Genomic DNA, 72089 nt, shown 5'->3' on the forward strand with positions numbered 1-72089 from the left:
AAAACCCAACATAGAAAACGACAAAAAGACAGTACACTAAACCCAACATAGAAAACGACAAAAACACAGTACACAAAACTCAACATAGAAAACGACAAAAAGACAGTACACAAACCCAACATAGAAAACGACAAAAAGACAGTACACAAACCCCAACATAGAAAACGACAAAAAGACAGTACACAAACCCAACATAGAAAACAACAAAAAGACAGTACACAAACCCAACATAGAAAACGACAAAAAGACAGTACACAAACCCCAACATAGAAAACGACAAAAAGACAGTACACAAACCCAACATAGAAAACGACAAAAAGACAGTACACAAACCCAACATAGAAAACGACAAAAAGACAGTACACAAACCCAACATAGAAAACGACAAAAAGACAGTACACAAACCCAACATAGAAAACGACAAAAAGACAGTACACAAACCCAACATAGAAAACGACAAAAAGACAGTACACAAAACCCAACATAGAAAACGACAAAAAGACAGTACACAAACCCAACATAGAAAACGACAAAAACACAGTACACAAAACCCAACATAGAAAACGACAAAAAGACAGTACACAAACCCAACATAGAAAACGACAAAAAGACAGTACACAAACCCAACATAGAAAACGACAAAAAGACAGTACACAAACCCAACATAGAAAACGACAAAAAGACAGTACACAAACCCAACATAGAAAACGACAAAAAGACAGTACACAAACCCAACATAGAAAACGACAAAAAGACAGTACACAAACCCAACATAGAAAACGACAAAAAGACAGTACACAAAACCCAACATAGAAAACGACAAAAAGACAGTACACAAACCCAACATAGAAAACGACAAAAACACAGTACACAAAACCCAACATAGAAAACGACAAAAAGACAGTACACAAAACCCAACATAGAAAACGACGAAAAGACAGTACACAAACCCAACATAGAAAACGACAAAAAGACAGGACAGAAAATCCAACATAGAAAACGACAAAAAGACAGTACATAAACCCAACATAGAAAACGACAAAAAGACAGGACAGAAAATCCAACATAGAAAACGACAAAAAGACAGTACACAAACCCAACATAGAAAACGACAAAAAGACAGTACACAAACCCAACATAGAAAACGACAAAAAGACAGTACACAAAACCCAACATAGAAAACGACAAAAAGACAGTACACAAACCCAACATAGAAAACGACAAAAACACAGTACACAAAACCCAACATAGAAAACGACAAAAAGACAGTACACAAAACCCAACATAGAAAACGACGAAAAGACAGTACACAAACCCAACATAGAAAACGACAAAAAGACAGGACAGAAAATCCAACAGAGAAAACGACAAAAAGACAGTACATAAACCCAACATAGAAAACGACAAAAAGACAGTACACAAAACCCAACATAGAAAACGACAAAAAGACAGTACACAAAACCCAACATAGAAAACGACAAAAAGACAGTACACAAACCCAACATAGAAAACGACAAAAAGACAGTACACACAACCCAACATAGAAAACGACAAAAAGACAGTACACAAAACCCAACATAGAAAACGACAAAAAGACAGTACACAAAACCCAACATAGAAAATGACAAAAAGACAGTACACAAATCCCAACATAGAAAACGACAAAAAGACAGTACATAAACCCAACATAGAAAACGACAAAAAGACAGTACACAAACCCAACAAAGAAAACGACAAAAAGACAGTACACAAAACCCAACATAGAAAACGACAAAAAGACAGTACACAAACCCAACATAGAAAACGACAAAAAGACAGTACACAAACCCAACATAGAAAACGACAAAAAGACAGTACACAAAACCCAACATAGGAAACGACAAAAAGACACTACACAAACCCAACATAGAAAACGACAAAAACACAGTACACAAAACCCAACATAGAAAACGACAAAAACACAGTACACAAATCCCAACATAGAAAACGACAAAAAGACAGTACATAAACCCAACATAGAAAACGACAAAAAGACAGTACATAAACCCAACATAGAAAACGACAAAAAGACAGTACACAAAACCCAACATAGAAAACGACAAAAAGACAGTACACAAACCCCACATAAAACAGAAAACTAAAGACCGAGCAACACAAGTCCTACTGAAACATAGGAGTGATCACATGTGTTCCGGAAGAGTAATCAGATCCTACATAACAAGTGGCGCCCGTCATGTTGCTCATGTAAGTAAGTACAAACCCGGTGTTAAGTGTTCTTCAGTAGTTCACATTCGGCTAAAAGCGGACGGGATTGTTTTACGACAATTGGAACATATCCTTCGTCATCTGTGAAACGTAAATTTTAAAGGGTTGATTTCAATTTCACTCTAGGATAGCTTCCTTATATGCATTAAAGGGGGTATCAACATAAAGCTGAAGGGAGTTAAAAATACGGCGTCAGTGCCTGATGACAGGATAAACATAAGCAACAGATGGTTATATTTCTCGGTAAATTAAAAGCTGAATTAAAAAAGAGTGAAATGTTTCATCTGTTTAATGTGCTGACAGGCGTCATAAAATAGAAATTGCCATAAGTTTCGAGAAAACTACTTGACGTTGATCATTGTTAAACTATGAAAATTGGGTTCGAATCAGGTGAACTCTGTCAATTTGATGTGTATACCTTATAATGATGGTATTGACCAATTTATAACTTACACAGATACGTCAAAACTGGCCTAATTAGGAAGTTTGACATTGATTGATCAACAAATAAAATGACACCAATGTTATGTTTACCCTGCCAGAGGTGAACAGTGTACACCCTACTACAATACAATTCGGCTTTTACTTATTGGAACTAAGAAACTGAATGAAACAAAAAAACTTAAAGTTGACAAATAAACTATGAAAATGTGGCTACTGACGTGAACACCTTACTAGTAGTCTGTATACCCTATGTAATTAAACTATAGTTCTTATAGCAAGTAAAACGTTATGTAGTTGAGAAAAATTGTTCATGCAGTAATGAATCATGAAATTCTGATCGACTTTGAACTTATGTGACATTCCAAATAAAGCGGATTATGAATCTGAATATGATAGATGGAATATTCAGCTATTGTTACTCTAGAAATATAGGCTTCTTCAAACAGGACAACAGAACATACCAAAGGGGTACTCTAGAAATATAGGCTTCTTCAAACAGGACAACAGAACATACCAAGGGGGTACTCTAGAAATATAGGCTTCTTCAAACAGGACAACAGAACATACCAAAGGGGTACTCTAGAAATATAGGCTTCTTCAAACAGGACAACAGAACATACCAAAGGGGTACTCTATAAATATAGGCTTCTTCAAACAGGACAACAGAACATTCCAAAGGGGTACTCTAGAAATATAGGCTTCTTCAAACAGGACAACAGAACATACCAAAGGAGTACTGTAGAAATATAGGCTTCTTCAAACAGGACAGCAGAACATACCAAAGGAGTACTGTAGAAATATAGGTTTCTTCAAACAGGACAACAGAACATACCAAAGGGGTACTCTAGAAATATAGGCTTCTTCAAACAGGACAACAGAACATACCAAAGGGGTACTCTAGAAATATAGGCTTCATCAAACAGGACAACAGAACATACCAAAGGGGTACTCTAGAAATATACGCTTCATTAAACATGACATCAGAACATACCAAAGGGATATTTAAACTATAGGCTTCTTCAAAAAGGACAACAGAATATACCAAAGAGGTATTTAAACTCATAAGTCGAAAACAATCTAACAACGCCCTGCCAAAACAAAACGATAATAAGACCAACAAAAGTCTACAAACACACAACAGGGAGAAATTATGCTAAGCATATTGAGTGAGATTGTGTGTGTTAACTTCATGATGTATGTAATCCATTGATAAATAAGAGATCGCTATCGTGTATTAACTATATACTATGTGTATTCCCTGTGATGCTTTTTTTTTCTTTTTTCTTTTATTCTAAATATAATTCATTGCACAAAAGATATTACGTGCAGATGGTTTTCTACCTCTAAGGAATATGACAGTTGTTGTCTAATCGTTTGATGTGTTTTGTCATTTGATTTTGCCATTTGGTTAGGGACTTTACGATTGAATTTTCCTCGGAGTTCAGTATTTTTGTGATTTTACATTTTATGAAAGAACCCTTATTCAATAGCGTCTATCTCTTACTTAAACTTAAAGTATGATTAGTCTATTAAAACATTAACACAGATACACGACACCGGTTTCTTAAAGCTAAAATCTAAAGGAAGATGTAAACATTAAACATGTATGATTTATTTTCTATTTCTCATCATTAATGACTGTAGATTGACATCCACCTTAATCATGTTAATTCAGATGACATCATCGATTTACAAAACCAAGAATGGAACAGCTTTGTTTACGCATATAAGACGTACAGTCTATATTGAAATTAGGAACACTAATTAATATGCTATATATCAACTTTTATCATTAAGTTCTTTTGAAATGACAGCAGTTCTTTGAATAACCATTTTTCATCTCTTCTTTCCTGACAGTGTGTTTAATCTGATCATACAATGTATTTGTGGCAAATAATTTTCCTTCGTGAATTGATTATTTCAGACAGTCTCCCGTATATGCTTGCTTTAAAATATAATCTTAAAGCATTTAGGTGATTAATTTTGAAATCTTATTTAATCCTTTTGTCGACTTTCTGTCAGTGTCCAGCTTCCTGAAGTTTAGTTTGATTATTCCTATAGCTGAGAAAATAACACGTGCTAATCTTAGTCAGCTTCGATAGAAGCTTTACTATATGAGAAATGACACTATGTTACTGCTCATTAAACACAAACTATAGACTTTTGCTTAAATAGAATACTTCACTGTATTATGAGTTGATGATTAATGTTTTTAAGTACACAGCACCTAGTACGTACCTCGCTAATACCATTCTTACTCTATTTTGTTTTACTGATGTCACAGTTCTGGGTTTATATTTCTCGTATATGTTTCAATTATTCTTTAATTAAACTTTCAGATATATGGATGCTCTCCTATCACTGAATAACCCATTTTTCAGTCAGTACAGCATCTCGCATATCCCAGTGCACTTGACAATAAGGATACTTCTGATACAAGAAGAGTGCTCCATATCTTGATCTTTTCTTCAATATTGACACAGATGGACGATTTCACACCAAATGACTTTATTTATTGAGGGACATACGCTCAAATCTGATATTACTTTGCACCCATCTTTCAATTGGAGGGGTCTATTTGATTTCATATCCCCTACTCTCGGGGAAAATAACAAATTGATTAAAAAACACAGTTTATGTGGATAAATAAAAGCAACACTAGTATACCGCTGTTCAAACGTGATAAATCGATTAAGCGAATATAAATCCGGATCACAAACCAAACAGATGGAACACATCAACTATAAGAGGAAAGCAACGGAACAACAGAACCACTGAACTGCAACAAAAACAAACGCCGACATACATAGGAACGGACTATTTGAAAACAACTGCATATTCCTGACTTGACACAAGAACATTTTAAAGAAAAAATGGTGGGTTGGACCTGGTCTAATAGCTGGACAAACCTTCCGCTTTTATGGCAATGTTAAAAAACAAATACCGCTGTAAAATGAAAAAAAAATACGTACCAGGAATACAAGAATTCAAGGACTGGAAACTACACAAAATTACGTATTTTTTGTGACGTTTAATCTAAAACGGTAAATTCCAATCCAAAATTTCTTCAAAATCAAACCAGTAACTGTAACAAAACAATCCTGTGCATATAGTAACTGTAAACTAAAAATCTTATTAATGAAATAGCTGATAAATTTTCTTAACTTTTGACATTTTCACCTATTATGTCTGTTTGTTTGTTCACACATCGTTGTCAATATAATGGAATTTTATGAGACTGTCATACAGGTGAAAAGTAAATCCCAAATATACTAAACTCCGAGGAAAATTCAAAACGGAAAGTCCCTAATCAAATGGCGAAATCAAAAGCTCATCAAACGAATGGATAACAAATGTCATGTTTCTGACTTGATACAGACATTTTCTTTTGTATAAAATGGTGGATAAAACCTGGTTTTGAAGCTAGCTAAACCTATCACTTGTATGACAGTCGTATTAAATTCAATTATATTGACAACGATATGTGAACAGATTCTGCTTCACATGTGGCACCCGTCGTATTGCTATTGCTCATGTTATTACAAAGCCGGTAAGTAGTCTAATTCGGTAGGTCACATCCGAGAAAAGGGAACGGGATTGTAGTTACGACATAAGGAACATATCTGATATCATCTGTGAAACGGATATTCCATAAAGGTCAACCAACTCGTAATGACGTCCGTAAAATTTACGAAATGATGATTTCAACTTCACTATTTGAAACTCGTAGTTTAAAACTAGTTCACACTTGAGAAGCTGAAATCTTCTCTTTTGTCGTAAAATGTGTTTTTTCAACCGACTCTCATAGTAATTTCAAGATATAAGTCCTAATCAAACGGCAAAATCAAAGGCTCAAACACATCAAACGAATGTATAACAACTGTCATAATTCTAACTTGGGACAGGCAATTTCGTATGTAGATAGTCGTAGCAACAATATACCAATTTCACCTGCACATGCGATATACATTTTTCAACTCAAGAGTTTGTAGCTTCTTCTAAGACTTTTTAAACGACACCAGTTACTGTGCAAAAAGTTGGGCCAGGGTTATGTCAAAGAACGTGTCGTCTTCTTTTTCAAATTCACAAACAACACTTGTTGGTCTTGAAGTAAAGATTGTTGGTACTGGTGTTTTTTATCGTCTTAATTGCGTGTGTTAGTGTTCTTTTATTTGTCTTCGTATATTATAAACCTTAACTGTTGCGTGACTTAGCTTTTGTGTTATTGTGCTTTGGTATTTTTTTGTTTTCTTGTCTGTCATTTTTGCTTATGTGCTTTGTCTATAGAGTTTCTCGATGTTATTTGTTTTAATAATTATAATTTTTCCATAAGTTGATGTCTTTCAGCTTTGATTTTGCCCTTTAAAAAAGTAGTTTCCTTTTTGAATTTTCAATGCAATTCAGTTTTTTTTTTTAATATCATGTCGTTTGTACAAATTGAAATTCAAAATTATATATTTCATTAATTTTCAGATACTGATTATATCAGTCAAGCACGGAACAATGGTAATACCTATTTTATTAACTTAGATTATGTATTTTCATCAAATTAAGTAAACTTTTGCAGCACATGCATCTGGAGCAAAGGCAAAATACAAAAAAGTGTCTTCACAACACTTATGGTTGAACACATTGTTTAGCCTTTAAAGAGAAAGAATGACATTTCTGAAGTTGAGAATAAAATAAAAACGTACCAGTGAATTAGATTAAATAATGTTATTTTACTTCGTAATCGAGTCTACTTTTATGCAGTGAACCATTTTCCATCGGTGTATTATGATATGATGTTTATTACATGACAATGTAATTAAGTGATATTTTCAACAGTCACCCGTAAAAAATATTTTCATAAAGTTTCTGTTCGTGGCAACTTGGATGCAAAGCAAATAGAACATTTATTTTCTCTACTTTTCAAAATATTATCTTTGGAGAAAGTTGATCATCCTATAGATATAAAACATCAATACTACACGATAATCTTTGATCATTTGACTGATTATACAACCACACATGAAGTTCTGCCTTCCAGGTCTTTATATTTTTCTTCGTTCAAATGGTATTTTCACAGATGTTAAACATTTGAAGCCATCTGACATTTACAGTCAACTTAAACAAAATCAAAATAATAGTGACTAGAATGAATTAATTTAAACAAATTACATCATGTCACATTTGATATTTATGTATAACGAATAACACGAAATGTGGGATCTACTAAATTGGACTGAGCAGTACAACAAAACTATCATGAATCAAACGAAATATGGGCTCGATTCAATGAGACTGCCCATTGCAATAAAGCTATCATTAAACACACGAAATGTGATATCGACTCAATGAGACCGCGCAGTACAATAAATATAATATGAATCAAAATAAATGTGGGATCGACTCAATGAGACTGCATTGTACAATACAGCTATCACGAATCAAACGAAATTTTTAATCGACTCAATGAGACCGCGCAGTACAAAAAAAACTATCATAAATCATTCGAAATATTGGATAGGCGCAATAAGACCGCGCAGTACAAAAAGTCTATCATGGATCAAACGAAATATGGGGTCAAATCAATGAGACCGTGAAGTACAGTAAAGCTATCACGAATCAAACGAAATGCGGATCGACTCAATGATACCATGCTGTACAATAAAGCTATCACGAATCAAACGAAATGCGGATCAACTCAATGAGACCATGCAGTACAATAAAGCTATCATGGATCAAACGAAATATGGGATCGACTCATTGTGACCGCGCAGTACAATAAAACTATCATGAATCATCTGAAATAGGGGATCGACTCAATGAGCCCACACAATACAATAAAGCTATTTTGAAAATAGACAAGTGTATGTGGGTCCGTAAGATGAAAGAGTTCAGGCAAATTTCCCGTTAATTTATTTCACACAAGGGCAACTTTCAAAAAGTCTTTCAATCTTTACTTATTATATAATAAATGTTTAGTATCAATGCCTTGCATACGTAAAGTATAATAATATGGATTATTTCGAAACAGGATCACTTAATTAATGATGTCTGAAGATAGGTCTAATCCCAATTTTTTAGTATAATTTATTAGAAATATTAAGTTTTAAGAAAAGCTATAAAATGTCTTTTGATAAACATTAATTAATTTTCGAAAACATATTATAAAGAAAAAATATATGAATTTTATATTGTTTCAAAGAAATAATGGTAAATTCGCAAATCGTATTTTTCTTCAATGAACTGTAATTCGAATAAAAAATAACTTAAGGGACGACCACCTGTAAAGGGTAGGGGTATGGTGATTATGAAAAAGAATATAAGCTGGTTTGTTTATAACTGAAAATAAATAGTCTTGCCATAAACATAATGCAAATGAATAGTTTACGCAAAAAAATGCAAAACATAATTGTGTATAAAAGTGAAAATATGATTTTAACGCCGCTTCGAAAATGAATTATTATATTATATTTCGTCATATATATCCACTCCCCTCCCTTAAATATAAATAGTCGTTCCCAGTTTCGTGACTCAAAAGCTACAAAAGAATTATATTGATCGATGTATTGTATAAAAAAAAAGTAAGGCTTATAACACAAGGAATGTTTCCAACATATGACACTAAAAAATCCATTCACACATAAATGATCTGTCACAGTTACTAAATATTACAGATTGTTACAAATATATACTATATTTCTTTCAGTGGATAATTTTAATTTGATATATTACATAATCTTTACAAATCATATTATTAAATAAAATTGATGACAGCAGAATTCTGCATTTAGAATTCCCTATCCTTATTGTATTAATATAAACACAAGGAAATGTGGTATAATTGCTTATGAGACAACTTTCTACAAGAATTCAAATAAATTCTATTACGTCATAACACTTCCGGTATTAGATGAGATAGTACTGCGCAACTGCAACCTCAATGTGTTTTTAACTTTGCTATCGAGCGGACGTGGTTTGTCTCGATGCGCAACCTCTAACTAAAGATTTCATGAAAGATATATTAAGTCAATGTGATTGACTTGTACATATATTTTATTTATATTAAATAAAAGTATATGTCTTTATAAAGAGATTTTTTACGCAAGTAAAAATCTTATAATTATTTCGTTTGTGAAACGAGATTAATTTACTACTTGACAAAGATGGCGGACGCCATGCTGCACAAAGAGAAAGGAGATAAAACTTCTAAATCTTCTTTTGAAGATGATTTACTAAGGTTAGATGAAGATCAAATAGCATATGAAGGGAAGGGTAAAGGTCCCGCTAGAAGAAAATGCTCAAAACCTTTTGCCAGTAAAAGTAGTACAGGTAGCGGTCCAAAGGTTAATAACAAGGACGCTAAAGGAAAGACTGTGGTAAATAAGGAACACGAGGTGTCGGCTAGTACTTCAGATAGCAATAATAATGTGATTATTAATATGCTTACTGACATGAGAAATGAACAATCTTCAACTAATAAAAGGTTAAATAAATTAGATGGAAGCAATTATAGGCAATCGCATGGTCTTCGACAATAAGAAAAACGCATACCTTATATAAGGCTATAAAGATCCAAGATATGAAAAATGTGAAACAATTCAAACTAGAAATTAACGACATATTTGAATGCAAATCAATTTACAAAACAAATATGAACTAACGAAAATAACTGAACTGCAGGCACATGTAGAATGTTGCGGGGTTAAACATAATTGCGAGCGTTCAACTCTTACCAAATCTGAGTCAGTGGTGTAACAGTACAACATACGAAAAATATCTGATAATCAATAGCTAGTGGCATATCTTGAAATATCGGTATGAGGAACAAAAATAACTACATGTAACATAAAAACAATAGACATCAAGCTCCGAAATAAGAGCAAGTATTAACATTAACTGAAAGTTAGTTGTTTGTGTTTATGTAGTGGTTTTCAGTCTGTTGTTTGTTTTTCTTGGTTTTTGGTTTATTTTTAACCATATGATTTTGTCGGTCTCTCTTTGACTTATGAGATTCGAGTCTCTCTTTTGTACCTTCCGCCTCTTTTTATGTGTTAATCTTATTATCTGTAAAGATAAAAGGAGCGTTGCCACATAAAAACAGGTTAATGTTTTCGTCAAAGTACTTCTGTTTGATTAATCTCTCAGTAGCACACGTCAAAAATTACTTTGGTTTTATGTATTAATTCTGTTTCATTCATCCGGAATTTAATAAGAAATTTATATAGCAGAAAATTATTCTCTTTATTATGCAGGACAAGTTCTATCAATAAGATAAAATAAATACATGATCAATGGATAAAAAGTTAATTAAGAGCCCAGCTCCTAAACGATCATTCTATTTATTTGTCATATAAAATTCTATACATACAAATACAATCGCATCAGTTTATTGGTTGCTTCAAAATCACTCACATAATATAAATATAACACTCGAATCTTGGTTTTCTTTGACAACTATCCAATAACAACGAGTTCAGTTAACTTGAACATTGTTTGAATCGGATTTGCAACGATAACATACAACATTGTAATAATGGATGGAAAAAACAGCTAATCAGTTAATGAAAACTTCTGTTTTATTAGAAGTGATAGATAATGGATATTTGAAGCGATAAGATAATGTTAACTAAATTGTTAAAATGGGAAATACTATTGTGAACTGTCCCTCTGTACCAAATGGAGGGGGAGGAGGAGGTAGGGGAGGTCAACTCAGCACCTATTTAACACTTCATCAGATTCACCAAATTCAGGACACGTGGGATCTAATCAAAGATGACTTGGGAAAATTAGGTGTCATAGTTTTCATGAGGTAAAGTTCGTGATTTTAATCCATTTATTATCAATGTTACCATATCTTAACTGCTTTAATATGCTTATTCACAATTCCTTATATTTCAATTATATTTTCGGAACTATGTTGCTATAAAATTGCTATTTGAAAATATAGTTTTAGATAGTAGTTATTTATTGTTCGATATCTTTTACATTATAGAGCATAACGATAAATATAGTATCAAGAAAGGGCTATTTGTAATTTAATTGTTTTCGCTGTCCAACGATTTTATTATCTCTGTAATGATCAGATGAGATAACCTGGCACAAGCGTACAAGGGCTATAACTATTGCTATGACTATCACTATTTAAACAAATGAAAGGTGAAACTGTGAAATCAAAATTATTAGGAAACAGTTAAATTTTTAGAAGGAAAAATCCAGTGACAAATGTGTGCAGAAATCTACTTCAGAAAATCAGGAGCAGATAATTACACTGCTATACTTCATGTTTCAAAGGCACACATTTTTTTTTCTTTTAGATAATGTACTTTAGATAATACACTCATATAACAATATCAAATCAAACATTCATACTTGTGGATTGTATTTGTATTGTCTTATAGTAGAAGGTCACTGGGATGCAATTTTATTAGTAAAGATTTTAAAAAATCATTGAGCTATATTACTGATTAAAATGTTGTTGTTTAAATTATGTTTAGTTACTTTTTGTCTGAATATAGACTCGCAAATTCCAAAAGAATAGACAATTATTTAAAAAAAAAACCAAGAAAGCTGTCAATGTTCTGTGTCGATAAAAACGTTTGCAAACATTTCTGTTTTGAAGAATGAGTATTGAATTAAACTAATGATTGCCGTTCGAAATCATTTATAAAAAAAATTACTAGACCATACAAAGAGAAAAGATTAAAAAATAAAGTGTGTGAGACTTTCATCTTTGTGAAATTGTGTGTATAGATATGTGTAAATTGCATTTGTATGTTTTGAATAAAGGCAACAGGAGTATACCGCTGTTCAAAACTCATAAATCTATGGACAAAAAAACAAAATCGGGGTAACAAACTAAAACTGAGGGAAACGCATTAAATTTTAGAGGGGAACAACGACACAACATTAAAATGTAACACACACAGCAGTGGACTAAGCATTAGACAAAATCCGATGAGAATAACCAATATAACATCAAAACCAAATACATGAATTTGGGATAGAAAAGTACCGTGACACGTCTTATAGTGCACTCAAATATAGGAGAAAACAAAAATAAACATAGAAAGAAAAATTTTTTATTCAAAGTTTTTGCTAGTGGTGACTTTTTTTAATCTATTAAAAATACGAAAAGAACAAAGATGATTCCTTGAACAATATCCGAAGTTTGAAACACAAGTCTAACTAACATTCTATAAGAAGCCTCTAAACAAAACTAATAGTGATTGGTTTTTCATTAATAGAATAACGAATTAACATAAATCAAATAGAATATTAAATCAATGAGATGAATTAATAAGACACAAATATTGTGGAGGTTGAACTATGGGAGATGAAATTTAAGATATCTCGTGTCTCAACACTTTAAATGAGGTCAAAGTTTGATATATCATGTGTTAATACTTTTAAATGAGGTCATCCCAACTAGTATTTGGTGGGAAGATTATGTTTTATGCAACCTACACAATCGAACATATTGATGATACGTGTGGTACATTGCTAAAACATTCTTTCCCTTCTTTTTAAATTGTCAGTTTCCTAAAATGTGGTGTTCCTTTGTAAGAAATATTAGATAAAACTATAATCATACTTTGCAAAAACAAAATAAGATCCAGTAATTGTATTAGCTGTTATAGAAAGGTATATATGACACCGAGCTTTTTATGAAGTATAAGTAATATATATATAAATAAATATACTTGTTGATGGAATTTAAATATATTCGTAATCCTTCTTAATTTAATCTTATTTCATTGAATGATTATGTTCTTATACATGTTATATCATAGCTGGAATAAAAGAAATCAATCGCAGTCGCGAGGATAATGTAGTTTTCGCTGACAGCAGAGTTTCTCATTCTTTTAACATAAAAAGTGAGAAATATAACAACAAAAAGCTTATTCCGGTTAACGAATCAATTATTGATCTCCGAAAATTCACAAGAAGTTAATCCAAATTATTCAGAGGAGCTATTTCAAGTATATTGACGAACTTACCACTACGGAAGTCTTTGTACACCTTGACTGGCTGTACAGTCCTCGCACGGTTGGCTCAGTGCCTTAGGGCGTTTGATGAGAAGTCAAATATGTTTTTGATGTCGAAAAGTTGATAAAGTAATAGGCCACACTTTTTGTTTCTTTACTATTTTGGTTTGATGTACGGCTCTTCACTGTAGCTTTTTCAAGGTCAGGTAGACATGTAGATAAGCTAACCCTGTTGACATAATACTGCTCAATGAGTCGTTGACTAAAATTATCACAGGAAGCTTGTTTATGACTGTAAAATCCCATACCCAATACCCAAATACAGAGTTCTAAGACTTCAATCGGCAGTCGTTCCCCAGTCCAGAATGGTTTGTGGATATAGTTTCTCCTCAATGAATAGAGGGCAACAGTAGTAAACCGCTGTTAATACAGCCGTATTATAATAGGATTTGGTATGTATGGTAGCGCGGACCTTAAAACTGACTGTACAGCGTTGTTATCGTTCCTGTCTTCCGTTTATGATGTAGATCCACATAATCAGCAGTAACATATTGTAGTTTTTGGATAATGAGGAGTTGACCAAGTACGTCCGTTCAGCTGTATTTACTAAGATGTAACCTGATCTGAGGAACAAAAGAACTCTGACGGACTTCCAAAGGCAACACACATTTTGTTGATTTTTTTAAAAAATTTATTATGATTAATGCTTATTTTATTGCTATTCGAATTCATACATGCTTCTTTCAGAGTTTTCAAACTTCATTATCTGACTAACCTTAGAAAAATCAAAATCAGACCACAAGAATTTGTAATTAGGAGTAAGTCAACATTGATGACAATTTCAGGTCAAAAACTCCTCTTTCAGTTCTTACAACAATGGCAGACGGAATGTGTACATGAACATCGCTGACCATTCTGTAGTTGCAACACCACGTCAATAAAAAATCTTATTCTAATTTAGTATTTTCTCGTATTTTGATTGGCCAATGACTCGTTGTCAAAAAACCCATATACCCGGCGTTGCTGCTATGACATCGGGAACGTCCATGTGCGTTAAAGTTTAGCAATTCAGAAAAAAAAATTGCATCCTCCCATGTGCAGTGCATATTTGTAATTATCAATCATGTGCAACTTTCATAATATCAAAACAATAATAAATAGGGAATTTTTAGCACTAAAGTAGGGCTTTCTTTGAGTGAGAAAAAACACACATTTTAAGGTTTCAGACCTTGGGAACATCATGTGGATATCCCGCCTTTTTATGATGTGTTTTTGCTTATCTGTCGAAAAAACAAAGTCTTTAGCATTCTACTCTTTGTAAAGCAAAATAAAATAAATAAAAAGGTAAAACTACAACACTTTAATCGTTGTTTTTTTTTTTTTAATTTCAAAGTTACTTCTAAACTGAAGCGGTTGTTTAGTATCCTTGCATTCGTCACATTGACTGGTAATTGAACGTTTAAAGAAATTATTATTCACGACTGGTTTGAATTAAACTAATTTAAACTCTGTTGTCATTGACTATATTTCAATGTAACAATCAGTTTCTAAACGCTCAAGACGTAAAACTGTCAACGACATGAAGGAGTAAATGCATGTCCTTGAATGTCCTTCAACATTTGAAACTGAAGTCATTCACTTTAAATTTCCATGTTGTAGAAGTTGTAAAAACCAGGACAAAGTTAACATTTATGTGTGGTATAGGTACTTTATTATTCTGTGTTATAAATTGTAGTTAAATGGGGGATTGACTATCTTTTGTCTAGCTGTATTATAGTATCCATATCACTTAACATCATATTCTTAGTTCTAAAAAATATGTTCATGTGTTTAAAAATGTATAGTGTTATTCATTTATACCTTTTTTTTATTTAGTAAACCCATACATCCAATCACATAGTTCCAAAGTTGACCTCCTTCACCCAAGTTAGAGTACACAAAACTGATGACCAGTTCAAGCAACCAATGTTTTTTTATATTATGTTGCAGTTTGATACCATTTATGTGCCTATTTACTAAATCCGTAGTACTGCATCTATTCTTGTCGTTAAGGGGATTTTGGGATCAGAACTCATTCGGATGTACTGAAAGGAATGGAATGCAATAACGCTTTTGGAAAATATTCAGTATCTATTGGAATGGTCTTCTTTTTTAATTTTTCGGAATAATGTCCAAAAAAAAACTTTCAATTAACCAAAGCACAGGTGTGAGTTTTTTTCTAATTGTTGTGTTTCAAAATTTGAAAAAAAATGTTATTTGTTCATCAAACACAAAATATCAAAATGTCAAGTGTTCATTTGTTATACATTTTTGATGTCACGAATGTGTTCTTCAATTGATATCGCATGATACAGATTGCTAAACTTAATTCTATATGACAAACACTTATTACATGCGTCCGTGTCAATCATATAAAAACTATACAAATATCATCTGAATCTGATATGTCCGTTGGTAAGTGAAATCTCTGTATATTCTTGGGGCTTATCATCACACTATTTGTATAGGTATGTCTATCATATCTTCATTGATATCAGGAATCATCAACATGAAGTGCTGATTAGACTTTGTATTGATTGCAGACACTAATATGTAAGGGAATTATACCGTAATTATCTTAATAACGCAGTTTTAGATGAAGGACTACTGGTATCAATTCACACAGTGACATTCAAAATGTTCATCCGTGTTTATTATTAGATAAAATCATAATTTGCAAGTTGATCACGATTCTCTAGAAGACTGTCATATGACCTGAATCTAACCCTTCTATCAATTGACGTAGTGAGTTATTAAACAATTACTATAATGAAAATACTTCTTGGAATGTCTGCTTTTATATTATTTCGTCCGGTATTACTAAATAACATATTTCTGTCAATGTTATGCCAAACAATGACGATGATTGGCCTACTCCCTCGTGGAGACGAATGATTTACTTTCTCCCTCATGGACACGAATGGTTGGCTTACTCTCTTAGGATTCATATTTAATAATGGAAGCTTAAATGCTTATGTCATTTAACCTTTATGCTGTTCTGATAATGTTGGCATGCATATATGTCGACGGAGGACATGCTTGTCCTAGAGAGGTTTTAGATTTAAAAGTTCTGCATTTATGCAGTTCAAAATAAGTTTAGTCATATGGTTGTCACTGTTCTTTGAAGAAACAATAGCTTTGGTGTTTATTACCCAAATGTAGATAATCCAAATAAGAAACGTAGGTTGGTTAATACTTTCTCTCTACCCCTCTAATAAAGCTGTGTGTTTTTATATTCGGAAACTCAAGATAGAACTAAATTTTATACGTATTATCTCATGATCTGTGATGTTTTCTCTATTGAGGAATTCAAACTTTCATTTGGATACAATGAAATTTCCCAGAATGATAGTTGTATCTTATCTTATTAAGGGTTTGGGAGTTTGTTAGGGGTTAACGCCACCTTTAGCGAAAAAATCTGTATCATGGCGGCCAGTTAGTATTGACGAAGGGAGCCAGAAAGGGCCGCTTTCATTCGACAGGAAAACTTGCAATGCTTGTCCATTAAATTTTGAGTCGAACAATGATTATACCTAAAGGACAACCACTCGATTTTCAGGGAGGGTCTGAAATGATATCCTGGCATTTTTAGAACTGAAAATATTCTACCCAAAAAAAGAAATACAAAATCAAAAAGCTGGCTAAGCAAAAGATGAAAATGAATATATTGTCTACCTAAAACTCCTCATTGCATTTGAACCATTCCAAGCAAAATGCAGGAAACAGCCGTGTATACTGTTAAAAGTGAAAATAAAATTACGCGCTGCAAAGCCATAGAGAAAATAGTAGAATGTGTACCAGCAGATGAAAAATGACATGTCAATTTGCAAATAATCCTCTCACCCCTTCTCTGAATATCGAATGGTCATCCCCTACTACCTATGTAAAGAGTCAAACAGAGAGGTAACATTATAGAGATATCGCATTGCATATCCATATAATATCCAAGTAGCAAATGCATGCACTTTTATAAATGACAAGAAGAAGAGAATGCATTTAGTTTAAACAAATTAATTTTTAGTGGATTGGGACACAAGTTATTACAACTTATATTAATCCCTTTCCACTTTTCAAGTGCCAGTGCTGCCTTGTAGCGATATTAGCCTACATTTTTCGAAATCTACAAGGGTTGAATAGGTTTTTATGCTAATGCTGCAACAATGCAGCACTCGCCCCTGCAAAGTGGAAAGGGATTAATATAAGTATTGGTAATAACTTGTTTCCCAATCCATTATGAATTAATATGTTTAATCTTGTATTGATTTGTACTGTATTCCTGTCATGTAATGGTGTCTTTTTAGTGTTATATTTAACATTGCCATAAAAGTGTGAGGTTTGGCTAGCCACAAAATCAGGTTCAACCCACCAAATTTCTTAAAATGTCCTGTACCAAGTCAGGAAAATGGCAGTTGTTATCTTATAGTTCGTTACGTTTGTTTTATGTTCACTTCAGTGTTTCTGTTGTTTCGTTGTTTTCCTCTTACAGTACATGTGTTTTTCTTTGGTTTTAGATTGTAACCCGGATTTGTTTTTGTCTCAATCGATATATGACTTTCGAACAGCGGTAAACCACTGTTGCCTTTATTTAGCTTTTGATTTTGCCATTTGACAACGGACTTTTTGTTTTGAATTTTCGTCAGAGTTCGGTATTTTTGTTATTTTACTTTAAATCATTTAAAAGTCATTAACGTATAAAAATCAGTTCTTTAAAATTTATATACTAGGGTTTGGACTTTCAGTTACTTTAGACTTTATCACCATTGAACAAATTACTTTAGACTTTAACACCATTGAAAAGACGTAAATTGTCGAAATGCTCATCTGGTGCAGTTAATAAAGAACTTGAATATTTGTTGACATTTAAAGCTATAATAACCATTGAACACAATGAATGTCATAGAATGTCATGAGTTTACATTAGAACAATTATTATTGGAATGATTTAAGTGTTGCTCTTGATTTGTACCCTAGGTTTTCATCAAGTTACTCATATTCACATATTTGGATTTTCTTCTGTTACTTCAGTGATGTCTATGACTCTTCTCGTAATAAAAAACAAAAGTGATTACGTATCAAAGACGCTTAATGTATCTGTTATTGATGTGTTTATATGAGCCCAAAGCAGACAAGGAAGACTTTCCCATATTCCTGTGAAAATTGCAAATTTCAACAAAAACGATATTAACACAACTGTAGAAAATTATTTGGATAAGTAGATTTTGCATGCAAACTACTCGGAAATTGACTTTAGACACATTTTGCGTGAAAAAGGACGATGAACTTTGAATCGTAAGTCTTCTTTCTTGTAAGATTATAGTCAGGATAGATGATTGTGTTATTATCTGTAATATTTATTTGGTGTCTATCATTCAATCTTTTCAGAAGTAAAATTGGCAATACACATGATAATGATCAGCAAGATAGTTGTTATGTCTTTATTAAATAATTGAATTATCACAAGGTTCTTTTACAAGATTTAAGCTTGTTTCCATTGATTAGAATACATACAAAAAGATTGTGTTTCCTACAAGTTACAATTGAAAAGAATACTATGTATGAGTATTTTCTTTTTCTTTTTCAAATCATTTTCAAATTAATACATTTCAAAAGTGATCCAAATTTAGCCTTATCTATCTCTACACGTAGCTTGACTTTATCGTCCCAAGTCAAAATTGACCTACCTCCAGATCTATTAATTCTGCACTTTCATCGTCAAACTGGCACAGGAGGTATACTTGCTATACACATATATTTATTTGCCTCATATACCCTTTCAGGTTAACAATTAAATTTTAATATCATCTTCAATGTGAAATGTATAAAAATTCTTAAAAATATTGGAATAGCCTGACGTTAATTTTCAAATCAAAAGGCAAGAGATGTAGGGTATACTTCAGTGAGATGTAGCACTCTATAATCTAAACAATGAATCCAGTTAAGATCAAATCAGCTAACTATGTATTGATTGTTGGCATTTCCGTACGGCCAATTGTAAATACGTCATCAGTATCCATTGTGGAAAAAAACAATATACTTATTCGGTAAGATCTATAAATGGGACCATGGGATTGAAGAGCGAAGAAATTTTGGCGTCCACGAAAAAGACTGAAGTGACTGAAATCTTTTCAGAAAATGATCAGGAATTGCGAGTATTGTTAGATCGGTTCCTAGTTTTGTTTTGTTTTCATTTTGTTAGGGTTCTTTGTCTGCCTAGTGTCTATCTGGAGTGTTATACGTTTTCCAATTGATTTTTATAGTTTGGTCGTATACGTAGATGATTCGCCACTGTGCCAGGTTTGTGATCCCTTTCTCACATGTTTTTCCTCCACAACATTCTGTGTGTACCAGTCACAATTCAACCAAATAATGATGGCGTCTATTTAATCTTCAAAAGAATGACATTAACATTGCCATTTTTAATCTTTATTCCAATGGCTTCCTTGTCAGCAGAATCCTTCTATATATGAAATAATTTAATATGGATAGAGCTTTAGTCATTCTTATAGTTAGCTTGCGATTTGATTATCTTGTATAGTTACTTTGGAATTCCAATGCTCCAGAATATGATTTCTTTCTGGCTATTAAAAGAAGTTGTTTTAAGCGACGTTAACATGAAAAGACCTTTTGATATCTTATATTTGTAATTACATTTTATCATAATTGTTTTAATTAAAGAATCAAAATGTAAAGCGAATCTATAACAAAATATCAGTGTATAGTGATAGAATCGTTCAAAATAGAATTTTTTGAAGATTTGTATTATAACCATTCCGTAAATTTATAGACACAATATATTTTCTTTTTTAATAGTTATTAACGCATCTTCATGTTGAATTGGACATTTAACGTAAAGGTTATTATAGACTAAGTTAATTGCTAGAGACATATGCTAACATTTCTAGCAAACCTATTTCACTTAACCTTAGTTCACTTTCAAACAAGAACCATAAAGGTTCAAATCAATTAGAGATGAGAACATTGTAATTTATATTCTGACAAACCCATTCAGCATATTCATTAATCTAGACAATTATAATAGTAGAAATATATTTTGAATACTACAGACTTGATTCTTTGTCCAAGGTTTACCCTGAGTTATTCTGAAAAGTGTGAGCTTTCACATCATTATTTGCAGGTACAAAAATCATCGAGAGACCATTGGCAATTGTAAGCAAAATTTGTCCATACTTATTCTTTTAGATGTCTTGTTTCAAATATTCTTGTGGATGTCGTACTTACACTTGTAAAACATTTCCCTTTAAACGATGGTCTAGTGTGTTTATTTTATTATAGTCCTTGATATAAAAATCCATTTTCTCCTACGCTTTTAGTTCTATTTGAAAATAACTAGCCAAAAATTAGTGTATGACATTTGAAAAGTACATGCAGTTACAAACAATACAACACTGCAGTGCAAACAAACAGGGGGAAATGTAATTAAAATAAATTAATATTTTGAAACACTGCATTATAAAAATAAGAAGATGTGGTTTGATTGCCGATTAGACATCAGAACATTTTAAAATGTTAAAAGTGCATACATTTGTTGTCGTATGCTTGCTATCATGATGATGACACCATTACGTTTGTTTTAATTTTAGAGAGATAAGGAGATGAAATGCGAATGAGACATCTATCCACCAAAGGTCAAATGGCATTGGCTTATATCAAAATATGGTGATCGCTTTCATCAATGAGTAAAACCCATACTGCATAATGAGCTATAAAGGGCCTTGGCATGACGAAATGTAAAAACGATTATAAAAAGGAAACCAATGACCTAATTCATGACAAAACAAAAAATGTACTTACAAAAGACGCAAATTACCAAACTAAGAGTACTTGCAGCAACTAAAAGCATGTTAAAAACCAATTGCAAATAATAAATAACTCGCGTTTTTTCACACAAAAATATCAATCAGTACACATCAAACAGATTTTGTGTAAACCCGTCATAAACAGTCTGAGAAAAGTATGACCTTGTGCAATTTCGAATAAATATAGATATATAATAAAGCATTGCTTTGTCTTGTCGTGTCTTGTCTTGTCTTGTCTTGTCTTGTCTTGTCTTGTCTTGTCTTGTCTTGTCTTGTCTTGTCCTGTCTTGTCTTCATATAATGTGTACTGGAATCTCATACGTTTTCATAATTGCAGAGTAATACATATTGAGTTACTATGTTAACATTCATTTAAAACGAAATTAGTGCCGATAAATACAATATTCAAAGAGTTAAATTGACAACGTTAGGATTAATAAGTGCATATGAATAGTATCTAAATCAAATGTCTAAAAATACAAAATAATCGTAAAAACTAGGTTATGCTGTCTAAATTTTAGTAAGAATTGTACAGGAAGTGTCAAATTTCCAAAGCATTTTTACATGTACATATAAATATATATAGTTGTGGTCACGAGATACCTGACTTATTAATATACCTGATATAATTGATATCGACTATTTACCCGTACATGTACAAAACCTTTTGTATTTTGCTGTAAATCAAATCAACAAAAGTACGATGCCATAATACTTCTGCCATTCGTAGTTGTTCTTTTTATTGATGTCTGAGGCAGATTACGCATATGATCTTTTAACAATTTGTCTTCGGTTTGTTTTTCTATGGTATATTTTCTGCCCTGCATATTACAGAAGCCATTAGTATTGAATGAAACACCTCTATATTACAAGTTATGTATTTCAAAAGATATAACTAATTTGGAGGATCTCGTCGAAGTGGGTTTTTTTTTTTCATTTCAAAATAAAATCGTTTTTCCAAGCCGCGAAGATTTCATGTCTAAAATGTCTAAAGTAAATTAATTGACATTGTGATGTAGAAATTCCACTGGGATTGGTGTTAATCTTAAGAAAACACATTTTCTGCATTTTGTATTCCTTTCTAAAAAGTAAAACCAAAAATATGAAAAGAATGATTTATTTTGTTTGTTTTTTTCAACTGTTTAACCATTGTGTTTCCTGATGAGATAATTGTTGCCATTTACGATGAAAACCCCATGGGCATGTAAGTGAATGACAGATCTGTAATAGGTCCGTAACGGTAAAGTCAATTCTAGTTATCAAAAGATCCATTTTGTGCTTTTTAAAAGGTCATTTATTTGTAAACCTTTCAAACATTAGAGACGTTTAACTTAATCTTAATCATTTGTGTCGCACATTGTAAAAAATATATCACTATTTTGAAAAAAGTGTGTAATATTTTGCAAAATGTTGATATGAACAATTTAACAGATTAAAACTTTTACGAAAATATTAAAAGTTAATTATTTCACGGTTGGGAGTGTATGGAATCTAGTGAAATTATAAAATAAAAAATCTATTATCTAAATCTATACATTTCTATGGAAGACTTTTTTTACAGTATACTGCATTTTGTATTTTGCATGATTTTGTAAAAGTTGCATTGCAGAGTTTGAGGAGGAAAATATTAATTTACAACACAAAGACAATCCATTAATACATGTTTTTTTTATATATATAGATGAAATCATTTTTTAATTTATTTTTTGCCAAATATATCTAATCTACAGTAATGGGTCACATTTTGACCTTCTCTGTGAGACAGATGTTCTATAATGGTCAACCAAACTCGTGATGGTGTCTAAATTTTCTTAAAGGGGTGTATTTTGGATTTATACCATTAAGAACACTTTGTGGATTGCTTTCCTTGTATCAGTAATTCAATCAAGGACATAATAATAGGAATAGCAATCTCTTGAATATCGTATCAACTAGGAGAAATATATTGCTGCTGGAATGTTACTTCATAGAATTAGAAAGTCCACAGTTGGGAAGTCGAAAATCATCTCTTTTGTCGTAAAGTTTCGTTTTCAACCGACACGCATTGTCTATTGTCATTTTGTATATTAATGTCATGTTTAACCCCGCCGCGTTTTTGAAGACCAATTGGTGACCTTCGGCTGTTATCTGCATTTGGGCGGGTTGGTGTCTCTTTGACACATTCCCCATTCCCATTTTCAATTTTACTTATGATAATTATGTACTCAAAAGAGGGACGAAAGATACCAAAGGGACAGTCAAACTCATAAATCTAAAACAAACTGACAACGCCATGGCTAAAATGAAAAAGACAAAAAAAAAAAACAGCACACATGACACAACATAGAAAACTAAAGAATAAACAACACGAACCCCCCAAAAAACTAGGGGTGATCCCAGGTGCTCCGGAAGGGTAAGCATATCAAATTATATTTTAGACCTGTTAAGATTTAAATTTAAGTTGTTGCTTTTAAAATATTCCATTCTTCTGATTATATTTTATAATTGGTTCTAAAATGCCACATTTTTTTCATATAAATATAACATGTAATCTTCCTTCATTGTGGTAGTATTTTGTACATGTTCATAAATGATTAAACACACATTAAGACATGCAACTAAAGATTCATAATGAATAAATTTACAACTTGAATTATATAACGTTGTATGAAATGCCTCGTTACAGATATTATAGTATTTAAGGAAATGCCATAATTCATTTAATGAAAAATGATTCTTGTTAATTGCAGAAAGAAAATTTACTATCTTGCCGAATCTTCATAACAATTTCTCAACAAAATCCAACCAATTTCATCATCTACACGGGAAAACAATTGAATGGTTTTATATCCAATCCCCTCTGCTGGATGTTAATCTCACTTTGGCGAGACTATCAGATTGATAGTAGACATGGCAGTTTATAAAATTACATTGAATAAGTCATTTGATTTTTGAATGTATTTTTCATGTTGAATGTACTTTCATGTTCGCATAATATGTTATGTTCTTCTGATATAGTATAAAATAGTTTGTACTAAACCACTAACAGGAGGGATTGAGCTTGATTTTCATATATATAATGAAGACAGAATATTCCAATCAGTTTAATTGAAGTCTGTAGCTGGCATGTCAGTAACTGCCAGTAGTCCTTTGTTAATTTATGTTTTATTGTCATTTTGCTTATTTTCTTGTTACCTATTCTGATATCGGATTCGGACTTCTTTTCATCTGAATTTTACTGCGTGTTAGTTTATTCTACATTGGCTAGATATCTGACAAAATAAGATTAATCCCGCTGTATTTGTTGCGCCTGTCCGGAGCATCAAGCCTTTGTTAGTCTTGTATGTTGTTTTTTATTTTTCTTTTATTTTTCTTTTTTATGTTTCGGAGTTGAGTATCGTATCAATTTTCACTGAAATAGTACACATTTTTGTTTAAGGAACAGCTGAGTCCCGCCCCCCGGGTGCGGGAGTTCTCGCTGTGTTGAAGACCCATTGGTTATCTTGGGCTGTTTTCTGCTCTTTGGTCGGATTGTTGTCTCGTTGACACATTCCCAATTTCCATACACAATTTATTTCAAATATTTTTTTTTAAATCCATTATTAAGAGTAAAATACTCTTCAAATTTGACTAGACCCTGCGGTATGCTTAACATGATTTAAATTACTGAAATTCACATTGAATAAAATGGCTTCAAAGCTCGAAAGTAAAATAACCTCATTTAACCATTTGGATGTCAGTTCTTTTTTTATATATATATACTAAAATGTACCATCTATTAAGCTAATCAGGCGATTTTTGCAAATCCGTAGTTCATATTTTAAAATGAGAAGTATTCATTGCTTAGATGGAAATGTTTGATTTTCAAATAATTACATCTTCACTGTCGGAAACTTTTGTAGACTTGATATAAATAAAACATTTGATCTACCACTGTGAAATTTCGCTTTCAATGAGACAAAACTAATTCAAAATGATGAACTTAATAATTGCTTCTCGTCAAACATCTGTACATCTACCACGGTAAGGTACCTTGTATGTTTTCATTCTAATAATTTTCTCTAGTTCCGTAGATTGATAGCGTTTGATTCGGTCAGTTTTTATAGGCTTCTCCTTTTTAAATTACCTTGGAATTGAGTATTTTTGTTATACCATTCAGAAACGTTCAAAAATGCGATACGTCTGTTCTTTTCTTTTATTCTTCAAATTCAACGTCATTTCATTGTAAATATCAAAACCTTGTATATGCTTTAGACAACCAACATTAAAACCATAAACACCATAAAGTCTACAATGGACGATAAAGCAGTACCCCATTGCTCTTAAACATATCATCACTTTGTATCTATAACTGTATTTAATGGTTGCTCTCTTGTTTCTTAAACTATTATATCACAATTCATAGAATATCGAGAGTCTTCAAGATATTGTTATTACATCATTATATGTAAGAGAACATCTACTCACATATTACAGGGATAAAGACTTTGTCGCCGTTTTTCAACGTATATGAAAGATGCGTACAAAATATTTTGTCGAATTTTCTCCGATCACTCCAGTTCAGGTAAAAATTCTGATATCTTTGGCATGGATTTAAAAACAACGTCTGACATAAAGGAAGATCTTTTTCCAATCTATTTTGAAACACAACTAATATTCAGTCATCATAGAACATCTAACGTGAAATTTATTGTCTTTTCTCTTTTTGTAGATTTTTCGAAACTGAACCAGATGTTAAATCATTATTTCCAAAAATTGTGCGAATGAACAACGAAAATCAATTGGAATGGGAAATAGACAAAGATATGTTACAAAAACACGCGATATCTGTGATGGAAGGACTAGGGGCAGCAGTAGAGAGTTTAGATGAATCAGATTTTTTAAATAATGTTATGGTGTCAATAGGACAAACACATGTAAAAAGGCATATTAAACCACAAATGTTGAAGGTGAGTCTACAGTATATATTAATTTAAATACATAAACAGCCTTTACATGTTTAGGTATTTATTATAAATCCAAAAGAGCGCATCGGACACATGAAATTTATAAAGTATTATTATAACTATTACATTATGGTGTAATCCCTGTATAACCATGTGTTATCCTACAGAGAACGTCTGTCCTAACGTTGTCACATGTTGAAACGTGTATAATAAAATTAAAATTTGACGTGACGGCATGTTAACTATTTTATCATCCTTCACGATAGACAAAATATAGCTGATCTGAAAGGTACACCATATACTACTTCAACTTTACACCATTTACTGTGTTACAATCTGCCATAAAGCCTACGAGGAAAGAAACTACTCAACTAACGAAAACTATATTGTACTAGTATATATAACCTAGTTTGTAGTGTGGTCTACAGCTCTGGACACAGTGCAGGCAGTGTTGTTGTCGCGATGTCACAGAAGCAGGTGTTCGAATCCCAATAAAATTTGATATATATTGGTATTTTGGTTTGCATAATTGTACATGTACTTATGTATGCTTGTAGCATCAGCTGTGCCTTGGGAAAATATAATTATTTTGTGTGGCTGAAGTTTAAAACATGTAATAGAACTGTATTTTAAAACTATCAAGTTACATTATACCAACTGTTTAATGTTATTGTGCAAATTAAATGTAAAGCATCATATAGTCACAGGTCAGTAACATGCAAAATGTGTTTCAGTCAAACATAAAACTAACTCGTACAGAAGATACCATAATGGTAAAATACTGTGTGTGGCTTTTTCTATCTACTAATATACATGTTAGAGTCCTATTTCAAGGCTTTTTTTCTCATAAAATATGTTTCGAGATTGAGACTCAATCCACTCAGAATACTTATTTTTTGTAATACTTAAATAGCAAGTATCTTTCATTGAATTTATTTAAGGGTAAACAGAAAGATATTCTAGAATTAGACAAATATATATTTCCTCTTCTTTTTTTTTGTTAAAAAGATATGTACCATCTTTTCCCTTTGACAAAAAATATTACAGAATGACCAAGTTACAAGCAAGATACTGGAAATCACTCAATCGAATGTTTCTCCCGTCTTTCTATTCATGTTAAAGCTAATCAATAAGTTATGCAATATTTCAATGAAAATGATATTGAATCATCACGAAAATAAAAAGTACAAAACTGCAGCTTTAACCATGTGAACTTGTTTGGTTTAAGCAAGGGACGACATTGATTTATAAAGTTACAGAAAAAAATCATAGTATAAATATAAAACTTTAATTATCTGTAAAGTATGAAAACAAAGGCAATGCGAATGTCACTTTCGTAAAAAAAATTAACAAAACTGTGTTTTTCTGTCGCATTCTCCCAACAAGAGGGTTCGATTTCATTTACGACTCCATTCCTAACAGCTGCCGTTGTTTAATTCTCAAACAGCAAACAAGACGACTATGCTTAGATTGGTTCAAATGTCGCACTGTCCAGATGACACATTCCTTAGTCAACCTTTGGGCCTGAACCTCTATGGCAGTTAATTGATTTTTTAAAAGTAACAGTGAAGTTTTTGGACAGAAGGAATATATCGATTACTTAACTGAACCCACCTTTTGCGAGTCAGGTAAAGGCAATACCAAGAAAAGACAAGACAAGACTTTATTCATTTTTTTTATTATTGTCTTGTCTTGTCTTGTGTATTTGCGAATGCAACTCATTGTGAGTTTCATGGACAACGTTCTTAACTATGGTAAAATGATTCCATGTATCCATCCTCTGACACTGATTTTAATGATAAAGATTAAATGAAGGTAAACTTCGAATTCTTACTCTACAAAACAAATTGATTATAATGTTTGTATTAATAGTTCACATAGAAATAATCAAAAACTGTGATTGTGTAACAATTTATGTGTTTTAAGAACACTTGATGACACTTCAAATGCTAGTTTCAAAATTCACCGAACACATGAAGTGGAAATAAAAACATGCAAATTGTAAGATTCATAAATTTTAAAAAACTGTAGCGGTTTCTGTGATATAGCTAAAAGTTCTGTCTTATTAGATCGAAATAGCCCTAACGAATCATTTTTTTACAATTATCAAAACAACAATTTAATTATGTAAATATTCACAACTCAGTTACCGGTGTATTTGTAGCAGAGTGATTTTTATGATCGTTTCATATATTGTAAAAATCATCTATTTAATTACTATATTAATTATAAAAGCTTAATTCCATATTTTGAATATTGTATTTTGATTAAATTATTACTTGCAAAACCTTACTTTTATGTATAGTAATATTCACGTTATTTTCTATGAATATTCATTAGGGATTTACTTGAATCATTGTATTTGATTGGCTGTTTATTTTTTCGCGGTCAAGTTTAATTTCCTTTGTTTTGTACCTGTACATTTCCACGGGACGATAGCCATGACAGTCCATTGAATTTATATGTTTATATTGACCACATAGTTTACCTTTAAACGTTATATTTTGGACAACATTATTATAGAATACTGACTCCATGCAATGTGTAGTGATATAGGACATATGATTGTGTGATGTTTATATGATGTGCCGTTAACCTTATCAGTACAACTCACTCCACAAGTGACTTGTTATTTATCTACTGGTACAATAAATCATCAGAACCTTTAGCTCTCATTGGTGTTAGTCTTTAGCATAGAAAACCACTTACTACAAATGGCGCCCACGTTTCGTTGGGTTGATGGCACATACCAGTTTTTGTGGAGATCCAGATTTGATGTCAGTGACCACCATTAGATGTCTCGAGTCCATGTATACAGTGACCGTGTGTGTTTGTTTACTTCCGTTATGGTACCATGTGATGAACTTTACCACGTGTTTATGTTTACTAACATTCCGACCCATGTGATCATCGTCCACGTGCGTTTGTTTACAGTTTACCGGATGACATTATAGTACCGGATGTTACTTATAGTAACTTGACTTTTTGTTTTTCACTTTTGGAAAACTGAACTTGAATTATTCTACATTGTGCAATATTGTGATTTAATTATACTTTTGTGGAACAGTGTAATTATTGGAATAGTTTTCTAGTTTAAGGTAGGACTTATTTATTTACATTATATACTGTATACCACTTTGATACATTGAAACTTAGAACTTATTTAATTTTGAAATTTTGCATTCACTTTTTGGACTTTAAATTTTTTTTTAACGTCCTACATTTTGACCTTTTCATACTTAAACATTTATACACTTAAATTTTTTGTTTCCTTTCGAGGCTTACTTGGATACGGACTTAGTCTGTCAGAGGACATGTACACTTATATTTATATAGGCATTCATTTATGGTGTACATGTATTGCTGATAGTGATAAACATACTTTGTAGATTACAGTAGCATAGCTACATAGTATATAGCACACACTTTTATATTTTAAATTTATTTTTCGGTATACAGTTGTAGTGTATTGTACTTACATTAAACTATAACCCACATGGTATAGGTCAATGCTCAGTTGAACTTAGCAATTATAACACACATTATGTTTTATGTGTAGCATTGCTAGTTGGTATTAGATACACAGTATATATATCGTTTTACAAATGTACTTTGTTTAGTGACTTGGTACTTAAGTTGATATGAATTAAAATGTATTATCATATTATTTACATATTAGACATTCACTGAGTTAGATAGTATCTAGATTTTGAGATTGTAGATAGACATTGTTGATTATTTTTTAGTATTGATTAAAAATTTGCATTTGATCATTTAGTGTGGTGGTGTTGACACTTATTAGATTTTTGCATTAATATTGAACTTGAATTAGGGTGAATGAATTGAATGTTTATAGGTACACTACATCGTTCGCCATGTATGACCAACCGAATGAGCCATGTTACAACGCCATGTATGACCAGCCCTACAATACCTACGACACTTTTGATCCCACCACGCAGAAAACGTCGTCGTCACCGAAGACCCAACAAACAACGTCCATACTGGGACCAGATAGAAGCTGAATACCAACCTGCTCCTACTCTGACTTATGTATCTCAACCATCCAGAGAACCTGTTATATGCTACAGATGTGGACAACCAGGCCACTATGCTTTTGCCTGCAGAGTTAGACTCGATCACAGTAGAAAAGCTTGTAATTTTCAGCAGATGAACACTGAAGCTAAGATGTACCAACAACGACAGTCATCAGGTGATACAGAAGGATTACTTGGTAGCTCTAATGAAGTCACAGTAGTCATCAATGGACTTCAAGCATCAGCACTACTAGATACTGGTTCTACAGTTAGTACAGTTAGCCATTCATTCCATCGACAGTACCTTGCTGACAGTCTTATCCAGACACTCAACCAGATACTTAACATCGAATGTGCAGATGGCCAGAACATGCCATATCTTGGTTATATCTCTGCAGATTTACAGTTACCAGGTACATCTACATCATCAGATCCTCAGCAATGCTTACTGTTAGTCGTCCCAGACAGTTCTTACAACCAGCTTGTACCACTTCTTCTGGGAACCAACGTTTTGACAGCAGCCATGACTGATGTAAAGCAACGATATGGATCACGCTTTCTACAAACAGCAGATTTACACACACCTTGGTATATCACGTTTAGATGTCTCCTACTTAGAGATAAGGAACTACAGAAGAGATGCAACAGACCTTCCATCATTAAGAGTGCTGAAGGAAAGACAATCCGTATACCACCTAACAAAGATGTCGTGCTACAGGGATACATGGACCATCAACTACCATACCATCCAGTTTGTGGACTCCTACAGTCAACTGATAGAGCAGCAATACCATCTGACTTAGATATAGCTCCATCATTAGTATCATATCAGTATAGAAACAACAGCATCATACCAGTTCATATCAGCAACGTAACTACCAGAACAGTGATAGTTTCGCCAAATGCCATCCTTTGCGAACTTCAGCCTGTTTCAGTCACCGACATTGATGTACCAGATACCTACGAACAAGATGCATGGAATGAATCTACATTTCAAGACACACTTACTGATGATCAACTACGTAAAGCCAGAGAATTACTTCATCAATTCAGAGATGTATTCAGCACTTCAGATACTGATATAGGCCACATCACCGCCGTACAGCATAAGATAGAACTGATAGATAAAACACCATTCAAACAACGACACCGGCGTATTCCACCTGCTTTATTCGACGAAGTTAGAACTCATATTCAACAACTTCTTACTGCTGGGATCATTCGTCGTTCACATTCGCCTTGGTCATCGAATGTTGTATTGGTTAGGAAGAAAGACAACAAGCTCAGAATGTGTGTGGACTATAGACAATTGAACCAGCTGACAATTAAAGACTCATATGCTCTTCCTAGAAGCGAAGAAATCCTTGGCGCCTTGGGAGGAAACAACTACTATACCGTGATGGACATGAAGAGTGGTTATCACCAAGTGGAGGTTGAAGAGACACACAAGGCTAGAACAGCGTTTACAGTCGGTCCTTTTGGTTTCTACGAGTTTAACAGACTTCCGTTTGGCCTCGTAAACAGCCCAGCAACTTACCAACGTCTCATGGAACAGATACTTGGAGATCTTCACCTAGATGTATGCTTTATATACCTTGACGATTTGATCATCTTTTCAGAGACGTATGAAGAACATCTTGAAAGACTACAGATGGTACTACAACGACTAAGAGAACACAACTTGAAACTTTCGCCCAAGAAATGTGCATTCTTCAAAGACAAAGTTAAGTACATCGGTCACATTGTCTCTAAAGATGGTATTTCACCAGATCCAGATAAACTAGAGAAAGTCATCAACTGGCCTCGACCCACAACGCCAGAAGAAGTACGTCGCTTCCTTGGTTTCGTCGGTTATTACCGCAAGTTTGTCAAAGACTTCTCTAAGATAGCAAGACCTCTCACAGACTTGATGCCTGCACCAAAGAAGTCCAGTAAGCGAAAACTTAAGAAGCCAACAGTTACATCATGGGTTTGGGACAAGCCACAAGAAGATGCCTTCCAGAAGCTCAAAAATCAACTTGTGATGCCACCTATTCTTGGTTATCAACGTTAGAAGGAACCTTTTGAACTACATACAGACGCATCTATGCTTGGTCTTGGAGCAATACTGTACCAATCACAAGAAGGAAAGAAAAGAGCCATAGCCTATGCCAGCAGAGGACTTAGTAAGACTGAGAGGAACTATCCAGTCCATAAATTAGAATTCCTTGCTCTGAAATGGTCAGTAACAGAGAAATTTCATGATTACCTTTATGGCAACACATTTACCGTGGTTACAGACAACAACCCACTTACCTACGTTTTAACAACAGCGAAGCTAGATGCCACTGGTCATCGTTGGATAGCAAGTTTGTCATCATACAACTTTAATATCGTCTATCGACCTGGTGCCAACAACGCTGATGCAGATGCACTTTCCAGACTTCCAGAACTTCTTGGTCGTACCAACACCTCCAACATTGGTACAGATTCTGTGAAAGCCATTTGTCAGTTACAACATGCACAACCATATGTTCAGACGTTATCGATGACAACATCTAAAAGCACTGATGATCCATACTTACCATCACAACACCTAATCAACATTAAGATGGAACAGAAGCAAGATACTTACCTTAAAGATTGGATATATTGGGTTGATGAACATCGCAAGCCACGAAAAGAACAGTTAGAACGTTCACCATGGAACACTTGGTTTATTAACAACTATGACAAATTGAAAATGGTGGATGGCGTACTCTATCGTATTATGCACGATAATGGGGAACAACGTAAACAACTTGTACTACCTGAAGTCTGCATTTCCAAAGTATTAACATCATTACATGATAAGATGGGACATCAAGGCAGAGACAAAACAGTATCATTGGTTAGAGATCGTTTTGTTTGGTTTGGAATGAATCGAGATGTTGACAACTGGATATCGAACTGCGACAGATGTATACGACGAAAGCAGCCAGCAAGTCACAGAGCACCACTTATCAGCATTGAGACGACAAGAAGGTGGATTTGAGAACATACTGGTAATAACAGACCACTTCACTCGATATGCATTGGCAGTACCAACAAGAAACCAGACAGCAAAAACAACTGCAGACGCATTCTTCAACAACTTTGTCGTCCACTATGGTTTGCCAGAAAGAATTCACTCCGATCAAGGTGCCAACTTTGGATCCAAAATCATCAAGGAATTATGCAACGTCACTGGCATGACTAAATCAAGAACAACACCGTATCATCCAATGGATAATGGCATCACTGAACGTTTCAACAGGACATTACTTGGTATGCTGGGAACATTAGAAAACGTCCAGAAGAAAGATTGGAAGTCGCATGTTGCTGGTCTTGTCCTTTCTTACAACTGCACTCGTCAAACATCAACTGGATTTTCTCCTTACTATCTGATGTTCGGAAGACAACCAAAGCTACCTATAGATATCGCTTTTGGAATTGGAGATGAAGCTGAACCTATTACTACAACTAAGTATGCAGAGGAAATGCAAGAAAGACTTCGTAAGGCATATGACACAGCAACAAGAAACATATTTGCTGCCCAGAAACGACAAAAGACACACTACGACCAGAAAGTAAAAGGAGCTGTGCTGAAACCGGGAGATAGAGTTTTAGTCAAGACTCTAGCTTTTGATGGAAAGCACAAATTAGCAGATAGGTGGGAAGATTACCCGTACCGTATACTTAGTCAGCCTAATTATGGAATACCAGTGTACGTGGTTCAGAAAGAGAATAAAGAAGGAAGAAAGAGGACTCTACATAGGAATCTGTTCTTGCCTATTGGAGATCTGCCCAAAGATAGTATTGATAAAGAAAAGAAACGTCCTGCGCCCAGGCAAAGAAGAAAGAAACAGCCCGAGGAACCGACGAAATCTGAAGGGAACAGTGAGAACAGGACCACTGATGAAGTATCAGATGAGGAGTCGGCGCAGGAGTATGGATATTGGATACTTGATCAGGATACACAGGACAACACTTACAGTGATGTACCAGTTGTGGACCTACAAGAAGAAGGAACTCTTGGTTTCACTGGTGACGGCCATGATGGAGCTGAGAGTAGTGATCAGCAGGGAACTGGTTTAGGAGGGGACGCTCTTCCTGTGGACATTATCAGAGCTGCAGAACCAAACCCTGTGAGTGATGAGGATACTGAAGAAGCGACTGCTCAGACTATTGAGGAACACACTTCTATTGATCAAGATGAGAGTGCGCCAACAGACTTGTCACTAGAAGAGGCAGATGAACCCACCATAGCTCCGGAACAACCACGAAGGAGACGGATATTACCGACACCACCACGAGATTCGCCAGTAGCAACTAGATCACAGAGGAACAGGAAACCACCGAAGTACCTTGAGGACTATGTTGTATCCAAGCAGGCTACAATTCAACAGCCAGATTGGTTAATGAAGATTCACTGGTTGGAGTCAGAAGCACAGAAAGGAAGATTTAAAGGATTGGAGATTGAACTGTCCAGAACTATCCTTGATATCATGCGAAGCAACAACTAGTGGTTAATGGCTTGCCGAGGACGTCAACCTTCAGTGAAGGGGGAACAGACTGGAATGACGTGGAAGTCATTTTCCTACAGCGAGGAGAATGTAGCAGAGTGATTTTTATGATCGTTTCATATATTGTAAAAGTCATCTATTTAATTACTATATTAATTATAAAAGCTTAATTCCATATTTTGAATATTGTATTTTGGTTAAATTATTACTTGCAAAACCTTACTTTTATGTATAGTAATATTCACGTTATTTTCTATGAATATTAATTAGGGATTTACTTGAATCATTGTATTTGATTGGCTGTTTATTTTTTCGCGGTCAAGTTTAATTTCCTTTGTTTTGTACCTGTACATTTCCACGGGACGATAGCCATGACAGTCCATTGAATTTATATGTTTATATTGACCACATAGTTTACCTTTAAACGTTATATTTTGGACAACATTATTATAGAATACTGACTCCATGCAATGTGTAGTGATATAGGACATATGATTGTGTGATGTTTATATGATGTGCCGTTAACCTTATCAGTACAACTCACTCCACAAGTGACTTGTTATTTATCTACTGGTACAATAAATCATCAGAACCTTTAGCTCTCATTGGTGTTAGTCTTTAGCATAGAAAACCACTTACTACAAATGGCGCCCACGTTTCGTTGGGTTGATGGCACATACCAGTTTTTGTGGAGATCCAGATTTGATGTCAGTGACCACCATTAGATGTCTCGAGTCCATGTATACAGTGACTGTGTGTGTTTGTTTACTTCCGTTATGGTACCATGTGATGAACTTTACCACGTGTTTATGTTTACTAACATTCCGACCCATGTGATCATCGTCCACGTGCGTTTGTTTACAGTTTACCGGATGACATTATAGTACCGGATGTTACTTATAGTAACTTGACTTTTTGTTTTTCACTTTTGGAAAACTGAACTTGAATTATTCTACATTGTGCAATATTGTGATTTAATTATACTTTTGTGGAACAGTGTAATTATTGGAATAGTTTTCTAGTTTAAGGTAGGACTTATTTATTTACATTATATACTGTATACCACTTTGATACATTGAAACTTAGAACTTATTTAATTTTGAAATTTTGCATTCACTTTTTGGACTTTAAATTTTTTTTTTAACGTCCTACATTTTGACCTTTTCATACTTAAACATTTATACACTTAAATTTTTTGTTTCCTTTCGAGGCTTACTTGGATACGGACTTAGTCTGTCAGAGGACATGTACACTTATATTTATATAGGCATTCATTTATGGTGTACATGTATTGCTGATAGTGATAAACATACTTTGTAGATTACAGTAGCATAGCTACATAGTATATAGCACACACTTTTATATTTTAAATTTATTTTTCGGTATACAGTTGTAGTGTATTGTACTTACATTGAACTATAACCCACATGGTATAGGTCAATGCTCAGTTGAACTTAGCAATTATAACACACATTATGTTTTATGTGTAGCATTGCTAGTTGGTATTAGATACACAGTATATATATCGTTTTACAAATGTACTTTGTTTAGTGACTTGGTACTTAAGTTGATATGAATTAAAATGTATTATCATATTATTTACATATTAGACATTCACTGAGTTAGATAGTATCTAGATTTTGAGATTGTAGATAGACATTGTTGATTATTTTTTAGTATTGATTAAAAATTTGCATTTGATCATTTAGTGTGGTGGTGTTGACACTTATTAGATTTTTGCATTAATATTGAACTTGAATTAGGGTGAATGAATTGAATGTTTATAGGTACACTACATCGTTCGCCATGTATGACCAACCGAATGAGCCATGTTACAACGCCATGTATGACCAGCCCTACAATACCTACGACACTTTTGATCCCACCACGCAGAAAACGTCGTCGTCACCGAAGACCCAACAAACAACGTCCATACTGGGACCAGATAGAAGCTGAATACCAACCTGCTCCTACTCCGACTTATGTATCTCAACCATCCAGAGAACCTGTTATATGCTACAGATGTGGACAACCAGGCCACTATGCTTTTGCCTGCAGAGTTAGACTCGATCACAGTAGAAAAGCTTGTAATTTTCAGCAGATGAACACTGAAGCTAAGATGTACCAACAACGACAGTCATCAGGTGATACAGAAGGATTACTTGGTAGCTCTAATGAAGTCACAGTAGTCATCAATGGACTTCAAGCATCAGCACTACTAGATACTGGTTCTACAGTTAGTACAGTTAGCCAGTCATTCCATCGACAGTACCTTGCTGACAGTCTTATCCAGACACTCAACCAGATACTTAACATCGAATGTGCAGATGGCCAGAACATGCCATATCTTGGTTATATCTCTGCAGATTTACAGTTACCAGGTACATCTACATCATCAGATCCTCAGCAATGCTTACTGTTAGTCGTCCCAGACAGTTCTTACAACCAGCTTGTACCACTTCTTCTGGGAACCAACGTTTTGACAGCAGCCATGACTGATGTAAAGCAACGATATGGATCACGCTTTCTACAAACAGCAGATTTACACACACCTTGGTATATCACGTTTAGATGTCTCCTACTTAGAGATAAGGAACTACAGAAGAGATGCAACAGACCTTCCATCATTAAGAGTGCTGAAGGAAAGACAATCCGTATACCACCTAACAAAGATGTCGTGCTACAGGGATACATGGACCATCAACTACCATACCATCCAGTTTGTGGACTCCTACAGTCAACTGATAGAGCAGCAATACCATCTGACTTAGATATAGCTCCATCATTAGTATCATATCAGTATAGAAACAACAGCATCATACCAGTTCATATCAGCAACGTAACTACCAGAACAGTGACAGTTTCGCCAAATGCCATCCTTTGCGAACTTCAGCCTGTTTCAGTCACCGACATTGATGTACCAGATACCTACGAACAAGATGCATGGAATGAATCTACATTTCAAGACACACTTACTGATGATCAACTACGTAAAGCCAGAGAATTACTTCATCAATTCAGAGATGTATTCAGCACTTCAGATACTGATATAGGCCACATCACCGCCGTACAGCATAAGATAGAACTGATAGATAAAACACCATTCAAACAACGACACCGGCGTATTCCACCTGCTTTATTCGACGAAGTTAGAACTCATATTCAACAACTTCTTACTGCTGGGATCATTCGTCGTTCACATTCGCCTTGGTCATCGAATGTTGTATTGGTTAGGAAGAAAGACAACAAGCTCAGAATGTGTGTGGACTATAGACAATTGAACCAGCTGACAATTAAAGACTCATATGCTCTTCCTAGAAGCGAAGAAATCCTTGGCGCCTTGGGAGGAAACAACTACTATACCGTGATGGACATGAAGAGTGGTTATCACCAAGTGGAGGTTGAAGAGACACACAAGGCTAGAACAGCGTTTACAGTCGGTCCTTTTGGTTTCTACGAGTTTAACAGACTTCCGTTTGGCCTCGTAAACAGCCCAGCAACTTACCAACGTCTCATGGAACAGATACTTGGAGATCTTCACCTAGATGTATGCTTTATATACCTTGAAGATTTGATCATCTTTTCAGAGACGTATGAAGAACATCTTGAAAGACTACAGATGGTACTACAACGACTAAGAGAACACAACTTGAAACTTTCGCCCAAGAAATGTGCATTCTTCAAAGACAAAGTTAAGTACATCGGTCACATTGTCTCTAAAGATGGTATTTCACCAGATCCAGATAAACTAGAGAAAGTCATCAACTGGCCTCGACCCACAACGCCAGAAGAAGTACGTCGCTTCCTTGGTTTCGTCGGTTATTACCGCAAGTTTGTCAAAGACTTCTCTAAGATAGCAAGACCTCTCACAGACTTGATGCCTGCACCAAAGAAGTCCAGTAAGCGAAAACTTAAGAAGCCAACAGTTACATCATGGGTTTGGGACAAGCCACAAGAAGATGCCTTCCAGAAGCTCAAAAATCAACTTGTGATGCCACCTATTCTTGGTTATCAACGTTAGAAGGAACCTTTTGAACTACATACAGACGCATCTATGCTTGGTCTTGGAGCAATACTGTACCAATCACAAGAAGGAAAGAAAAGAGCCATAGCCTATGCCAGCAGAGGACTTAGTAAGACTGAGAGGAACTATCCAGTCCATAAATTAGAATTCCTTGCTCTGAAATGGTCAGTAACAGAGAAATTTCATGATTACCTTTATGGCAACACATTTACCGTGGTTACAGACAACAACCCACTTACCTATGTTTTAACAACAGCGAAGCTAGATGCCACTGGTCATCGTTGGATAGCAAGTTTGTCATCATACAACTTTAATATCGTCTATCGACCTGGTGCCAACAACGCTGATGCAGATGCACTTTCCAGACTTCCAGAACTTCTTGGTCGTACCAACACCTCCAACATTAGTACAGATTCTGTGAAAGCCATTTGTCAGTTACAACATGCACAACCATATGTTCAGACGTTATCGATGACAACATCTAAAAGCACTGATGATCCATACTTACCATCACAACACCTAGTCAACATTAAGATGGAACAGAAGCAAGATACTTACCTTAAAGATTGGATATATTGGGTTGATGAACATCGCAAGCCACGAAAAGAACAGTTAGAACGTTCACCATGGAACACTTGGTTTATTAACAACTATGACAAATTGAAAATGGTGGATGGCGTACTCTATCGTATTATGCACGATAATGGGGAACAACGTAAACAACTTGTACTACCTGAAGTCTGCATTTCCAAAGTATTAACATCATTACATGATAAGATGGGACATCAAGGCAGAGACAAAACAGTATCATTGGTTAGAGATCGTTTTGTTTGGTTTGGAATGAATCGAGATGTTGACAACTGGATATCGAACTGCGACAGATGTATACGACGAAAGCAGCCAGCAAGTCACAGAGCACCACTTATCAGCATTGAGACGACAAGAAGGTGGATTTGAGAACATACTGGTAATAACAGACCACTTCACTCGATATGCATTGGCAGTACCAACAAGAAACCAGACAGCAAAAACAACTGCAGACGCATTCTTCAACAACTTTGTCGTCCACTATGGTTTGCCAGAAAGAATTCACTCCGATCAAGGTGCCAACTTTGGATCCAAAATCATCAAGGAATTATGCAACGTCACTGGCATGACTAAATCAAGAACAACACCGTATCATCCAATGGATAATGGCATCACTGAACGTTTCAACAGGACATTACTTGGTATGCTGGGAACATTAGAAAACGTCCAGAAGAAAGATTGGAAGTCGCATGTTGCTGGTCTTGTCCTTTCTTACAACTGCACTCGTCAAACATCAACTGGATTTTCTCCTTACTATCTGATGTTCGGAAGACAATCAAAGCTACCTATAGATATCGCTTTTGGAATTGGAGATGAAGCTGAACCTATTACTACAACTAAGTATGCAGAGGAAATGCAAGAAAGACTTCGTAAGGCATATGACACAGCAACAAGAAACATATTTGCTGCCCAGAAACGACAAAAGACACACTACGACCAGAAAGTAAAAGGAGCTGTGCTGAAACCGGGAGATAGAGTTTTAGTCAAGACTCTAGCTTTTGATGGAAAGCACAAATTAGCAGATAGGTGGGAAGATTACCCGTACCGTATACTTAGTCAGCCTAATTATGGAATACCAGTGTACGTGGTTCAGAAAGAGAATAAAGAAGGAAGAAAGAGGACTCTACATAGGAATCTGTTCTTGCCTATTGGAGATCTGCCCAAAGATAGTATTGATAAAGAAAAGAAACGTCCTGCGCCCAGGCAAAGAAGAAAGAAACAGCCCGAGGAACCGACGAAATCTGAAGGGAACAGTGAGAACAGGACCACTGATGAAGTATCAGATGAGGAGTCGGCGCAGGAGTATGGATATTGGATACTTGATCAGGATACACAGGACAACACTTACAGTTGTGGACCTACAAGAAGAAGGAACTCTTGGTTTCACTGGTGACGGCCATGATGGAGCTGAGAGTAGTGATCAGCAGGGAACTGGTTTAGGAGGGGACGCTCTTCCTGTGGACATTATCAGAGCTGCAGAACCAAACCCTGTGAGTGATGAGGATACTGAAGAAGCGACTGCTCAGACTATTGAGGAACACACTTCTATTGATCAAGATGAGAGTGCGCCAACAGACTTGTCACTAGAAGAGGCAGATGAACCCACCATAGCTCCGGAACAACCACGAAGGAGACGGATATTACCGACACCACCACGAGATTCGCCAGTAGCAACTAGATCACAGAGGAACAGGAAACCACCGAAGTACCTTGAGGACTATGTTGTATCCAAGCAGGCTACAATTCAACAGCCAGATTGGTTAATGAAGATTCACTGGTTGGAGTCAGAAGCACAGAAAGGAAGATTTAAAGGATTGGAGATTGAACTGTCCAGAACTATCCTTGATATCATGCGAAGCAACAACTAGTGGTTAATGGCTTGCCGAGGACGTCAACCTTCAGTGAAGGGGGAACAGACTGGAATGACGTGGAAGTCATTTTCCTACAGCGAGGAGAATGTAGCAGAGTGATTTTTATGATCGTTTCATATATTGTAAAAGTCATCTATTTAATTACTATATTAATTATAAAAGCTTAATTCCATATTTTGAATATTGTATTTTGGTTAAATTATTACTTGCAAAACCTTACTTTTATGTATAGTAATATTCACGTTATTTTCTATGAATATTAATTAGGGATTTACTTGAATCATTGTATTTGATTGGCTGTTTATTTTTTCGCGGTCAAGTTTAATTTCCTTTGTTTTGTACCTGTACATTTCCACGGGACGATAGCCATGACAGTCCATTGAATTTATATGTTTATATTGACCACATAGTTTACCTTTAAACGTTATATTTTGGACAACATTATTATAGAATACTGACTCCATGCAATGTGTAGTGATATAGGACATATGATTGTGTGATGTTTATATGATGTGCCGTTAACCTTATCAGTACAATTCACTCCACAAGTGACTTGTTATTTATCTACTGGTACAATAAATCATCAGAACCTTTAGCTCTCATTGGTGTTAGTCTTTAGCATAGAAAACCACTTACTACATATTGAAATGAGATTTTAATTAGCTAATGTCTACAAATGTATATATAAAATGTTTGATCTCAAATACGTCAGACAAGTTAATGTAAGTAGAGTGTTAATTGGTTACTTAAATATATTTGTTACAAAAGAATGTAAGGATGCTTTTACCATACACTTTTCATCTTCTTCTGTTAAATATTTCATCAGAGAATAACATGTGTCAAAACTTTTCAATGCTGTCAATGTTAATAAACCTATAACCATGAGCTGTCTAACAGTATACAGCAGAAAATAAGTTTTTTATTGACTTTGTGAAAAATTAAGTTTTACGTTTGGTAAACGTCGTAGTCACATTTATTTATTAACAGTAAAATATCTTTTGGTATGACGATTTTTTTTTCTAATAATCTACGGACGACAACACAAAGAGTGACTTCACTCATTATTGTGTTTTGTGATGTCTATATTTATTATTTTTTATTACAAGGTATATTCAAAGCGCCGTTATATGACAATGAAATAGCGCTTTCTAAGCACTTTACATGTTAAAACAATATACACAAATTCGTACATACACAAAACTGCAAAGTCAAAACTAAGTTTAAAAGCATATACAATCAAATTAAATATTAAAATTTTATGACTTTAAAAAACTTCACCAAATTGGTTAAGAAATGGATATATTTTTCATTTTCCCTTTTTCAAAAACGCTTTAGATATCTGATGATCCAATAACTGTCCGCTTTATATATTTGCCGATCCAATCACTGTCCGATTTGTCAACACTTCAACTCATACTCTTATTTCCGAGATGTCTTCTAATCCGCATGATTGTGCTAGAGATCTATGCAATGTTTGCACAACCGGCACAATATCAATTGTATTTGTATCAGTATCAATATCTATATTTATTTAATACACATAAGACTCAAACCAAAATTATTTAAAATTTGACTCATATTTTTTAATTTTTTTATTAAAGATCATTAAAAAGTAAATCATCATAGGTCAAAGAACTAACTTCAACTCGGAGCCTGGGCTCACACCGAATATCAAGCTATACAAGGCTCCAAACATAGCAGTTGTTATCTTATTATAGTTCGTTTATTTTGCGTGTTGAATTGTGGTTTAGTTTTTTTTCTTTTGTTGCACTTCAGTGTTTCTGGTGTTTCGTTGTTTTCCTCTTATAGTTGATGTGTTTACCTCAGTTTTAGTGTATACGGATTTGTTTTCTCTCAATCGATTCATGACTTTCAAACAGCGGTATACTACTGTTACCTTTATTTCTCTATCACCAAACTTAATAACCTTATCACTGCTTTTGTATATGACAATCTCAATCAATGTATTATTTTGTCTTCTCTGGTTAAATTGCCTGCAACCTTATCTGTTTGCGGCTAAATGATACTACTTCTATGTCATTTTATTTCTTACTGGCAGAGGACAACTTTGCTCGGCGTCAAAATTTTGTTGGAATACAAACACTTCGATATAATCTTTTTACATTACTGCCTATTGTTTTTCTTTGTTACCGGATAGGAAAACTTTGATGTTGCAATAAAAAATTCATCTTGATAAAATACAAAACTTTCTGAAAATGTTATATCTATAGTGCCGTTGATTGTGTTTATACATATGGTACAAAGGTATTTATAGACACAGTAAATATAGAGATGTTTAATGAATGTAGCAGACAATACAGGCTGTTCGGTTATTGAACTATAACATATAAATTCTTCACACGTCTTGTATATACTTGGATTTTGATTCATGCATGTTAGATATCTATACTATTAAACGAGAAGACCTCATTTTGTGTGTCGCTTCTCTTCTTTCCACGATTAATTAATCACCATGCCTCTGTATTCTATAGGTAACATGCATATTCGCATTTGTCATCCATTCTTATGATAATTCAGATTGAGTTATTTTTGGAGAAAAACGACAAAAAAGGAGTCCGGATATTGATTCCGTCATCAGACTGACTTTAAGTCATAGATAAGACTTCCGGTTTAAAACAACCAATCGTATGATAGATAACAAAAATCGAAAAATAAATAAGCCAATCAGAGCGTTCTCCATATCATGGTGTTTATATCGCAAGAACCACAACTATTATACCTCCTTAGAGAGGACAATTATGTTATGCGTTTTATCTACATGTAAACTGCGATATGCTACTTTAATATATAGATCCTCTCTGTATTCTGTCTACTGTTTTCTTTGAAATATTTACTATATAAGGGGTCATACCAGTTGCATATATATTAAAATAAGTAAGACATGTGGAAACAATAATGTGTCCATAGTACACAGATGCCACCTCGGCACTATATTTACTAAGTTTCGAGCTGATTAGACTTCAACTTCATCAAAAAGTACCTTGACTAAAAACTTTAACCTGAAGCGGGACAGACGGACGGACGTCACGAACGAACGAACGCACGGATGTACAGACTAGAAAACATATTGCACATAAATGGGGCATAAAAATTTATTGTTAAAAGTGAAAGTAGTGATTTGGCAACAATGAAAGTAGGGTAGAGACTTGAGGGAGGAAGGACCTTTTTCGGGACTTCGGGATCGGGTGTTTATAAGCTCGGGATCTGGGGATTGATCAATACGGGATCCAGGAATATATTTTTCGATTTCGATATTTCGGGATATGAATTTCTTTAAATTCTGCATCTTTGGATTTCATGTTTTTAAGACCGGAATTTCGGGATCAGGACCCCTCCGACCACCCCTCAAATTAGCCTTAGTCGGTCTTAGTCATTTATACAAGATTCATATCCTACCATTGGCATGTTAATAAGGCTCTCAGAACAAAAAGCACTGATGGATCTGATCGTCCTAGAAGCATATTTTGTTAGACTAATAACGGTCGATATATAATTAGTTACATTTATTTCATGTTTGAAGCGGTGCAAAATTTTAATTTAATTTGACTTTTACCAAAAGAGCATTGTAGCAAAGGAGAATAATAATTGTGGTCTGAGGCCAGAAACACGAAAATAGTTGAATTTAACAGAAAGGAAACAAATATCGAACTTTGGAATAAGGGAGAGGGCTTTTGATACTTTTTCTGAAATTCTCCATGATACATAAATATCTTTTACAAACATGATCCTACAACAGTTCACAAGCTGTTTATGCCCGCGATTTCGCGGGTGTGTTCTAGTCTCACTTAAATAATATAAGGGTGTAACTAGAAATCCGATGTGTGTACAAGTATACCAAAAACTAAAAAAAAGTACAGTTAGATAGACTACAGAAAGGCATAAGATAAGATCAGATAAGGCATGTCCTGTATTTTATCTACTTTAGTATTTAGTTTGAATAATTATTCCATTTAATCATGTCTTTCCATGTGTCACTTTCAGAACTACTGTGTAATTACTCTTCACAATTGAAAAATCACCTACAATCCTCTTTGGTATGATTGTTTGTAGAACTTTGATACGGCTTCTATCATTTTTCACATGCATATGATAGAAAATCAGGAACATTTAAATAAATATTGTACATTGCATTCACTGACGAAAATAAAAATCAAGACCTGTGATTTTGACGGATTGCACTGTTCATTTTTCTTTTCGAGAAATGTTGAGTTTAAAAGATGAGCAACTTATTTAAAGCGGGTGAAAATTTAAAATTGTGCCGCATTTTTACAAAGTTATGGTAGTAATAGTAAATTCCTGAGCACAGTTACCTGTAACAATTTTGCATAAATGAAAAGCTAAATAATCAATACTTTTAAAATGTTGTTTTCAACACAAAATACTAATCAAAAGTACACATTTGTTATGTAGAAATCATGAAAGTAAGGCAATATGTTCTTTACAAACACAAATAAAGGGTGTTAATAAAAGGGTATTTTAACATGAAAGCTTGTATTATATATATATGGTTGTGCATTGTTTACTACCTACCAGGAAACGGCATTAAAGAGTTAAAAAAAACTTAGACAGAAAAACTTTCAACTGTCATCGTTTTTACCGTGAACAATGCATACAATTTCCGCATTATACCTTTCTTTGTTATCTGTTAGAAGAAAAACCGTATGATTGTGTATGCCATGCGCGTGTTTCGTCATCATATAACTACTCAGTGACGCTCGAATAAAGGAAAAACAGACGATGATATTAAAGCTATGTACGATCAGCTATGAAAAGGCCCCAAGATGAAAAAATGTGAACAATAAGGAAGAAAATAACTAGCTTAATTGGTTTTGACAAAAAAACAAAAAACTAGATTGAAGACACGTGGCTTTGAACAGACAACAAAAACATATAGCGTGGTAAAATATGTTTGTGAGTGCTCAAACCTTCAAACCTTGATATGGAAAGGGCCTACATAAGATTTCCTATTGTCCATTCCAATTCAATGTATTTGAATCAAATACTGTATAAAGTAAACTATGTAAAACAATGTTAAACAATACAACATGAAAACAAACTGTACAAATCAGTTTTAAAGGTCTCGAGTTACAAGATCGGTTTTAAAACAAAACATATACAAATTCAAAAAAGACACAAAATACAGATCTCAGAGTACTCCAAGTTACTAAAAGATAGTTAAAATACCAAAAGTTAACGTCATCATTCCCAAGACTTAAATGTATTTGACAGCATTTTCATTATTTAGAACGTCTTTCCGAAAACATCAACAAATTTCTAAAACTCTACTGATAGATGTGATAAATTATCATCAAAATTGACATGTAAAGAGAAATTTGATTCATTTCGATTAAAATACAGACTAATTTCAGAGACTACATTCTTGAATATTGACCCATTAGTTTGACATTTCCTTTAAACTATAATATGAAAATAGAATGAAAGAGCTACCTAAAATAACTTTTCACAAGAAGGTGTAGGTTTTCTTCGACAGATAAAGGAACACTAATAATATATGGGGACTGCCGAACATAGGGAGTTTGATAGATTCCAAGGATTAAGTTCTTACTTGAATTCATATATTCAAGGTCAATGCCATAGTAGTATTCCCTAACGGACAAAACGTTTAGCTACGACTGTAACTATCATTAACATGTGACGGGTTAATATAGTGTAGACCAATGAAATAACAGCAAGTTATGTATAAAACAACGTTCACTAAAAATCTGTTCAGAAAGCCACTTACATCCACTAAAACAGAGGCACATAAAAAAACAATTACAAACGATATGTGTCAATATATGCTTACAATTACTAAAAGCATGTGCCAAGTATGTAAAGGGGGACTAGCTACGAGATATATAAAAGATCTAAAAGAGGATTTATTTTGTTCAATCAATATAATGAAAGTGCTATAGGGAAATACTAAATCGCAGTTATGGTTCAATTTTGTAAAAAATTAGCTTAGAAATATTGATGATGAATTTTTTTCTGGCAAGTCAATAGTTTGACTGAATTGATTCAGAATCCGTATTTATGTGAAAATCAAATTAATCTGTTAGTTATAAACTGATAACACATGAATGGTGCGTGTTCAGTTATTAAAAGGAAAAGAATGTCAACATTGAATGTGAAACAAAGGCAAATCATTTGATTGACTTATTTGATACAACAAACATATCATTTTGACCTATATAATGCAAATGCACGAGTTCGCTATCTATTTGTATGTATATTTATGTCTATTCGCTAATATGACTATTGTCATGAATAAAATATGAGAATTTGAGTCAATTCAGTGAACAAGAATTTGACAGCTAGTGCTCCTTTAACCTGTTGATTGAACCCTTGGTGAACTAGATTCTAATCTCTCCATGTAGATTCATACAGAAATGGTAAAAACAATGGACAAGATTTTTAGTTATGCCCAAATTGAATTTAACATTTCAATCTTCAATTTATGTGTAATCGTTTTGACAAACAATTAAAAATCAGACGTAGTTATTGAATATGAACAGTATAATCATTATCATGATCATTAAGTCTATTCATTCAAATGAGTTGAAGGACACTTCCTAAACATGTCTGATTAATAAATTATATTACTGTCAAAAGATTTGTTTGAAATATACGTGTTAACCAATGTGTGCCATCTTTTTCTCTATTGTAATTAATAATTTTTTGATTTAGGTTTTTTAAATCCTATATGGTTTTAGTGTATCAAGCACACTGATAACTGAACACTCATTAAAAAAAACAATGAATTAGCACTATCAAGGACAGATCATTCGACAATCGACAATAAGAAAGGATTAGTCATCCCGTTTCTTAACAAACTGCATATTAAAATGAAATTAAGTTAAAAAAATATGAAATGTTTTGTTCTTTGTTTAAGCATACAATGCAAATATGAGGTTTTCAACAAATGGATATTTCAGAAAAGTATCACAATGCCTGAACCAATAGAATCTATCACTCTGATAAATTATGTTATTAACTACGGACAATGTAAAGTAATCGTACTCAGTAAAAGAGTAAGATATATAGAGGGAGAGGAAAAGTAATCAAAAACCATTTTTTGAAAAACAGTACCGCCAAGTTGAATCACAGTTCACAAACCGATGTACAGAATAGTCAAGATTTGTAGAAAGGAAACTCATTAAAACACTAAGTCTTCTTCATGTGCTACAACTGTAAGGGACGACATCAAAAGTTCGATGTAGGATAAAAAACTTAATTCACATAGTTTTTTCGCTGACCCCCCTACCCCCCTTCTTAACTTAATTTGGGAAAAATTGATTTACCTATATGGATATATGTAAAATCGATTTTAGATTAACAAAACTTGCAGCAATGTTGACCCCCCACCCCCAAACTATTTGATTTAAGTTTTTTATCCTACATCGATCTTTTGATGTCGTCCCTAAAGATAAGCAGTTCCGATTCAATAAATGACTGCCGTTGTGATGTTTATTTCAAGTAAATTTTTAATGTGATAAATTGTAATCAGTGAAAATTTTAGGTTAAGAAGACGAGGTTTTGACTACGACAAGTCAGGGACTTTCTATACTAACGGGACTGGTCACTTATAACGATGTCTATACAAATTATTAGTGTGATCTCGGCCGTAGCTGATGTCCACGTGACTTCATAGCGAATCATTTCACATTAACGAAGTATTCTTCATAACCACATGATAGCTATATGTTCAAGTTTGACAAAAAAAATCGTTTGATGAAATTTTATACATTTTGTCATTGCAAACTTGTTTTTCAAAAGATTTCTCAAATTGATTTTTAAATATTGATCTTTGAACTTTGAAGTATTTGTTCGTTGAATTTTCAGTAGCCACCATCTTGTTTGATAAGTAAACCATTTTACACAACCAGGGGTGTTCTTCATAACAGTACTTCTAAGCTTAATATTTCATTATTCTTTCAAAATCTTTTATTTTTTTCATCATAAATGGCTATGAATCAGATTTTATATTAACAACTAATTTAATAATTATATAATCCCAATGTCCTGTGTAATACGCAAATAATTACCAGCATCGTATATCAGAGATACGAAACTAAGTTTATTGTTTGGTTGAAGCTTTAAACAGGCGGCTTAGTAATCAGTTAAAATCAATAGAGACGAGTCCCGTTAGTATAGAAAGTCCCCGGACAAGTAAAGTATAGTACATATCATAACTATTTTACAGTTTCCTTATTCGATTATCATTTTTGTATTTCCAACATCTCGTCATCCATCCGTCTGAACAGTATGTTTGAATGAAGACGGGCACCATCGCACATTGTGAATAAAAATTGTATTTAAACCCTAGCTGTTTTATATAACTTTCATTGTATTTATTCACTTCGTACTCATAATCAGATAAACGATTTTGGGTGCGGATTTTTGTTCTGGAAGCTCAAACATTTTCTTCCGATATATATGTCTATCGTTTTTTTTTTTTGAAATTTCGTCAAAAACTATTTTGAGATTTGTGATTATTGTTTTAATTCTATTTCAGAGGTTATGGCCTTCATTAAATCATGGCTTAAAAGAATCACTGGGTGACAAATATACAAAAGAAGTAAATGAAGCTTGGAAAAAGTTATACATGTACATTTGTTATCACATGAAAAGAGGAATGGAAAATCCTGATATGGACTTAGAAGGTTATAGTGTGTACGCAGACCGGTGAAACAGGATTAAGGTGGTGGTAAAGTGAATAATGATGTATACTAAATTCATTTATAACGATTTCACGAGAATAAGTGTCATGAGCTCTTTAGAAAAGTTATTAATATATTTACATTTTAAATGTTACTCTTCATGTGAAATAAATTATGGAATTAAACTGTCCAGCATAGTAGTTTATCATTCCGTCTTTAACTTTGCGTTAGATATTTTTGTTGGAGTAGTTATATTAATATCCAATTTAATTGTTTTTTTGTGTTTTGTGGCTGAGAACAGGTTTAGACATAATGGTTCTTTGTCTGTGGAAATAATTCCATGGAGTCATTTAGATAAAGTAAACAGAATATTTGATTTAACATTATGATCGTTTTATTAGAATACTGCCAGGAAGTATGAAATAACATATATTCCATTCTTTCATGTTTAATTCATTGTTCTAGTTTGATGGAAATCACAGTTTTGGAACAGCCCAAAGTGCAACACCATTTATTACAATAAGTTTACCATAAAGTGACAACATAAATACGGTATTGTCAGTGCTTCAAATATTGTTTTCTAAAAGCTCACCCCAAATCTTAATTCTGGGGCACAACCATTGATACCACAGACAACAGCGTATTGACCATATCGCTATATTATAAGGTGATGTGATGTAATCGCGATTAGGAGAAAGAGGTCAACACAGACACTGTTTATAATTCAGTCATTAACAAGAGTGATAGTTGAAATGTTTATTTTTTCAAAACACTCAGTGACATGATTTAAAAAAGACATTTCTTAAATATTTTCGTAAAAAAGATAAGTATATATTGTAAAACTAAATCTCTCAGACAAAGTTGACCAAAGGAGATTTATATCCCTCCCATGCATGTACATCGAGTATTTATACATATTATACGCTCACATGTTTGATTTTAAGCGTTTATAATGATGGTTAATCAAGAAAAGCGCTTCAAATTTATAGTGTTATTTGTTTTATGGACGTCTATCATATTATACAGTTGTACTTTTAAATAAGTCATCATGACACATTTTTACATTGGTAAATCATAGGATTGTTTCTGTTTCATTTGGCTGTCGTATTCAAACTACCGGCTTTAGTGTTTCCGCTCAGATTTAAAACTGACATGGTGGCTTTCGATAAGATTAATTGCTTTATAAATGGAAACATAACTCTAGCATCGATATCTTTGTTATTGTATATCAACTATTTTACTTTTTAAATTTGTTACTTCAGGGATGTTGTTTGATTAAATCTAAATGTTTCGCAATACTGAGGAGGTTCTACATGAGAAATAGATTACCTTCAATTGTCAAAATCTTAAGTAGTGTTGTGTCCTCAGAGCCCTTCAAACCCGTTCTTTATCCAGCCCTTTGTACTGTGGTGGTTCTAGTGTTATTGACAATTCTTTTGTAGACTTGCCTTAAATAATGATTCTACAGATTTTTGCGGTTTTTTTTGGAATAAACGTAATTAGAAAGAGAGAAATAAAACAGAAAAATTATCAGCAATACAAATTCACCCAAAAACGAAAAACACCAATTTTATACTAGTACTAGTAGATTGCAGCTAGCGACACTGGTTCTTCAAAGTCACTAGCTTAAAACTTACAAGCACTTTTCACCCTTTACATTCTTCAGTAAAATGAGATATTTTCGGGTCGTCTGTTATTCGCGATTGACTCACTAATTTAGATAACAGTAGAAAAAAAAGTCTGGCTGACAAAACTGGTATATTAGATGAGTTCAGTGACTTTGTCCCTCGCGTTTTGATCGACACCATATTGTAGATTTCTAGGGAAAATATTTATAATAGTCTTGATACGTGATTTCTTGTCGATTCTTTCTTTTCTTCTAAATGTAGTCTATTAAAGAGTGATACATAGAAAGGTTATGAAAGTTCTGGTACTGGTCTGACTTTTAATTTACATTGGATGTCGGTTTTTTGTTATAAAAATATTGTTAAACGCTACAACGAGTGCCCGACTTTCTAATTTTTAGGGTACTAGTATTCCTTCAAAGTTCTGGGTGACCTTGCTCAGCGTGATTGTTTGATAAAGACTAAACAATTATATAACATGCTTGTTTCTATACCCTTATCATGGTCTTGTGCTACCAATATATACGTGTACACTTCATATTTGTCGACTTTACAAGGGGGTAACCGAACGCGAATCTATTGACTTGTTCCTTAACAAAAAATGAATCATGACCAAATAGAGTATACATTTATATGGACTTATGCGACGTTTTATATATAGGATGCTTATAACCAAATTATTGTGACCTCGTATGACATGCACAAAAGGGCATTAAAAGGTTATAAATTATTCAAGGTACGGCTTGTAAGATCATTAACCGTTCATGTACTGTAAACAAACTTATTTTCACGGATAATTTATTTCACGTTTTACCCTTCCTAGTCCACTTCGTGGTTATTTAATTTCGCGATTTTTTTAATTTACTGGATATAGTTTAATAAGGAACCATCCAAGTTTTACATATTCGCGACGATTTATATTCGCGTACTTTTTCTACTCGCGAAAGTCGTTGATTTCTCTGTTAGATTATTTTCTTTTCTTTCTTGTTAAAAATAGGTAGAACTTATAATTCCCAGTAATTCCTATAAACAAACCTTATTATAGAATATCTTTGAAAGATCCCAGTTTGATGTCTCATTCAAACCATAGCCTATAGAAGATGCGGACTCGCGCTGCTCGATGTTCATATCATGCTTGTGACATGCACATCAGTGTTGTAGGCGGACATATAGTCTTTAAAATATTACTAAATTATTCCTGCTTCTTTCCTGCTTTCATTTCTTTGAGCTCTGACCATGCTTTTACAGATATTATATTTTGAAATTATTTTACAATAGTAGTGTAATGATTAAATAGAGATGGTGGAAATATATGGTATTACCGAATATCAAATTGTTTAGAATCTTTTTGAATTTTTGTAGATCTAGCATTGCCGATAATTTTTGCTGTGTCTATTTTCTACCTATCTTTTATAGTTTTTGGAATGATATACATAAACTAAATAGTCAAAAATTGTAATTTAAGGGCATTAACTACTATCGAAAGTCATCCAATGTATTTTGTCATTTGGTATCGTGTAGCCCTTATATTATTGATCATTGATTTTTTTCTGCTATTTACAGTTTCAACCCATCTCTTAAACTTTTCAAGATAACACACGAAAACTCGAAAATTTGTCATCCAATAGTGTATGTCATATTGAAATTTTATGTAGATTTTGTACTACTGATCATGTTCTACCAATCAATTCTTTTGGGGTTCGATATGATAGACAAAATCACAAAAATATAAAAAAAAATAGTTGTCAGAGGACAATAATTCCTATGGGATTGAATCTTAAAATTTTCAGTGGAAACGAGAATTAGATAGATTTTGACCGGTTTAACAGATTTGCCTCTGGCAGATTTTCTCTTACTATAATGTTACTAGATAATAAAGCATTTTACAATTATGTTCTATTTTCTCCATGGTTATTATCTGACCGACTGAAAAAATATAATAAATACTCTAAGGAGAATTCATCTTAATTTTGGTTAAAATTGGTTCATTAGTTTTTCAGAGTAGATGATCGTTAGGAAAATTAAAGCGACAAGGGACCACAAGGGACGACTAGTAAAGGCAATATCTCAAATGTCCAAATGAGTAAGATGGACTTAAAACAAAAATATGTAGAACAAAGTCTCCTGTCATGAAATGCTACTCCGAGATAAACGTCTTTTGTTAATCTTAGTCATCAAGAGCAGTGGAGTAAAACACCAGGTTAAGATCTATCTACCCTTAAATTTTCAGATGAAAACCCGTTTTTAGGTTGCTGCCCCTGAATGGTAATTTTAAGGAAATTTTGTAGTTGAACTGATACAAAAACAAACGCCAACATACATAGAAACGGACTATTTGATATTAACTGATGTATTCCTGACTTGACATTTTATTGAAGAAAAATGGTGAGTTTATCCTTGTTTTATGGCTAGCAAAACCTCCAACGTACATGGCTATGTTAAGAATACCGCTAAAATGACAACTTTAAGTGATGGGAATACAGTACAAATAAACTCAAGAACACTCAAGACAGAGAAATACATTGTTATATAAAATACATTACAACAAACAAACAACAGAATAATAACGGACACCTTCTATGAAATTACGAAAGTATACCACAATATATTTGAAGTGTGCGTCACACGAATGTATCAACGCCACAAAAAGCTACTTTTATTTTATCAAAGATATATTTCTAAAAATAAAATACAAAATTCAGATGGAGTTTATAATGTTGTAATTTAATGTGTTGTCTAACCATTACAAGAATATTGATATAGAACTGTGTTTGTAATTGTGTAACTATTTATATTTTGTAACCGTGTCGGTTTTTCTTCTAAATCAAGACTGTGTAAAAACAAAGAAAATCAGTGCATAAATATCATATAAATGAACTGGCTGATGAAGTATCTTAACTCTTACATAAAAATAGAAATTCAAAATAGAATTCAAACCACAAACGATAAGACATAACACAATATCCAAACAGTCTTACAAAAGAAACATCACAACTAAATACATGAATGTTTGATGTATAAATATCGAGACACGTCTGATAGCAATGCAAATTCACACTCGGCAAACACTCTTATTCGCGTATGTATGTCACTTTCAGTACTCTGCAGACTAGACAACGTAGATGGTAATCCACAATCTAAGACGTGGCAAAAATATCATTAGTTAGTTTGGATACAGACACATAGTATAGATCAACCAATTCGTGATGGTGTCGATAAAATTTACGGAGCGTGTATTTTAATCTTTCCTCCTCATAACTGATGGAGCAGTTTCTGCGTAAGGAGTGCTGTATATGAAGTCCAAATAGTTTGAATAGGCACTAGCATAACGTTTCAAGTGAGATGTATACAAATACCATATGATGGTACAGAGAGTATATTACCATCGCGAAATGGGAAATTGACAATTGGGAAGTTGAAATTGTCCCATTTGTCATAGATTTAACTGTGAATTGATTCATTTGTATCAAAGATGAGGGGAAAAATCAAGATAGGAAGCAGTTCTGCTAGTACCAGTAGGATGACCTATTCAGCGATTGGTCATCATCAATATATCTGAAAGTAAAATTTTAACATTTTGCAAGGTGCTTTTTCTTTTTTTCTTTTAAGAGGTTAAAAGGTTCAGAATGAATTATGCTTCAAACAATTACAAAAACAAATCGACCAGTATAGGTGCATAATTAGTACCTATTGGAAAAGCAACTGTGTTGAAATATCAATCTTCCAAAAGCAACAGATATATTGTCGACCAAGGAGTCCAGCATTTTGATAAAAGCATCTTCAGTGCATTTTCTGATAGAACCAGATAAAACAATTATGTTATCAATATTTTAACCATCAAATAATGTATGTTGATACTAAAAGTAATCAAAAGTATTTAACCTGTTGATTAGAAATTTGCCGTTCTCAACTCTTATATAAGTGACTGATAATATATTAATAAATTAACAGCAACGTGATAAACTATTTTCAACACGTACGATATTGAAAAGTGCATAGACCTCAACTGTTATACCAAAAAAAAACAGTTTGCTCTTGCTTCAAATTTTCAATCAACGAAATGGTTTTCACGTAAAAACTTTAAGACGCATTGACTGCACAGCTTTTTTTTAATTTATATGTTTAGCCAAATTAATCATAATCAATTATGGCAACTAATCTAAGTAATTGAAGAACCATTCTATTTTGAAATTTTGAAAAAAAGTAATGTCCGTTTTGTGAAACGAACAACACGAGGATCTTATCGTGCTACAACCAGAATTTAGCATTGGTAAAACTTGCCATTGACAAACATAAATAAAGCGACATGTACTTATTTTTATATCTAAAAGAATTTTTTTTTTTTAAAGTTTTATCTCTTAGTCTTAAGTTTGGAATTTATTGGTTTGGTTTTTCAAACACACTTTTTCTGAGCACAACGAAGTTTAAAAGATTATTTGCTGCAATTTGGAAAATGAATGAAATTTCACCATGCTAAATAAAGATATATCTTACTTTTGAATGACAGAAAAGTTGTTTTTGGTTTCAATTTGTGTATTGCTCATCAGTAATATCATAAACTTCTATACAACAATTATAGGAAATCGTTTGAAAAATCGTACAAAATCATAAGCCTGGAATCTTTGCTGAGTTCTCTTAGACCCCGAGTCGATGTCACTGCTGATAAACGTTTCGTTTCTAGGCTATCGTCCGCCTAGTATATTAAGCAATTTTGTGTCGATACTAAACATTATTGTAATTTCATTTCTGTGAAGATAATGTATATCATGTTGAATCATTCATAAAACTACCCCTAAGGTATATACTTCCTTAGCGCGTTAAGTTCTAAAACAGCGTAATTGGTTTGGTCTTCATTCTTTTTTTACCCCTTGGTATATTTAACCTTGGCCATTTTTGGCACAAATATTGAAGTTTTTGGTTTTAAAAGCTGTTCAATTACGTATTTGATTTGGCCATCAAACTGTTGTTCTATAATTAATAGTTCCAATTTGTTTTATACAAATGCGCATTTCGACAGTTAATGTGACGTCTCTTCAGTGATGGTCAAGGCAGAAATATTGGAAAATCCAAAACATAATAAAAAACGTTGTAAATGCATAAAATTATAGCCAAAATGTCGGATAAGGTATCATATCATTGCATGATGGAGATGTATTCGTGAATTTAAATTGATTTAAAAAATGTTATAACTGCATATAAATCGAACAATATCATATTTTTATTCCAGTATCAAAGTCTTGGAAAAAGGCTGGTGATACCCTCGGTGACCAACATTCTGAGAGCAGAGATATCGCCAAGTTGAAGTAATAACAGTAAAGATAACAATTGTTTAGCAACAGATGCGCATTTCGATAATGTCGCTTCAGACTCGTTTTCGAAGTATTGGGAAATAGAAAACCTAATAAAAAGATTGTCTGAGCTGACCAAAAAGAAAAGGACATTAAAGATAGTCTAAAGCCGCTCAGGGAACCAGAGCTTTGCCTTAGAGATATGAATTCCTCATTTTAAAATACTTTGAAAAAGGCAAATTTCAATCTAACGATATTCATATTTTCATGCCAGTACCGAAGTCATTCTAGCGCCACTGGTTAGTCTTAAGTAGACGAAATGCCCGTCTGAGACCAAAATTTATAAGTTTGATATCATTGATTGGTTTTTACAACCACTTGTTCGATGCCACTGCCGGTGGAAGTTTATCTCCAGGGTAATCACCAACAAAGTAGACAAGTTTTGGTATTGACGGAATATTATTGTAATGTTTCTGTAATTTACTGAAGCAAAATGTTGAATAATTCCAACAATTAAGGTTTTTCATTCCAAGGTTTTTCTTTCCATAGACATATTAAGCTGTGTTTTTCCGACGTTTAGGGATTTATAAGCAATAAAATAGCCGTCCGACTGTAAAAATTCCTTGGGTTCATTCAATTGTGATAGACGTCGTGTCCCCTATGGTATTAATCTCTAAATAGTCCGTCTTTTCTGTTGACGTGAAATATCATTGTTATGTAAATATGAAAACAGCTTTTTCGAATTTTTTGACTTTCAAAAGCTGTACGATTTCGCATTTTACTTATAAAATTTAGAAAGGAAATGGGGAATGTGTCAAAGCGGCAACAACCCGACCATAGAGCAGACAACAGCCGAAGGCCAGCAATGGGCCTTCAATGTAGCGAGAAACTCCCGCACCCGTAAGCGTCTTTCAGCTGGCCCCTTAAAAAATATGTATACTAGTACAGTGATAATAGACGTCATACTAAACCCCGAATTATACACAATTAGCCTTCCATCTGTTGTAATTCGGGCTTCACTGTTTAATCCTATTTAAACCAACTACGCTACGTCTAGGGTAAGACACTAAACGTCTGGGATTTTTTACGTGGTTTACAACCATTTGGTCGATGCCACTGTCGTTCATGAGACTATCAAAAGGCCAGTAGTCAGCACTTAAAGTGTTGACATGAAGTACCATTTTATGTTATTTTTTTTTTTTGGAAATTACTATACATAGAATGTTGAATTATTTTTTTTACCCTAGTGTAAAGATTGCCCTAGCCGTATTTTGAACAAACTGTTCGGAAGTTTCTTTTTTTTTTAAGATGTACAAAGTATTTCTTTATTCCATATGTGTACGAACTTATTTTTTTTACCTTACTCGGGAAACTGAATGTGCATGCATTATATATAACTAGCTCAGAACCAATCGGATATACTTCAAAACTTAATCTTTGTTTTTGGATATTATTGTCAAATTCAGCTTTTTATGTTAAAATATATACTCGAAAATCGACATTGAAAACATGCACAGGTACATGCTCATCTATGAAAAAAGTAAAAATCACAAAAATACTGAACTCCGAGGAAAATTCAATTGGAAAGTCCCTCATCACATGGCAAAATCAAATGACAAAACACATCAAACGAATGGACAACAACTGTCATATTCCTGACTTGGTACAGCATTGTCAAATGTAGAAAATGGTGGATTGAACCTGGATTTATAGCGCTAATCATTTTACTTGTACGACAGTCTCATCAAATTCCGTTATATTGCAAATGCCGTTGAATGTCTTCTTGTTTTACAAAGATAAAACAAGATATAAAAAAGGGACCGGTATTTAATTACTTCCGGTAGGATCAACAATTAGATGCTCGCTTTTTATCGAAATTTCATGTCAGAAATACGGTGAGATTGCTTCATATATACAATTTCGGTATTGACTGTCATTTAAAGTGAAGTCTATTGGTCGTTTATATAATATCACAGGACATGAAGTTTGCAGCTTATTTGCTTTCAATGATAAGTTTAAAGCAGTTACAAAATTTACATTAAATATTGAGTTTAATACGATTTCACAAACGCACGCGTGTAACCGTTTATGACCCTTGTGAGATAATATAAAAACCTTTGAAAAGAGGTATGGATTTTGACCTTTGCTGTCCTTTTTGTAATTATGAAACATCCTCTTACAATAATAATGAATGAAATACAATTCACAAATGTCCTATATTTACGCTGGATTGTCAGTGCAAATTCAAGTAGGACTTTACTTTAATTATATTTGCAAATCATAATGTTCTTGTGTCTAGGGATTTGTATTTTATCGAATATACAGGCTAACTGGAAATGAGATCAATACAATTTTTCTGAAAGTTATAATGTTTTTGACTACATCCTTGTCAATGACAATAGTTTTCACTCAAATGTAGACAGAAAAATATCAAAATTATTATTCATAATAGACAGTTTTCATCGACCAAAACGTAAAATAAATCTCGTTGAATTGAAATAAATATTAAAACCCACCGGAAGTTATATGTACAGATTGATATTCCATATTTTATTGTTGTCTATCTACAATTTTTCACTTCTTCATTCCAAGAATTATTCATTTTATATGAAAATGGTAAATAATTGTTGACCTCGTGATGGGTTTGTGTTGGGAAGGACTGACTTGGGGTTACTTTATACATTACTTTAAATGCATTACAGTGAAACAGGTATATTGTTTAACATATCATCCCTTATTTTATTGATTTTGTATTTACATTTCGTCATAGATCAAATTTATTTGTTCAGTGTATATTCATTTGTTTGTGATAATAGAATGAAATTCAAAACAGTGTGGCTGTGGCCATTGATTGACACATTAAATTCATCCATTGACTGAGATAATTTACGTGAACATGTGTCTGTAACGACCACTGTTCACGACGTACCTTCGATAGACATTTAAACTGTGGGGTCACCAAAGGTTTCTTAACGCCTTTAATTATAAAATAATTCGAAAAATTAATCAGGAATTACCTTTATGTTTTGATTTATATAATTGATATAAATCAAAACATCGTGTTATTTCTGATTAATTTTTCGAATTACTTTATTAAGGTGTTGAGAACCTTTGGTGACCCCATAGTTTAAGTGTCTTTAAAAAATACATAGTAAGCAGTGGTCGTTACATACAAACGTTCACCTAAATTGTCCCAGTCAATGAATGAATTTAATGTGTCAATCAATGGCCACAGCCACACTGTTTTGAATTTCATTCTATGTCTTTTGATTGAGTTAAGTCATTTCAATTTACATTTTATGGTGTCTTCTGTGTTGTGGTCGTTATACTATTGTTCTTGTTCGGAGTGAAGGTTAGAACGTTTAAACCCACTGCATTTGTTATCACCTGTCTTAAGTCAGGAACCTGATGTAAAGTGGTTGTCGTTTGCTGATGTGGTTCTCGTTTCTCGTTTTTCAAGTCTGGCGTACTAAATTATAATCCTTGTGATTTTGATAACATAACTGTTTAATATATTTTAGATCGTTTGTTTTCCTGTTTGAATTGTTTTACACTAGGCATTTGTAAGGCCCTTTATAAGTTACAGCTCGGTGTGAGCCAATACTCCGTGTTGAAGACCGTACTTTGACCTATAATGGTTTACTTTTACAAACTGTGACTTGGATTGAGAATTGTCGCCTTGGCACTCATATCACATCTTCTTATATCTACATATGTTGTAAAATTAACTTCAATACAGATGTAATTCATAGGTTGTATAAGAATAAAACAAAAGATTTGTGTATGTTTTATCAATATGTATTAACATGATTTTGAAACCGAAGAACTTTGTGTCACTTAATGCTCATGCAAATACAATTAATGGTATCAAGCTAAGTTTCAATCTTTAGAAAAAGGCAAGTTGGTATATTCTATAGTATTTCAATACAGATAGATCCTTAATGCACACTGCTAACTCTGTCAGAGTCTCACCAAACATCGATTTGACTATATGTATAAACAATAAAGTTAAAAACTAGTAAGAACAATAAAAAAAAAGTATGATGAACATCATTGTCATAAAGCGGGTGGTTTGACTAGCCATTAAACCAGGTTTAAAAAACAATTGCAATGTGGTATAAGCTGCTCACCATTTTTTCGTAAAATGTCCTGTACCAATTCAGGAATATGGCAGTTGTTTCTATGTATGTTTGCGTTTGTGTTTTTTGCACTTCACTGTTCTTGTTGTTCATTTGTTTTTTCCTTATAATGTGTTTCCCTCGGTTTTCGTTTGCAAGCAGATTCTCTAAATTGATGATTTTTGAACACCGGAATACTACTGTCACTTTTTTAATATGCAGTGAAAAAAAATCAAGGATAAACATAATCGTCTTAACCACCACCCGTTTCATCCCTGTTTTATTCATGATTGTTAATTTATAGGTGTATAACATTTTCGATTCACTACATCAGAAATTATCGATTGGCGTGTTGTTTATATGGCGGAGATTACTTTAATTGTCGGCATGGATAAAGGCCTTTTTTTCAAGATAAGCACGTCACTCTTCTCAAATGCTAATTTTCACATGTAGTTCACTGCTTATAGAAATTTTATTATAGATATTAGTATGCAATATGCATTTGTTTGTTACGTGTTTATTGAAAATGATAATCAAAGATCCTGTAATTCAGTTGGTATATTACTTGAAACTTTGAATCAAAGTGATGTTCATACAAAACCAAATCATTTATGTCTTTTCATACATTTTAAACTACCATATTTCATCTACAAATGTCACATAATACCTTAAACCTTTTAAACATTAAATTAAAACATGACACAATAAGCAATTAAAATCTTTACGCTATACTTTGAATATCAAAACAAGACGTTGCATATATTTTATCAAAAGAAGATTCTCTAGTTTGCTCTTAAATATTTGCAATAAATCAGTAGGTTTCTATAAAATGATGACGTTTTGTCATTGGGTAAAAGATTTGTTATGCATGCTCAATTCCTGTAATAGAAATCTTTAATCAAGCAAAAACATTGTTTCAAGTTGATGTTTCGTCAAGAAAGATGAACGGATGAAATATTTGTTTATTATTTCTGCTTTTTCCGATTTAATATTCTGTGAAGATCAATTGCCTTTCGTTGATATTATAAGATATATTTTCTTGAAAGTGTCTTAATTCCATCACTTTGATTAAATTATGCCCTGTTACTTCAAGGGTTATAACTTTTTAACGCCGTTTACGAAACAAGACGTCAATATTCCATCCCACTGTTGTTGATTAGTGTAAGCCAATTACACCACGGATAATAGAATTCATATCAAGCGTGTCTGCTGCACCAAATTGCGTAATGAAATGTCAAATTGATAAATACTGTGCTAATAAAGATAATATTCAATTGTACTTTCGATTTCAATTTTAATGACAAAATACGTCAAACACCCTCTTATAATGTTCATCATAAGAAACACAAATTTGCGATAGCTCTTTAATTATTTTTCGCCAATATTCCACTTTTTAGTCTTGTCTGATCTGTATGTTAAAAAAGTAAAATCACAAAAATACTAAACTCCGAGGAAAATTCAAAATGGAAAGTTCCTAATCAAACTGTTCTTTGTCCTTTTTTTCATGATATATTTAATTACAATTCTCGGGATTCCTGTATTTGGCAAACCCTTTAAGAAATTTGGATCATCATTGCTTTTGCTTTTTGAAACCTTTTGTTTCAAGTATTACTGAGTGTTGAGTCTTTTGTAGACGAATGAGCGTCTGGCGTACAAAGTATTAATCCTGGTATCTATGATGAATTTTTTTTTAAAGAGTTTTCAATCCTCATAAAATACACTCCTCCGGTTCCAAAGTTGTAAAATTTTGTAATTGTTTTGTGGCAATTGTCATCGATTTCAATCTATTTGGCGAGAAACAGGTGTACTCATTTTGGGCCACAGATTTAAACAAACATATATATTGCTCAGTCAGTATCATACATTTTTGATATGATATACCCAAAATTTACGTGATATTTGAGAACACAAAAATACTTTAGATCAATAAACAAGGAATAAGCTGTTAAATTGACAGCAAACTGTTTCTGTTTTTTTTAGACTTTTTCATGTATTTTTAACTGCCATTTTCTTATCTATCAAGAACCATAACTACTGAACGGCAAAAAGATCGTCAATATCAAAATTGACCACCATTTTGTCATCAGTTACAGAATATTAAAATTTTAAGAGCATTGTTTGAACGGTTTATCAGTAATGCACTGAAACCATTTAAAATAAATTTTTCATAGATTCAAGGATCAAAACTCCTGAATGGTGTATGTGAAAATCGACAATATTAAACTTAACTTCCTTATTTTCTCATAAGTAACAACATGATATAAATTGAATACCATTGGTAGATAAATAAAGGCAACAGTAGTTTACCGCTATTTAAAAGTCATAATTCGATTGAGAGAAAACAAATCCGGGTTACAACTAAAACCGTGGTAAACACATTAAGTATAAGAGGAAACAACGGAACAACAATAACACTGAAATGCAACAATAACAAAGGCCAACATACATAGAAACGGACTATTTGATAACAACTGCCATATTTCTAGTTTTCAATGTCGTGTTGAACCTGGTTTGATGGCTAGCTAAATCTCTCTCTTTTATGGCAATGTTAAAAGAATATTGCTCAAATGACACATCTACGTGACAGGAATACAGTACTAACAAACGCAAGAACACTCAGCACAGAGAAACGCATAAATAAAAAAATGTAATTATGTAAGTAGAAGATTTCATAAGTTATTTAAGAGAAACGATATAAAATGCCATTTTCCAGTATATCGCACAGTAAACGTGAAAATCGTTTAAGAAGAACTTGATCTTCATTTTGTCATTAGAATCAACACAAGAAGTTGCACAGAAACTGTTACTCGGGGTCAATTTCGGAGGAAACAGTGTTAGTTTAAAAGAGGGGCGAAATATACCAGAGGGACATTCAAACTCATAAATCGAAAATAAACTGACAACGTCATGGCAAAAGAAGTAAAATATAGGCAGACAAACAATAGTACACAAAATAAATATAGAAAACTACAGACTAATCAACACGAACCCCTCTAAAAACTTGGAGCGATATCATGTGTTCCGGAAGGGTAAGCAGATCCTGCTCCACATGTGGGACCCGTCGTGTTGCTCATACTAGTACTAACTCAGTAACAAGTTTAATTTAGGTCACGACACATGCCCTTGTCTTTCTCAGAAGGCATACATTTTTAATCCATCAACAAGAAAGATAACCCTTGTATGTGTTTTAAGATGAATTATTCTAATTAAGATATTTCACTCATGCTATTAATAAGTTTTAAAGTAATCAAACCCATTGAATAAAACTATATTCTTAGTCTTTTCCAACATTATCTCTACATTTACAAATTGTGTTCTCTTCCAGTATTGATTCTCTTGTGGATGATGCATGCAACAGTAGGAGATTACTCTGTCGAAATATCCGGTCTTTCGGAGTTCAAGCGATTTTCTCAGATTGTGTGTTTTCTTTGACTTTTATTTTCTTTATGGTTTATTACATTTGAACAACGCTAAACTACTATTGCCTCTAATTTATTATAAGATGATGCAAGGTGAATTATTTCTAGTATAAACTTTTCAGAAAGAAAGTTTTTATCCTTTTAAATCCGATGATCTTACGAATTTTTGAAAGGCTTTCTGAACATTATTACATTTCCAGTTTTACTTTATATTTGATCATAATAATTGTGCAACAGTGTGAGAGCAACCCATCAACACAATAAACCCCAACAGACATTTAGGGAGTAACATAAGGACAGTTGGAGAAGTACAATGTGCACTCTATATGAAAAGCTATTAAACGCTTCGCATCTAGTCTATTTCTTCTCCATTTTCATTCTCAATTTTATATTTTTGATCAAATCTAACAGAGATGTAGCGTATTATAGAAAAAGTCAAAAGTCTCTATAAATTCATTGGAGATTATAAATCGGGAATGCCTTTCCAAGAATTGAATTCTTGATCCATTTATTGTATGAAATGGATTCATTAAATGGGATAGGTCTTTTAATTTGGAATTTAATTCAATGACTATCTTCTATTGACAACTGACTGTCGATTAACAATTTAAATTTAATTATTTCTTGCAATTTTAACTCTAAATGGGACATTTTATTGTCACTTATTGAAATGTGATAATTGGAAGTACTGTAAATTGAAGAAAATATTTGCCATGATTACCCAAGTATTTTTTTTTATAGAAATTGTTCTAATTGTATTTGAAAAGGTCAGCGTCGTTGATGGGGATCACATATGGGGAATAGATGTGTTTTTCATACAAAATTTCTTTTAAAAAAAAAAAGGAATTTGTTGTACATGCAGCAAATGCCAAATATATATAAATTATTAGTAAATCAGATATTTGAACAATTAACCATGAACATGAAATAAAGTTCGTATGAAACTACCATACTGACTGATCCTTTTTACAAAATAATGTTGTATTAAAGAAGTTGACATGTGAAACTGACCTATATCAAGCTAAAAAGATGCACTATGCACTTCTTATGCTTGTCTTAAAAAAATGAGAAGTTAAAGATAGTTTATATTGAACATTTCCCTTTACCTTTTTTAACAATATTTTGTCATGATGGCTGAAATTCATAGGGAAAAAAATGTTTCGCTTCAATGTCGCGCTACAGTAAGAAGTACTCGATCATTACCTTGAATTATCTGAAGATTTGCATTTCAGTTTACCATGTTTATGTTGGTGTCAATATTTTTTTTAAATACCATCCAAATGAATGTAATGCCAGAACTAATTGTTCACTAAACTTATACATACTTTGTCCTTTAGCATTATTCCATCAGAGAACAGTTTACGTTCCTTTAAAGGGACGTTACGTAGGGTAGGAATCGTTCAATTATAAAAAAAAAAATACAAAAATTTAGAGTATGGTGTCATTGAAAAGTTTATATAGCTAGCTATAAAACCAGGTTCAATCCACCATTTTCTACATAAGAAAATACCTGTCAAGTCAATAATATGCAGCTCTTATCCATTCGGTTGATGTGTTTGAACTTTTAATATTGCCTTTTGATTTGATTATGGACTTTCAGTTTTGAATTTTCCTCTGAGTTCAGTATTTCTGTGATTTTTGCCAAGTATTAATCTTGCCTGTAATAGGGTCAAATTTGAGAACATTAAAATTATCTACCATAACATTGTTACACCTTTGTTATATTTTAATAACACCCGGAAGTTTAAATAGCGTTGATTTCTGGCATAAAATTCAATTTAAGCTTACAAGATTAGTGGAAACACAAGGTAACTATATGCAATAACACATGCAAAGTTCATTGAACAATATACAACAAATTAGGATTAGCGTAACAAATACATTCATATAATTTTCTTCGTTTATTTTTTTAAAACCCGTCATCATTATCCTAATTTAAGTTTATTTTATCTTAAGAGCACATGCTTTTGGCTGCAGACGGCCTACTGTAAACTAACACGTTATGCTCGTGTTTTTTAACACTAATCTTTCTTCATTAATGTGATCCTTTCACAAAAAATAATCAAACAGAGTTTGGGAGAGGTTTGGCATGCCACAAAACCAGGTTCAACCCACCATTTTTTTCCTTTAAAAATGTCCTGTACCAAGTCAGGAATATGGCTATTGTATATCATAGTTCGTTTCTGTGTGTGTTACATTTTAACGTTTTCTTTCCGTTCTGTCGTTTGTTTTCTCTTATTTTTGAGTGTGAATTCACATTACTATAAGACGTGTCACGGTACTTATCTATCCCAAATTCATGTATTTGGTTTTGATGTTATATTTGTTATTCTCATAGTATTTTGTATAATGCTTAGTCCGTGTGTGTGTGTGTGTGTGTGTGTTACATTTTAATGGTGTGTCTTTATTCTCCTCTTATATTTAATGCGTTTCCCGCAGTTTTAGTTTGTTACCTCGATTTTGTTTTTTGTCCACGGATTTATGAGTTTTGAACAGCGGTATACTACTGTTGCCTTTATTTATGCTGAAAATCGACTTAAATCTACAATAAAAAAGATTTTCTCAACTCACTGACAGAAAGTGTTTACAGTCTCCGAACTTTAAATACCAAAAAGTATATGCGATCTGTAAATTTACCAATCGTGACATGTTAGCTGAGCTTGGATTTTTATAGCAGTTTATAAATAAATACAAGAAGACGGTTTACCTGTCGATGTCAAGATGGAGTTGTTGTGAATACCTCCAGTTTTTTAAAACCTTCATTTATATCTTCTTAATGCATTTTTCGAGATTTCAACATATACAAACTAATTTTGCCTCTAATTTATGATTGTTTTTTGTTTGTTGAACCTCAGGTGGCGAAGGTTTCATGCATGAACAGAAGGACAACGTAACATAAATCCAATTACTATGGATGTTAAACGTATATATATCAAACTTTGTTTACGCTAAATTATAGACAGATGCCACATTAGGGCAGGAACTGCTTACCCTTCCGTAATACCTGAAAGGTTTTGGTTTTCTATGTTGTTTTGGTACAGTTGCTTGTCTTTTTTCTTTTTTAACCATGTTTTTAAGTTTATTTTCGACTTACCAGTTTGATTGACATGTGGTATATTTCGTCTCTCTGTATAATTGTTTGTTTTGCAAAAATGAATCCTTGTTTATTGTGATTGCGTAGCCTGTTTCATATTCTGGTTAAAGACGTGCCAGAGTTATCGCTCTTTGATTGATTTCATAAAAGATTCATGATACTTTTATCTGATGAAAATTTGTTACAATGGTCTTAAAATCACGGAATATACGGGATTAATATCTGTAAAGTTCATTTGTAACACACATTCAAAGAACACTTATGTCAAGAAGATATTCCATAACTAACAAAAATCCGCTAAAACAAAAAAAAAGTTATCCTATCAAAGATAGAAATTTCTAAAAAAAAAAAATCAAAATTTTGAGTAAATGTCTAAAATTTCAATCCCATTTACCTCCAAACGTAGCACATGAAGGTATATTAGCTATTACAATTCTAAATTGACTAAGTGACATATAGCTTTTATGAAAAGTGACGTCAAAATATCACCATAAAATCAAAATGTATCGTATGCCCTTAATGTGACCAACGCATCGTCAACATGACTTTTACGTTTAACTTAAACTTGGAAAAGACCATGTTCACTGTTATCCAAGCGATAAATTTTTAATCGGTTTTCCAAGTGTGTTGTTTTTTTTTAAATACTTCTTGGATAAAGCGGGATATTGAAACCGATTCTAATACATTAATCAAGGGAAATAATTCAGAAGTAAAATGTAAAAACAACTATACCGAACTCCAAGGAAAATTTAAAACGGAAATCCATATAAAATGTCAAACTCAAAAGCTCAAACACATCTGAAGAATCAAAATCATCTGTCATATGTAGTATGAACGTAGTCAGGTCGTAAGAAGAGCGTGATGAGAACGGTATGGGCGTGCTAGAATCGTACTATAATCGTCAACAGCATGGCGTAAACGTGGCATAGTCGTAGTTGAAGCGTAGTTAGGTCGCAGTGAGAACAAGATGGTCGTAGTAAGGTCGTAATAACATCGCTTTGAGATCGTAGCGCAGTCTCTTCCAATCTAATCACGCTTTCACTACGCTCTCGCTACGATGGTACAGCGACCTTTGCGATCATAGCACGATCTTACTGCGCTCTCACTACGCTTCTACTACGACCTGATTTCGCCACGACCGCACCATGATTGTTTTAAAAGCCCCAGTCCCACTAGACCACGATCGCACCACGCTCACTGCGATCTAAATTAAATTCAGATCGTGGTGAGGTCGCGGTATGAGCGGCATGAAAATGTAAATTTTCGTTGCTTTCACGATGCTACTACGTCTTCATTACGCTTCTACAACGATCCCGCTACGATTATAACACGTTCTCACCGCGCTTATTCTGCGACCTTACTACGCTTATCAAGATCTTTCTACGCTCATCACGTTCTCACTACGACCATACCACGAGTTATCCGATTGCAACACGATCTTACCACGTTTCTACTGCGATTATAGCACGTGTTTACCACGATTACACTACGTTCAAACCGCGATCTTACTGCGCTCTCAGCAATAACGTCAACATCGTGTTCCATATCAATACAGTATCATTCCTTCAGTTCTATTTCTGATTAATACGTAGAGTTCTCGAAAAAAATACAGTCATGCCACCAAAATCTACTAGAACACGTGGGCGTGGTGTTAGGGTTGATGTACATGTAGAGGCAAATGGAGCTCTGATAGTAACGAATCTTGATCAAGTAGAGATGTCGGACCGACCAATCCGACCTAAATTACAACCTATTGCTGGTCCATAAAGCTGAAATGACGATATTTTAGTGAACGATAGCAGATATGAAACAGATGTGTCAATAGATATAGGAAGATGTGGTATGATCCAAGAAACAATTTTTAAAAGTAACCATTATAGGCCAAGATACGGCCTTCAACACGGAGCCTTGGGTTACACCGAACAGCAAGATATAAAAGGCCCCAAAAATTACTAGTATAAAACCATTCAAACGGGAAAACCAACGGTCTAATCTATACGAAAACAAGAAGCATGGTTGAGCCGTTAGAGAAAATGGACAAGAAGTCCCTATTACATACAGACAAACAAAACCTGGAGAGAATTAAGCCCCAGTCCCACTAGACCACGATCGCACCACGATCACGGCAATCTAAAACAAATTTAGATCGTGGTGAGGTCGCGGTATGAGCGGCATAAAAATGTTAATTTTCGTTGCTTTCACGATGCTACTACGTCCTAATTACGCTTCTACAACGATCCCGCTACGACTAAACCACGTTCAAACCGCGCTTATTCTGCGACCTCACTACGCTAATAAAGATCTTTCTACCCTCTTCACGTTCTCACTACGACCATACCACGAGTTATCCGATTGCAACACGATCTTACTGCGATTATAGCACGTTCTTACCACGATTATACTACGTTCATATCGCGATCTTACTACGTTCCCAGCAATACCGTCAATATCGTGTTTCATATCAATATAGTTCCATTCCTTCTATTTCTGATTAAAACGGAGATTTCTCGGAAACAATACAGTCATGCCACCGAAATCTACTAGAACACGTGGGCGTGGTGGTAGGGGTTGATGTAGAGGCAGAGGGAGCAAAGTATGAACGCCATACTAAACTCCAAATAGTACACAAGAAACTAAAATTAAAAATAATACAAGACTAACAAAGGCTCCTGACTTGGGACAGACGCAAAAATAGTGGGGTTAAACATGTTTGTGAGATCTCAACCCTCCCCTATACATCTAGCCAATGAAGAAAAGTAAACGCATAACAATACGCACATTAAAATTCAGTTCAAGAAAAGTCCGAGTCTGATGTCAGAAGTCAAAAGATGTGACTAAAGAAAATAAACAAAATGACAATAATGCATAAATAACAACAAACTACTAGCAGGCAACTGACATGCCAGCTCCAGACCTAATTAAACTGATACTATACACATAAGTAGTATAATACTTGTCATCAAGAGATGTCGGAACGACCAATCAAACTTAAATTACAACCTATTGCTGGTCCATAAAGCTCAAATGACGATATTTTAGTGACCGATAGCAGAGATGACACAGATGTGTCAATATATATAGGAAGATGTGGTATGAGTGCCAATGAGACAACTCTCCATCAACGTAAAAATCTATAAAGGTAAACCATTATAGACCAAGGTACGGCCTTCAATACGGAGCCTTTGCTCACACCGAACAGCACGCTATAAAGGGCCCAAAAAAATACTAATGTTAAACCATTTAAACGGGAAAATCCAACGGTCTAATCTATATAAAAACAAGAAGCATCGTTGAGCTGTTAGAGCAAATGAATTAATACATTCAGACAAACAAAATCTAGGGAGTTTTTTTTTATATATTTTATGTGAAAATGACAATAAAAATGATGGTAGCAGTGTGAACGTAGTAAGGTCGTGAGAAGAGCGTGATGAGGACGGCAAGGGCGTGCTAGAATCGTACTATGGTCGTGAACAGCGTGGTAAAGTCGTAGTGGAAGCGTAGTTGGGTCGCGATGAGAACGGGATGGTCGTAGTAAGGTCGTGATAACGTCGCTGTGAGATCGTAGCGCAATCATCTCCGAATAGAATCACGCTTTCGCTATGCTCTCGCTACGATTGTACAACGACCTTTGCGATCTTACTACGATCTTAGTGCGCTCTCACTACGCTTCTACTACGACCTAATTTCACCACGACCGCACCACGATTGTTTTGAACATGTTCAAAGTTGGTCACGCTCTTCACGATCTTGAAGACCTCACCATGACCGTGGTATGACCTTACTGCGACCTACACGATCATCAAAATTTGCATTTTTTTCACAGATCGTAGTGCGATCGTGGCCTAGTGGGATTGGGGTATTACTATATTTTATGGGAAAATGACAATGAGAATAATGGTCGTAGTATGAACGTAGTCAGGTCGTAAGAAGAGCGTGATGAGGACGGCAAGGGCGTGCTAGAATCGTACTATAGTCGTGAACAGCGTGGTATAGTCGTAGTGGAAGCGTAGTTTGGTCGCGGTGAGAACGCTCTCACTACGATGGTACAACGACCTTTGCGATCTTACTACGATCTTAGTGCGCTCTCACTACGCATCTACTACGACCTGTTTTCGCCACGACCGCACCACGATTGTTTTGAACATGTTCAAAGTTTGCCACGCTCATCACGATCTTGAAGACCTCACCACGACCGTGATACGACCTTACTGCGATCTACACGATCGTACTACGATCATTAAAATTTGCATTTTTTTCTTAGATCGTAGTGCGATCGTGTCCTAGTGGGACTGGGGTATTTGAACATGTTCAAAGTTGACCACGCTCATCACGATCTTGAAGACCTCGCCACGACCGTG

General features: G+C 33.7%; 2 protein-coding genes across 3 annotated transcripts in view; both read left to right on the forward strand.

Annotated features, from left to right (window-relative positions):
• The first annotated feature begins 11118 nt into the window (after positions 1-11118).
• Positions 11119-50377, forward strand: LOC143067492 (neuroglobin-like). Of its 2 annotated transcripts, none has more exons than XM_076240800.1 (3): positions 11119-11506; positions 26229-26466; positions 50043-50377. In XM_076240800.1, the coding sequence occupies exons 1-3, from the start codon at positions 11337-11339 to the stop codon at positions 50214-50216; spliced, it is 582 nt and encodes a 193-aa protein (XP_076096915.1). In that variant the 5' UTR covers positions 11119-11336; the 3' UTR covers positions 50217-50377. The 2 variants fall into 2 exon arrangements, with proteins under 2 accessions (XP_076096915.1, XP_076096916.1); XM_076240801.1 differs by lacking the exon at positions 11119-11506 and adding an exon at positions 18724-19010.
• A 15985-nt stretch (positions 50378-66362) lies between these two features.
• The window catches only part of LOC143067494 (uncharacterized), a 20930-nt gene continuing 15203 nt past the window's right edge, over positions 66363-72089 (forward strand). Inside the window, exon 1 of the mRNA XM_076240802.1 lies at positions 66363-66445. The gene's annotated coding sequence lies outside the window, so the exon portion shown is untranslated. The remainder of the gene's footprint in view (positions 66446-72089) is intronic.

Source organism: Mytilus galloprovincialis, chromosome 3 (assembly GCF_965363235.1).
Source record: "Mytilus galloprovincialis chromosome 3, xbMytGall1.hap1.1, whole genome shotgun sequence".
In the NCBI taxonomy this organism is placed as follows: domain Eukaryota; kingdom Metazoa; phylum Mollusca; class Bivalvia; order Mytilida; family Mytilidae; genus Mytilus; species Mytilus galloprovincialis.

Coding starts and splice junctions, on each gene's coding strand:
- LOC143067492 (XM_076240800.1), top strand. CDS start 11,337: ATGGGAAATACTATTGTGAACTGTCCCTCTGTACCAAATGGAGGGGGA. Junction 11,507..26,228: donor GGTGTCATAGTTTTCATGAG/GTAAAGTTCGTG, acceptor CTCTTTTTGTAG/ATTTTTCGAAACTGAACCAG. Junction 26,467..50,042: donor TTAAACCACAAATGTTGAAG/GTGAGTCTACAG, acceptor ATTCTATTTCAG/AGGTTATGGCCTTCATTAAA.